The sequence below is a fragment of the Anolis sagrei genome, chromosome 5 (genome assembly GCF_037176765.1).
Source record: "Anolis sagrei isolate rAnoSag1 chromosome 5, rAnoSag1.mat, whole genome shotgun sequence".
Classification (NCBI taxonomy): domain Eukaryota; kingdom Metazoa; phylum Chordata; class Lepidosauria; order Squamata; family Dactyloidae; genus Anolis; species Anolis sagrei.
The window spans coordinates 164,312,016-164,381,642 of NC_090025.1; the positions used below are offsets into that span (position 1 = coordinate 164,312,016).

At 41.4% G+C, this 69,627-nt stretch overlaps 2 protein-coding genes across 7 annotated transcripts; both read left to right on the forward strand.

The window, feature by feature from the left end:
* The first annotated feature begins 482 nt into the window (after positions 1 to 482).
* PLA2G6 (phospholipase A2 group VI) lies at positions 483 to 35,755 on the forward strand. 6 transcript variants are annotated; one of them, XM_060777032.2, is made up of 17 exons: positions 483 to 606; positions 3,482 to 3,726; positions 5,095 to 5,310; positions 5,642 to 5,825; positions 8,360 to 8,547; positions 11,217 to 11,313; positions 13,524 to 13,706; positions 15,362 to 15,470; positions 16,409 to 16,558; positions 17,546 to 17,633; positions 18,063 to 18,226; positions 20,984 to 21,134; positions 21,343 to 21,479; positions 25,149 to 25,303; positions 29,885 to 30,052; positions 32,261 to 32,334; positions 34,471 to 35,755. In XM_060777032.2, exons 2-17 carry the CDS (start codon positions 3,518 to 3,520, stop codon positions 34,613 to 34,615), a joined length of 2,418 nt encoding a protein of 805 aa, XP_060633015.2. In that variant the 5' UTR covers positions 483 to 606; positions 3,482 to 3,517; the 3' UTR covers positions 34,616 to 35,755. The 6 variants fall into 6 exon arrangements, with proteins under 6 accessions (XP_060633015.2, XP_060633016.2, XP_067325299.1 ...); XM_060777033.2 differs by having other exon boundaries at positions 602 to 664; XM_060777035.2 differs by lacking the exon at positions 483 to 606 and adding an exon at positions 706 to 732.
* Positions 35,756 to 37,865: 2,110 nt separating this feature from the next.
* On the forward strand, positions 37,866 to 65,893 carry BAIAP2L2 (BAR/IMD domain containing adaptor protein 2 like 2). The gene is made up of 14 exons (XM_060777031.2): positions 37,866 to 38,004; positions 43,853 to 43,928; positions 45,619 to 45,705; positions 48,529 to 48,590; positions 49,779 to 49,850; positions 50,710 to 50,826; positions 51,997 to 52,143; positions 52,886 to 53,026; positions 54,614 to 54,752; positions 56,393 to 56,633; positions 58,644 to 58,715; positions 59,484 to 59,658; positions 64,950 to 64,990; positions 65,180 to 65,893. Exons 1-14 carry the CDS (start codon positions 37,966 to 37,968, stop codon positions 65,253 to 65,255), a joined length of 1,485 nt encoding a protein of 494 aa, XP_060633014.2. The 5' UTR covers positions 37,866 to 37,965; the 3' UTR covers positions 65,256 to 65,893.
* Positions 65,894 to 69,627: the final 3,734 nt, after the last annotated feature.

Sequence of the window (69,627 nt, forward strand, 5' to 3'; positions counted from 1 at the left end):
GTACATATACACACACATTCAGTGCTCACTTAAGGCGTATCTACAGTGTAGAAGGAATGCAGTTTGACATCACTTGAATTGCCAAGATTCAATGCTAATCGAATTTGGGAGTTGTAGTTTCACAAGGTCTTCTCTACCAAGGAGTGCTGGTTTCTCAACTGCAATGATACCATAGCACTGAACCATGGTAGTTAAATTGGTGTTGAACTGGATGAATTTTACAGTGCAGATGCATTCTCCCCTTTTTACATTCCTAAGGAGACTGTGCTGAGAAACATTTCGGTGACACTGTCTCTTTAAAAAAGTGCGGGAGGGGCTGGCGCCAAAGAGCGCTCGGCGCTTCCCCGCCTTCACAAAAGATGGCGGCTACGACCCGGTTGACGTCGTCATCCGCCCAACCCCAAGATGGCGCCCGCGCTGATTCTGGAACGTCATGACGCAAGAGTTGCTCTCGCGCGCAAGGCCGCCGCCGCCCTGTTACCCAGATCTTATGACCCGCCGTGGAATGAGGTGACACATTGAGCCGAGAGGGGGAGGAGTCGTTCCGGCCGCCTTTGATTGGCTGAGGGGCCGCCACGTGATTCTGTTGGCGGAAGTGGTTGTTGGGTAAGTGAGAGCCTGGTGGAAGAGGCGGGCGAGTAAAGTTCTCAGAAGTGAAACTAAGGTTAGGTTTTGGCTCCGCCTCCTGTAGAAAGGCTTTAGACTTGCCATGGCTGTGTGACATCCTTGAAGGTGGTTTGTTTGAGGGGCTCAGAGCAAGAGAGAGTGGGCCCATGATTCCTCTTGAAGGCAATTGTATTGGTTCCACTTTGCAAGGTGCTTGTACACACTGTAGGCTTATTCCAGTTTGACACCACTTTAACTCAGGCAAGGGCAAACTTTGGCCCTCCAGGTGTTTTGGACTTCAACTCCCACCATTCCTAGCAGCCGGTAGGCTGCTAGGAATGGTGGGAGTTGAAGTCCAAAACACCTGGAGGGCCGAAGTTTGCCCTTGCCAGCTTTAACTGCTCTGAATCAATGCTATGGAATATGGGAGTTGTAGTTTTACAAGGTCTTTAGCCTTCTCTGCCAAAGAGTGCAGCTGACAAACCAAACTAGAACTGGAAATGAATGAGGGAACATAATCATAAGGCACCATGTTCCTTTTAAGATGGAAAAAATGGCATATAAATAGTAATATAATTAATAGCAAGGAGCATACACAAAGAAAGAAAAGAAGAGACAGGTGGACATAGGCACCATTGTATTTGCTTAACGAGGCATTAAATATGTGTGTTTGATAATATCAATTCTTTTTTATTTACTTAATTTTGTGATACTGATTTAATATTTTGTTATTGTTTCTAGGGTGCGGAGTTGTATCCCTGTTGGTTATTATTGTAATGCACTTCATTTTGTGTTTTCTTTTCTGGTAGGTAAGTGTAATTGTGGAGCTTGTTTTCCAAAGGCACCAAATCCATTATAACAGTTTTAAAGGAATTTTTAGGAATGGGAGCCCCTGATGGCGTAGTGGGTTAAACCACTAAGCTGCTGAGCTTGTTGACCGAAAGGTCGCAGGTTCGAATCCGGGGAGCAGTGTGAGCTTCCGCTGTCAGCCCCAGCTTCTGTCAACCTAGCAGTTTGAAAACATGCAAATGTGAGTAGATCAATACGTACCACTCCAGTGGGAAGGTAACGGCGCTCCGTGCAGTCATGCCAGCCACATGACCTTGGAGGTGTCTACGGACAATGCCAGCTCTTCGGCTTAGAAATGGAGATGAGCACCAACCCCCAGAGTTGGACACGACTGGACTTAATGTTAGGGGAAAACCTTTACGTTTACTACCTAGGGGAAAAAAACCTGCTGAGTACATACTACTACTACTACTACAACAACTAATAATAATAATAATAATAATAATAATAATATACTTTATTTATGTTCTGCTTTATCTTCCCAGAGGCACTCTGAGCAGATTACAGTATAAATATAAGGCAAACATACAATGCCTTTTACACAAACAACATACAATACACAGATAAAGGTAAAGGCCTCCCCCTTTTCATCTTTGGCATATGGAAGTAATGAAACATACATCCTGATTGGTACAAAATGCAATTTTCCAAGTCCTGTACTGAAGTAATTTGATACATTATGGTAGTTTGATCGTTGCATACTTCCAGCCAGCAATGTGCTGGCACCTATAAGTTATTTTTCTTTCTTTTTTGGATTTGGTACCTTTTGGAAACAACCTCCACAATTAATGACTTGCTTGCCAAAGCCGAGTCCTTCATGTCTTAAAAGATCTGTGTTTCTTTCTCATCTTCTTTTCTGAAGCAACTGCATTTTACTTAATGAGTAAGTATGTCCATAGATCACTGGTCCCTAACCTTTTGGTCCTCCAGGTGTTTAGGATTTCCAACTCCCAGAAACCCCAGCCAGTAGAGCCAGCTGTCACAGATTCTGGGAACTGAAGTCCAAAACACCTAGAGGGCAAAAGGTTGAGAATCAGTTCTGTAGATGGAGAAAGGGAGAACAAAACAGAAGCTTCTCTAAGCACCCCATCTCAGATTTTATACTATATTTCGCTTGATTTTTTTATTATTGTTGAGTTGGCTTTCTTTCCTCTTCTTCCATGTTTATTTATTATTGTCCAGCAATTATTTCCAAGTTTGCATTTAAATTTATTTTACAGACTAGCATATATAGTGTATACCAAACGTTGCCCAGGCTTGCATTTTCTTTGTGGTTCTTGCTTTCTTGCTTTCTTTCTTCCCTGCCTCCTTCCCTCCTTCATAAATTTTCTCGCTCTCTTTTTTTCTTCCTTCCTTTCCTTCTTCCCTTGCTTTACCTCATACACCTCCACTCCCCTCTCCCTTCCTTTCCTTCCTTTGTCTTCCCTTCTTTTTCATTGTTCCCTTCCTTTTGTCATCCCTCTTTTCCATCATTTTATCTATTTATAACCAATCCTTTATATCTATAGAATATATACTATCTTCTTGTGGTTGTGTCTGAGTGCTGTATAGATATATAGTTATGGGCCAGTAGCTGACCCTTTCTTTCTATATACTGCTATTTTTTAATTTTTGGAGCCTTTATGCCAAAACAATTATTTTAAATTGGGCAATGAAGGGTATGTGTGCCAAGTTCAGCTTAATCAAGCCATGTAGGAACCTTTGTTGTATGTACATACATACATACATACATACATACATACTTTGACTCAGCCTCTCCTCTTTTTTGCTTTTTTTTGTCTTCTGGAAGTGAAATCACAAGAAGGGAAGAAATGTAACCTTGCTTTTTTTCTGTCATCTGTTTATTCATCTTCAGTCCATGTGATATGAATTTTCTAGATTTTACAGACAAGTCATTTGAACCCTAGTGTAGATTTTTATGTATTAATGGCATTTATATTTTGACCTGAATTTTGTTGTTGGCCACCATGAATAGAGTGAATGGCACTGAAGTGGTTCAAATGTATACCTATCCTTTCTTCCGTAGTTATGAAAGAGGATACCGTGGGGTCCTCTTGGAAACATGCAGTTCTTTGGCCGGCTTATGACTACTTTCAGCAATGTCAGCAACTTGTTTGCCAACCCTTTCCGGGTGAAGGAGGTTCCCTTGACGGAGTATGCATCTCGGAAACGTGTGAAGTGGGAGGATAGGGTAGCCTTATATGACAAACATTCAAGCCGCTCCTGGGACTGTGTTCTCATTAATCCTCAGAATCAAACAACAGCCTTCCGGTGTGTAGCAAAGAAATGCTTTTGTTTACTTAATTCTGATTTCTTTATTCCTTGACAGTAAGCATGTGTCTATACTGTAGAATTGCTACAGTTTGACAGCACTTTAACTGCCATAGCTCAATATTATGGAATCCTGGGAGGTATGGTTTTACATGGAGTGTAGCCTTCTCTGCTAAAGAGTGTTGATGCCTCACCAAATGACAACTACCAGGATTCCATAGCATTTAGCCATGGCTGTTAACAGGTGTCAAACTGTTAATTCTACAATGTAGATGTACCTTGAGAATAGTAGGAAAATGAATGCATTTAATTACCACAGCCGAACTTCAAAACTTTGGTTCAGCGCCTCAACCTGGTATTGATAGTAGTTTGGAAGGCAGACAGAGCAAATTAACACTAGCAACACATAGAGCACTGATATATCTGAAGGGCTTTCTTTCACATCCTTTCATGATTGTTTACTTGCAGAGTTTTAGTTTTGAACTGCATTAAATGATAGATGCACCTTAGAACAGAAATTGAAGTCAGTGTGGCTTCCTTCAGAATTACTACAGAGGGTCAATGGGCAGTCTGCAGAGAAATAGATTCCTTTTGCCCTTGTCTCTTTGGTAGACGGGAAGAGTTTGTTGTTTCCCCCCCCTACTATTCTACTAAGAAATTATCAGTTTTCTCCTGCTAGTAATCCCTAAATAGTTAATTTTGTAGGCCAGTATTTTTGCAGGGGTATGTATAATATTGCAATGTGCAGTTATAAAATATTACCACAGTTTTTCTTATTCTTAGTAGAAATGTTTTTGGAGAAAAAGATGAGTAATTTATTTTGTTGTTATCCCCGCCAAGTGGTGGTTTTGCCATTAATATATGTCCTGTTGTCTCATTGATTTAGAACAAAGGTGGACAAAGCATAGCCTTCAAGCTGCATATAAACCAATAAGACCTTTCTAGCACCATTCATAATGGATTTTTTCCAGTTAAAAAAAGGATGTTGGGAATCCTGGAAAGATTTAATGTGCAATTTTATGATGTTTTATGTAAAAAATACCCGAATTCCCCCCTCATCAAAAAGTGTAGTGCCTATTTGGTTACTTCTGATACTCATTCCTTGTATTTTGGCAGGGAGGGCAGGGGCTTTTGTCTTCCTTAACTTTCTGTTATTCTGATGGGATTTATCTACTGGTTTTTCAAAGGCTTCCTTCTATCAGGAATTTAATGGTTCTTGCTGGTTCATTGCTGAGCTTTATAGTCCTGTATCATTTTGTTACTTTTTAAAAGTTCCTGAGATATGAATTATTTTAGTCTTGTTTTGTAAATGTACTTTGAGCTTTGGAGCACAACATATAAATATGTTCGAACTAATTTTCTTTGAAGACTTTTCCAGGTAGACAATGAAGCAGATGCAAATCTGTACTTCGAGATCTATGCAAAGCAGTTGCGCCCATTCTATGAGAGTTATCGTGAGCCTTTATCCGTGGAAAATTTGCAGCAGCTGTTGGACTGTTTTCGAAGCCACCCCAACTGGTCGCTGGCTCACATAGCAGTAGAGCTCGGGCTTATGGAGAGCTTCCGACACAATCATATCCTGAGGTACGATGCTGTTGGAAGATGCTGGCCATTAGGAGCTAGCGTAGGGCAAAAAAAGGCATACTCCAGGCTTAATGTGATCTGCTTGGATTTTGTACTAGATGAGCCTCAAAGTTTACCAACTGGAACTTGATGCAGGAATTGCTTCTTTACTTTTGTGGATGGAGCCAATGACCTACTTAACACCATGAACCATATACTAGGATAACCTGAAGACACCAGTATGAATCTGTGTCTGGGTTACTCACTTCAGTATAATTTATATCTAATCATATTTGTTTTTTCAGTAGCTAGGAGTTTGACACATGTGTTGATTCATCATTTTGTGTTGCAGCTGCATAAACAGCAACAGCGGTGAAAACGAATGCACTCCTCTACACTTAGCTTGCCAAAAAGGAGACCTTGGTAGTCTGCGAGAATTGATAAATGAATGCCATGCCCGTCTAGATCTCACAGACAAAAATGGAGACACGGTCTTTCATTATGCTGTCCGAGGAACAAACCCGAAGATCATTGAGGTGAGGAGTCTAAGAAGTAGGATACTTTCTCTTCTGCAGACATTTCCCTGCCATAATTCACATTATGGGCTAAGGATATGTTTACAAAAACATGTCCTATTCTTAAACCTTGAACTGTAAGATTTAAACTTAATTGTTAACTGCAGTATAAAAGTGAGGTATTGGCAATTAGGTCAAAAGATAAGAAACCTTGTGATAATTTGGGATGGCATTTCCTTTTGTAATTTATGAAAGGATTTTCATACTGTTGGTAAATAGGTAGACTGCATAACTGTAGAATATCTGTAAACAGATGATTATTAGATGTACCAAATTTCTGGAAAATATGCCCATCAGTATTTGTAATACTGGTGAAACCTTTCACAGTTTGAATTTCCTCATAGTAAGATTACATAATATAATAGCTATGAGGATGTTACATAAAGTAGATGCCTCCTTGACCCAAGGCATAATGCCAAATAGTTTCAAGGAGGCAATAGTAAGACTGCTGTTAAAGAAACCAGCATTGGATTCCACTCAACTGAACAACTACCAACCAGCTCCAAATTTCCCCTTCCTGGGCACAGTTCTAGAGGAGATGGTGGCCCCACAACTCCAAAGTTCTTGGATGAAACGAATTATGTGGATCCATCCCAATCTGGTTTCAAGCCTGGTTACGGAACTGGAACAGCGTTGGTTGCCTTGGTGGATGATCTAGGAAGAGAGCTAGACAGGAGGAGTGTGTCCCTGCTGGTTCTCCTGGCCCTCTCAGCGGCTTTCAATACCATTGACTGTGGTATCCTTCTGGGCCATCTCTCCAGAATGGGGCTAGGGGGCACTGTTTTGCAGTAGCTCCGGTCCTTCTTGGAGGATCAGACCCAGATGGTGGAGCTGGGGGACCCCTGTTTGACTCCCTGACTTGTAGCCTGTGGGGTTCCTCAGGATTCAATTCTGTCCCCTATGGTGTTTAACATTTAAATGAAACTACTGGGAGAGATCACCTAGAGTTTTGGAGTTCGGTCTCAAATTTACTAAGATGACACTCAACTTTATTCGTCCTTTCCACCAAAAGCCAAGGATGCTGTTCTGGTCCTGAACCAGTGCCTGCCATCAGTGATGGATGAGGGCCAACAAGCTGAAACTAAATCCAGTCAAGGCAGAACAGGGTATAGGGTTACAGCCTTTGTTAGACAGGGTCACACTCCCCTGAAGATGCAGGTTCGCAGTCTGGGGGTAATCCTGGACTTTTTGCTGGCCCTGGAACTTTAGGTGTGAGTAGTGGCCAGGAATGCCTTTGCACAGTTAAAACTTGTGTGCCAGCTGTGCTTGAGATGCCTTACTTGGCTATGGTAGTCCATAGTCACATCCCATTTGGACTACTGCAACACTCTCTATGTGGGGCTGCCTTTGAAGATAGTTTGGAAGCTTCCGCTAGCTCAGTGATCAGCAGCCAGGTTACTAACTGGGGGTCTGTACAGAGAGAGAACCACTCCCATGTTGCAGCAGCTCCACTGGCTGCCAGTCTGCTTCCTGGCTAAATACAAAGTGCTGACGTTTATTTATAAAGCCCTAAATGTTATTGTTCCAGGTGTCTGTCAAATTGCATATCCCTGTATAGACCACCCCACTGTGGTCAGTGGAGGAGGCTCTTCTCTCGGTCCCACCTCCGTCTCAAGCGCAGTTGGTGGGAATGAGAGTAAGGGTCTTTTCCGTGATTGCCCCCCACCTCTGGAACTCTCTTCTCAAAGAAATAAAAATGGCCCCCACCCTCCTCTTAAAAAGGTTCTGAAGATGCACTTATGCACTTTAGCGTAAGGAGAGGAGGAGGACTAGCACATCTTAAGCACACTGCCAAAGCTATTCATATCTTATGGGCTGGTACAGTTCATTTTAAATTTTACTAGTCAGGCACTTTTTATGCATTTTAGTCGTTTAACTTTTTGGGGTATATGTTTCTGTGTAATTATGTTTTATTTAATTATTAGCATTTTTGATATTATTTTCTTTTGACGATATAAGTTTATTGATGTTAATTTGTATTGATTTGATTTATGCATCTTCATCGACTATTTCATTGAATATTTGCCTTTTTATGTAAACCTCTCTGAGTTCCTTTGGGGAGATAGGGCAGTCTATAAATAAAGTTGTTGTTGTTATTATTATTATTATTAAGTGTTCATAAGAATTTCTATCCTAGTCTGGATCTACACTGCCATATAATCAAGTTTCAGAATGCAGATGAACTGAATTAGCAGTGTAGACTCATATAATCGAGCTCAATGCAATTAAACTGTATTCTGAAATTCGATTATATGACGAGGTTGATCCAGCCCAAGTCCAAAATCACGAACTAGTTTAGAATCTCATAATGTTACTTGTTGAAAATAGCTACTAGCTGTACAGTGATTTATGTCTCTTTGAGAAAATAAGAAAGTCAACATGGGTAGACAGAACAGCTGTGTATTTTGATCTAGGTAGAAATGTGTACAAGCTTTGCAAAGAGCTGTCCTGTGTCTGTCAGAGTTTACTCAAGTGATACTGTTCCATTGTTCCAGCTCCTGGGCAGAAAGTCAACTGCTGCTTTGGACCATCTGAATGAGGAAGGACAGAGTCCTTTGCACTTGGCTTGTCAACTGGGCAAAGAAGATGTTGTCATCTCTCTTTTGAAGGTTAATGCCAAGTGTACTAACTTGGGACCACTGGGTTATCCCATCCACACCGCTATGAAAAACTCCCAGAAAAAGTAAGTTCTTTTGCATAGTGCAGAACTTGGGGAAAATTGTTCCTTTTTGACTTAAAACCTTCATAATTCTCCAGTCAGCATGGCCAGTCCCAAAAAGTAACATTTCCAGGCCTCTGGATAAAATCACATTTCTACAAATACATATGGTTTCTGAACATAGGCAACAGAAGGCCTGTTTTATGTCCCATCTTTCTGTTGTTGTTCATTCGTTCAGTCGTTTTCCTACTCTTTGTGACCTCATGGACCAGCCCACGCCAGAGCTCCCTGTCGGCTGTCACCACCCCCAGCTCCTTCAAGGTCAATCCAATCACTCCAAGGATCCCATCCATCCATCTTGCCCTTGGTCGGACCCTCTTCCTTTTTACTTCAATTTCCCCCAGCATAATTGTCTTCTTTAAGCTTTCCTTTCTTTTCATGATGTGGCCAAAGTACTTCATCTTAGCCTCTATTATCCTTCCCTCCAATGAGCAGTCGGGCTTTATTTCCTGAAGTACTATGCCCATTTCTGGTAAGAGAAAGTAAAACATGCTGTTCCAAGTCACGTGAGCAAAATGACCGCCCTTTCTCAGCATGGCAGGACTAAGAAAGAAAAGGCAACCAGTGTCAGAATACAATCAAATGGTTTTTGGAAGAGCACCAATGGGATCCTCCCATACCTTAACATACTACTTTCTGTAGAATAAGAGCTTTCCTCTCTTATTTTGGATAAAGAGTTCATACCTCCAGCTTACTTTGTCCCAGGCACTTTTTAGAATAAAAATGAGCCATTTTTAAGGATGCTAAATTGGATAGCTATTATTGTGAATATAACTGGAGAAACATAATAGAAGCCAGGGCATGTTGATTCCGAGTTATGGATTAGGAAATGCAATAGTAACCCTGAAGATTATATGGCTTTGAAAACTGTTGCACCTTGCCTCACACTGGGGATGGAAAAGCTGTGTGCTGAAGATCACATCCTTCTCAGACCCCTTCTACACTGCTATATAATCCAGTTAATCAAAGCAGATAATCCACATTATCTGCTTTTAACTGCATTATCTGAGTCTACACTGCCATATAATCCAGTTCAAAGCAGATAACCTGGATTTTTTATGGCAGTGTACAAGGGGCCTCAGTGGGTCGTCTTCCCTTGCATGTTCTCACCCACGTAGCAGCCTCCATTAAAAATGTATTTCCCACCCCAAGATCTTGGAGCAAAAGTCTTTCGGGGGTGAAGAGCTTTTGGGATTTGGCAGAAGAGATAGCCCGGAAAAGTTTGTTAAACAAGAAACAGAAATCCACAGCCAAATCCATCTGGGAAAGTGTAGGTGCAGGATAGAAGCTAACCAATACGATGAAGCCCCATAAGCAAAAGCTACACTGCTGCCTGAGAGTGCTGTGAAGTGGGTCAGCCGGCACTGTGATCTGTTGTGTGTCTGGCACCCATCACTGTTGACTTAATGGTAATTCTAAGGAGGATCTATCGGAGGTTTTTCTTGGCAAGATTTGTTCAAAAGAACTTTGCCTGTTTGAAGTTGAAGGAGTGTACCTTGCCCAAGGTCACCAAGTGAATCTCAGACACTGATCTCCAGAGTCATAGTCCAGTGTTCAAACCACTAAACCATGCTGGCTCTCACCAATCACAGTCATGTTCAAATCACATGCATGCATAGCCTGCCTGTGCTAGAAATTCTGCATGGTACCTGATGCATGAGAAGAAGATATAGGTTATAGTTAGCCTTCCATGCCCCCTGGTGGCGCAGCAGGTTAAACCACTGAGCTGCCGAACTTTCTGACTGAAAGGTTGCTGGTTCAGATCTGGGGAATGGGGTGAGCTCCCGCTGTTAGCCCCAGCTTCTGCCAACCTAGAAGTTTGGAAACATGCAAATGTGAGTAGATCAATAGGTACTGCTTCTGTGGGAAGGTAATGATGCTCCATGCAGTCATGCTGGCCACATGACCTTGGAGGTGTCTATGGACAACGTCACCACTTCGGCTTAGAAATGGAGATGACCACCACTAACCCCCCCCCCCCCGAATTGAACACAAAGAGACTTAAGGAAACCTTTATTTTACCTTTTATCCTTCCACATTTGTGAGTTGACATTTGCAGATTTGATTGTTCACAGATCTGACTAAACTGTGATCTCTAGGAATGTGTGTTCCTCAGTGCAATTTTATTGTTAACCTCTGCTGTAAGTTGGCAAAACTGGAAGTTCTTGAAATTCCTAGAGAGGTGTTCACTTCCAGTGCGATTCTGTAGCCAAACTTGATGGAAGTTGACCATAGGTTCTTTCTGGAAGACCTAGAGATTCCTAGGTTTTTGGTTTTTTTTAAACTAATTTTTAAAAATCAGTTTTTCCCCCCATTTTTGTGAGGTCCTTGTGCCTCTAATTACAGTGAAAATGGAGGGCTGACTGTAGTCTTTAACATGCCACAGGACTCTTTGTTGTTTTCTCTGAAATAGCCTAACAAACCTTTCCCTTTGTAGATAATCTGCATAATGTGCTTGTTGCTCTGCAACTCTTGCTGCCTGTTTTTTCTGCCCTTTTTGTGAGGATTAGATAGAGGAGCCTTGAAATCACATTATAGTTACTGGACGCACAAAGAGCCACACATTCAGCTTCAAGTTGCCTGTCATAGTCCTTCCTTGTTTCCTGCTTTTGTTGTTTTTTCCACTCTTCTAGATGTGCAGAGGCCCTTCTGAACAAGGAGATTAGCCAGATTCAGTTGGTGGATCCACGCCATGGTGCCACACCCCTCCATTGGGCCAAAAATGCTGAAGTAAGCAAGTAGGATGCCAGCTGGGCAGGCCAAAGGATCTGGTTCTTTTCATCTGTCTCATTCTGAATCTTGCTGTCATGGCAAAACCTTTTCTCCCATCCCATCTCTGAACCATCTCTGTATCTTTTATAATCTACCTGGCAGCAAAATGTTTAGCAGGAATTTTACCATTCATGGATACTTGCACAGCCAGAGTTTTTGGGAAAAAAAACATTTCTGGACTACAATGCAGAGTTTCCAGCATGCACGGCTATAGCTGCTATGCCTTTTCAAGCATGGCCACTAACATTTTATAGCTGTGTTTCTTATTATGGAACCTGTACTTCATCACACTAGAGAAAACAATAACTTAAAATCCGGTTTCTGCTTCCTACAGAATTCTGGGGTTTGTAGTTTAGGGAGGAGCCTGTAACAGCCTCACTAAACTACAAACCTCAGAATTCTTCAGGAGGCAGAAACTGGATTTCAAGTGGATTTTTCAAATTGAACATAGGAATGGCACAAGGATTATGAGAACGGATCTGATTTCATTGAGGCGTTATGATATGATTTGATAATTGTTGTTGATTTTGTCTGTTGTATATGATGTGTTTTAATTGCCTATGACATTGTTGTGATAACCTGTATTGTGTAAACCACATTGAGTCGCCTGACTGGGCTGAAAAATGCGGTATAGAAATAAATTAAATAAAATAAATAAATATTTTTTTTTCTCTAGTGTGATGAAGTACTGTAAAGCATGATTTTCCTTGTATAATTAGAAAAACCCATTTCAGTAGTTGTGCTGTGAGGCGATTTGTACTATGAACTTTAGCCTAAGAGTCTTTTTTATTTGTGTTCTTAACTTCAGAGTAGAGTAGGATAGGTTGACTCTGTCTATTTTCAGCCCTTGTCAGCTTCATATGTCCTTGTATTTATTTTGCCCCATGCTCTGTGAAATTCCCCCATAAAGTACATTTTTGGTATGCATTTATATGCTATGAACTGGGTTCCAAATTATGATCCATGGGATATCCTGGGAACTGCCATTTTAGCTGGTTCACTCTAAAAATGTGGCCAAATCACATTCACCCACATAGCTAGTCTGGAGGCATAGATATTTTAAAGATATGTGTGTGTCACCAAGAGGTATATTTTCTTATGTAAAAATAATGATTTTAAAAATTCTATGTTAATTATTTCATGTCAAAAGCATTGTACAAATAAGTATAAAACTGATAAAATAGAGGAGCGCAAGCAGCTAAATATATTTAGATCAAAAATGGGCAACAGCAACTGCATTATCTGTAGCTTTAAACAACTCTTCCTCTGTTCAAGAGGCAGGGCATTGTGAGCAAGCATACAGATGCTGAGTTGTTTGTTGTGCTACACAGTTGTACAAGGTAGCAGATTCTTCTAGGTAGTACCATTTTGCCAGGTTGTCTTTTGATCTGCCCACTCCACTTCTGAGTCTGTTCAAGGACTTCCAAGTTGCCCATTCTTGGTTTGCCTCTGAAGGCAGACCCTCATGCGGGGGCATCCATTTGAGGTTTCCTGGTTTAGCTGTCCAGAGGGATATTCTTGCTTTTGCTGAGAGAACATTAAGAGGAGTGGTGGTTCTCATGAAACTTTTTCTTGATTTGAGTCTACTGGGAGGAGGCTGATAGGCATGCAGTGAATACCTTTCACAATGTTCAACCTTATTCCTCTTACAGTTAGCAGCAACTTCCTGTCACACATCAGGGGGGCAATGCCAGCTTGCTTAAATCTTCACCAATCAACAGGTGTAGGCTTGAGACATTCTGTGATTATTCTACATATTTCATTCAGTGCTATATCCACATGATTTGTGTGGACAGACTTATGCCAAACAGGGCAGGCCTACTCAGCAGTTGAGTAAGCCAAGGCCCGTGCTGATGTTCTTATTAATTTTGGGTCTGCCCCCCATGCAGTGCCATTAAGTTTCTGCAGGATGTTTGTGTGCAGCTACTTTGTGCTTGGTGTTCATACAGTGTTTCCTAAATGTTGGTGTTCAATATAAGGTGACACCGAGATGTTTAGGATGGAAACAATGGCCTTCAACTTTGGATGGATTATTTGTTTTCTAATTCTGGAGGCATTGCTTCTTTGGCCAAATATGTCATAAGCCTCACGATACTTGCTTCAGCCAGGAGAAGCCCCTGGGAGTAACAACATGGCATTTTTTATGGTTTCCTCTGCTCTGGATCTAGATGACCCGGCTACTTATTGAATATGGCTGTGAAGTCAACACCCTCAGTGCAACTGGGGATTCAGCTCTGCACATTGCTGTACGGCGTGGGCGCTTTGACTGCGTGATGGTGCTGCTGACCCATGGAGCCAAGACCAACAGCAAAGGGAAGGATGGGAACACACCACTTCACCTGGCCATGCAGGTGAGCTTCCTGTCAGGCTGCTTTGCCAAGACTGAGGAGATTAGAAGAAATAGAGACATTTTGTCCTTCAAATATTGAGAAACTAAAACTAGGCTTTTCAGAAACAAGTTCTAGATCTACGTCCAGATTTCTGAGTGATTTGCTATACATTTCTCAGGATTTCTGGCTCCCATTGTTTAACATTGGTAACAGCAAAATATCTTTCTAGCCATTCGTGATATCAAGAAAATATGGAGTAGCCAGGAATTGATTTCTGTGAGTTCTGTTCTACTATGCAAAGCAAATTCCTTGTTTCACGATCCTTTCATTCTAAGCATATGTTTTTGTTACTAATCTCTTGCTGGTGAATCTTGTTACCTAGTGAAAAACAAAGTATTGTATATACTCGAGTATAAGCTGAGTTTTTCAGCCCCTTTTTTAGGCTGAAAAAGCTCTTCTCAGCTTATACTTCCGAGTCAAAGTTATTTATTATTTTACTCTGTTATTATTGTTATTATTAGATATACTATTTACTCTATTTATTATTATTATTATTATTATTACATTTATTATTTTATTCCATTTCTTATTTGGGACACAACAAAATTAATATACAGCAAACAAGATACTATGCTGACTTGCATTTGATCATACGTCAGACACTTCCTAAGTGTCTAGGACCGTGTGATGTATTGGTGAATAATGCGTACAGATCCGAGTAGCTTCTTTTGCAGCTGATAGATGGCAGTTTTGTCAGTGATCATTGTTTTTAAGTGCAGGCCAAGATCTTTAGGCACTGCACCCAGTGTGCTGATCACCACTGGGACCACCTTCACTGGCTTGTGCCAGAGTCTTTGTAATTCTATCGTGTAGGCTTCTCCATTTTTCTATTTATTATTATTATTACATTTATTATTTTATTCTATTATTATTATTACATTTAATATTTTACTCTATTTTTATTAAATGTATTATTTTACTCAATTATTATTTTAGTACATTTCTTTTACTTTTATTTTTATTATTACATGTATTATTTTACTCTATGTTATTACATTTATTATTTTGCTCTATTATTATTGGAAGGATACATAAGCATATTTACATTGAAGAAAGTTAGAATAATGATATAATCAGAGTTGGACAATTCTTATCTTAAATTACAGTTTTATGTAAATATTCAAAATCATTTAACCTACGGATGCCTCTAATAATGTAATTTTATTGGTATCTATTTTTATTTTGACATTTAGCAGTGGCTGCTTCATTTCCCACCCTCGGCTTATACTCGAGTCAATACATTTTCCCAGTTTTTGTGGTAAAATTAGGTGCCTCGGCTTATATTCAGGTTGGCTTATACTTGTGTGTCTGCGGTATATGTTACAAGCCTGAAGTTTGTGCAGTCTTCTTTTGAAACAGCATTTACTGGTCCTACTTTTAAGTTCTTTAGCTTCCAGTTCTCCCTTTCATATACCTATCTTTCGGTTTCCTTCAGTCCAGCCAAATGGGTCCTCTTTCCAAAAGAAGCTTGTAGAAACATAGCTCTTTCAGTCGGATGAATATATAGGCAGTTTAGAGTTTGGCTATCTGTTACTAGATGGTCCGGTTTCCTTGTGCAAGAAGTCATGGATCTGACCACACATTCCTTGACAAGCTCTTTTTCTTCTTCTTAATAGCAAGACCATCTAGAAACAATCAAGGCCCTTATTGTGTTTGGAGCAGATATGGATATCCCCAATGATGTAGGGGAGACGCCGGGCTTGTTGGCAGCCAGGACTAGCAAAGGTGAGAAAGAGAGAGACCTGTGGGTTGGAGAGGAGAAGGATGGGAGTAGGTTCTGGGTCTGAGTTGGACTTTGCCAATAATGTGTCAAAGATACATAAGGTCATTGCCCATGCAATCTTCCATGTGAATGAACATATTTAACTTTCTTACTTAAAAGCTGATGATTTTTAGGGCCACCAGCTATGCTGCAGGGCATGTAGGTTGTTAAAATATATTCTGTTGCCCCCTTCCAGGCCAAGCATCTCTACCTGTACAGATAATAATAATAATAATAATAATAATAATAATAATAAAATAAAACTTGATTTATACCCCGCTCCATCTCCCCCAAGGGGACTCGGTGCGGCTTACATGAGGCCAAGCCCATCAATACAATACAAACAATATAACACAAAACATAATAAAACCAAAACAAAATACAAAAGAAAATGCAAAAACAATATAATATACAACACAACAATATAAAACCAGGTATTAAAAATACAGAAGATTTCACTGGGCAGGGCCAGATTCAGAGATATTTTTTTAAAAAAACAAAACATTGGGAGATAGGACAGTGTAAATTGTAAGGAGGGGGTCCCGGGAATGAGGAAGGATTTCATTGCTCAAACCATAAAATAAAGTGCTTCTAAGGACATTTTGTGCAAAATGTGGTCAGGGAGTGACTTACATTCAGTCACTGAAGGCACATTGGAATAGCCAGGTTTTCAGATTGCCAGTGTGGGGGCTTGCCTAATATCTCTGGGGAGTGAATTGTAGGTTGTTTAAGGATATTCTGTTGCCCCCTTCCAGGCCAAGCACCTCTACCTGTACATTGCTCATTCATAGTTTTCCTGCTAAGTGCATGGGATCAGGCTGGTTCAGGGCTTACAGTAGTCATCATCTGCTTGATTTTCGTGGTTTTCTCTCTAATGCATGTGACATCCTCACCATACAAGGTGCCAACCGGCAAGTACTGTTAGACCTGCTGAAACTTTTAGGGACTGAACGCTTCCACCCACCTGGTTCAGTCATAACGGCACCAACATCAACTACCTCTTCCGTCCCAGAAGGATCATCATTCCCATGGAGCACTAGCCAAAACCTAGGTAACATGCTACCTAGTCCTGTGCTTCTCTCATTTCCTCCTTTTTCTCTCCTGTGTTAGGGTTTTCAATAGGGAAAGGCATTAATATGTGTCAGCCATCATTGTCTCATCTGATAATGATATAAGGCTTTTCACTGTCACATGAATATACTGAAACTAAAATTAATTGCTAGCCAAAAAATAAAATCCTGGAATTCTTCCTAAGCATTATGACTGTCTCCTGATACTATCTTCTCCTAATGTCTTTCCTATTTCCGAGTTTATATCCTGCTATTTTGCAAAAGACAGATAATAAGTCTGATTGGGGCAGCGAAGACGCACAACTCTTGTGTCCTTCAGTAGTTATGTATGAAGGAATGTTTGCTATGTAGTCAGCTCTCCACATTTGCTGGGGTTTAGTGGGCCACATGGTAGCGCAGTGGGTTAAACCACTGAGATGCTGAACTTGCTGACCAAAAGGTCGGCAGTTCGAAACCCGGGAGCGGGGTGAGCTCCTGCTGTTAGCCCCAGCTTCTGTCAACCTAGCAGTTTGAAAACATTGAAATGTGAGTAGATCAATAGGTTCTGCTTCGGTGGGAAGGTAATGGCACTCAATGCAGTCATGGCCACATGACCTAGGAGGTGTCTATGGACAACACCGGCTCTTCAGCTTAGAAATGGAGATGAGCACCACCCCCCAGAGTCAGACTTGACAATGTCAGGGAAACCTTTACCTTTAGTGTGCAGAGCCCTTGTAAAAATGAAGATATGTTTATAAAAGCACCCTATTTAAGCTAAGGAAACACCTCTCTAAGAATCACTGCATCCTCTAGTGCAGCTCTGGGGTCAACGTCCATTAGATGTGCCTTTCTGTGTAGTAAATATTTTTTTCTTCAGCCTTTTGCCTCTGCAGTAGTAGAGGCTCTCAGTTTCCTGGTCTCTTAGGCCTGTTCCTTCCCATTCTGCTAAATAAATAATGGATTGTTTCTTTCCTGGATGACTCCTCTAGAGTATCAAGAATATCTGCATGTCTCTACGCTTAGCACCATGGAGAAAAAGCCAGATGTGACGGAGTCTGCCATGGAGAGGCACAAAGCGTAAGTGAGCACTGTACATGTCACGACATTGCCTACCCTTCTGTGGGGATACCAACAATAAAGTGATATAGCGGGAGGGAGGATCTGTTAAATTCCCATAGAGCTGGGTTTTTCTGCTTGACACTTGGCATTTTGTGAATTGATGGCCACTAGTTTTATCTACATGACCTTGGAGGTGTCTACGAACAATACCAATTCTTCAGCTTGGAAATAGAGATGAGCACCACCCCCCAGAGTCGGACACAACTAGACTTAATGTCAAGAGGAAACCTTTACCTTTACCTATTCCCTGGTCAAGACCCATGTATACCATTTTGTGATGTTATTTTTCTCTTTATGCGGTTTCTCAATCGGGGGGGAGACGGGGCTACTTGAGGAGATGGTGCTGGAATTTTTTCCTTCTCTTCTTTTCCATCCTCTCTTCACTAGGCAAGACCGTCTCTTGAGTCTGGATGGTGGAGGTGTTCGAGGCGTGGTGCTTATCCAGTTTCTTATTGCTATAGAGAAAGCAGCAGGCCGTCCTGTCAGAGAGCTCTTTGACTGGATTGCTGGGACCAGTACAGGGGGGATCCTGGCCATCGCTGTGGTGCATGGTAAGGAGTGACTGGGGCAACAAAGATACTCCTGTGAAAAAGAGCCCAAGTGGGAATGAACAAAAACCCTGCTCAGGTCCTGGAAACTCGGGATTATGGCTTCTTTGATTGAGCCTATTCACCTGTAAGAGAATGATTATAGAAATGTATATCCTATATGTACAATAGGATTGTACTACAGCAGCCCTGGTAATGGTGGATAAAGATAGATATATAAAAAGAGTCTTAGCTTTTTTCTATGGAGAAGTAAAGTATTAGAAGGATTTCCAGCCCCCATCTCTGCACTCTGTAACTGAATGTGAAATTTTTCTTTCATGCTACCATTCTGCACTGTGGTTGAAAGCGGGTATTTAATTTTTTGCTTGGTTATTACACTTTGTGTTTGCCTTTTCCACCCCTCCCTCAACTTTGCTATTCCCCAGACATTGTCTCATGGACTTTACTATCTGTTGAACCTGTTGTATCATTCCACTTTTCCTCTAATATGAAACTTCCTTACCTATCCAGAATATTAGCCCTGTTAACTCATTACTGTTTTCTTTGAGTGGCAGCAGCAGCTCTCAAAGAGAAGCAGACTGCTTTTCCAGCCTTCGTTACCTAAAGCCCATTAGCACACCATGGCAAGGATCTCACCCTGAGACCTTCTGTATCTCTCACACACATGCTATGCTTTTGCTTCAGGATGGCCCAACTCTTCGCAGGTGTTAATTACACTTTTGTTGTTGGGCAAGACTTTAAAATAATTGATTGTTTATTGTTTTATCCCACTCCCACCCTCCCCTCCTTGTACATACTATTTATACAGCAAACTAAAGAAGTTACATTTGAAATATCAATCTTGGTCTTACTTTTTCTACTCCACATCTTAGCACATTCTCTAAATCCGGGGTCCTCAGACTTTTTAAACAGAGGGCCAGGTCACAGCCCCTCAAACTGTTGGAAAGCTGGATTATTATTAGAAAAAAACACAAATGAATTCCTATGCACACTGAACATATTTTATTTGTAGTGCAAAAAACACTTTAAAACAATACAATAATTAAAATGAAGAACAATTTTAACAAATATAAACTTATTAGTATTTCAATGGGAAGTGTGGACCTGCTTTTGGTTGATGAGATAAGATTGTTGCTGTTGTGTGCTTTCAAGTCCTTTCAGACTTAGGTTGACCCTCAGCGAGGGTCAGGTAAATTGTCTTGGAGGGCTATATCTGGCCCTTGGGCCTTAGTTTGAGGACGCTTGCTCTAAATATTTCCTAACTGGTTTCCACATCCTCTTAGTTATTATAACCTTGTCAATTTTATCTGTATTACTCCATTTGCAACTTGTTATTTCCACATTTAACATATTAACTATATACTTATACCAATTAGTCAGTGTCCATTTTGTTTTATCTTCCCAAACTCTCACTAAAACAATTTGTGCACACACTATTAATTTGTCAACCAATTTTTCTTTTTGTATATTCTTCACTCCTATTCTCCATGCATGTAGTACATTTCTATTAACCATTACCATTTGTAAATTTAACATTCTATTGATTTCTTCTTCAGTCGTTCTCTTGCACTTGATCACATTCCCATATCATATGATTAAACACCCCTCTTTGTTCACAACCATGCCAACACCTATCCTTTATCCTTTATCCCTGGTAAAAAATGTGAAACTTGTGCAGGAGTTCTGTACCATTTTTGTAACATTATCCTCCTTGCTTCCCTTAATACATTATACTTTTCTTTTGCTGTATTACTTATTTCCCTCTCAATTTCCATGTCCATTCTCCATGTTTGGAAATTTTCCTCTGTTATTTCTTCTTTTACTGTTACTGTTATGACTTGTTTGTACAGATCTCTTGCCACTTTCTTCTCCACTCTCAAACATTTCCTAATCATTTTCTCAAATGGACTATCCTGTTCTCTATTTTTTCCTCCATCTAAAAATTTCCTGTCTTATAGTCCAGCTTTGAATCCAGTTCCCTGACCCAATCCAATTCTGAATTTCTTTTTGTTCTACGTCCTCTGTATACAATCCTCTACTAACCTTTCCCCTCTACTGGCAAGGGGGCTTATTAACAAAAGACCCTCCTCATAAATGTACAGCAGAGCAACTTAGCAGCAGCGCGACCCAAAGTGACAAAAAGAATAAAACACACAGACCAATACCATATCTTTCATAGGAGGCTTCTCTTTATAACAAAACAATATTGTTGCACTATTCAGAAGAACAAGGTTCTACAGCACAAAATTCAACCTTCACACTGGAGCTTTCTGACACGAGGCTTCTCTCATACAGAGGTTTACCTCAGACTTCTCAGGACGACACTAGCTTTGGCCCACTGACTCTAACAGGGTTTGGCCTACTAACTCTTTTAGTGCTTGACTCACACTTTGGTACTCAAAAATACCCAGTTTATTTTTAATATTTCTGACATTTGTCTCTGGTACAGTCTACTTTTGCTTCCTGTCATGGATTTGAGCTATCTATTTTTCTGTTCATTCCATCTTCAAATTTCCTTCCTTCCCTTCAGTCACATTTTCAGCTGTCTCACACGTCGCACAAAACATGGGTCCCTATGGTTGGGCCATGAGTCTTCTGGGTTGTCTGCTGCACATATCGTATTTAGATGTCTAAATGTTCCTTCAAGTGCTACAGGGGGTGGAATTGGGGAAATACCTCTAGATAAATATCCAAGGGAGATCACTCAGGTAGGATGAGAGATGTCCTCTGGAAGACTATTACTGTTTTTCTGCCTCTCAGCAATACCCATGGATCACATGCGCTGTTTGTACTTCCGCATGAAGGATGAGGTATTTCGTGGGTCGCGGCCTTATGAGTCACAGCCCCTTGAGGATTTCCTAAAGAAGGAGTTTGGAGAACATACAAAAATGACGGACGTCAAGAACCCCAAGTAAGCTAAAGCTCTCCTTCTGTATTCTATCCTACCTTGTGAATTTGTTGTGAGAATATAATCATTACTAATAGACTGATTAAATAAAGAATAAACTGGAAATACTAGGGGTTTAATGTGGCACTATATGCAAAGGAAGAATTTATGTTACCAGCTGTGACCCTTCCCTAAAATAAAATGAAAGGCTTCTTTGGTTGATCTCTCCCAGGCTCTTGTTGACAGCAACTCTCTGTGACCGCCAACCTGCTGAACTCCACCTGTTCCGGAATTACAATATCCCAGAAGTGAAAAGCAAAACTCATAGTAAGGCAACGAGCTCGTTTCAACCAATGACTAGACCAGAAGGTAAATGTTGACTCAAGACGTTCACTAGATAGGAAGTTCATATTGAAAGATAGTTCATCTTCTTTCCATGTCTTCTGGGAATGTGACTAAGCTGTATAATGCTATAACTAAGTGCATGCATTTATGATCATGTCATAAGTAGATATCTCATCTTAGATGAGGTTGGGGCATACCACTTTTCTCTAGTTTGTATATTTCCACCAGCGGTGCCAGCGATACATGCAGCAGTGTGTACTTACAGTTCTTTTTTTGCAGAGGATAATTATGTATTGGAAAAAATACATGTATAGCCGCTTCATGCTGTAGGATCTGATACTGGTCAACATTACTCAGTAGTACATAAGAAATATACAACAGTAGGACAATCTGTGGTTTAAGTGCAGTAATATACATGGCCCATATAGCCCCCCCTTCCCCCGTGGCACAGCAGGTTAAACCACTGAGCTGTTGAACTTCCTGACCAAAAGGTTGGTGGTTCAAATCTGGGGAATGGGGTGAGTTCCCACTGTTAGGCCCAGCTTCTGCCAACCTAGCAGTTCAAAAACATGGAAATGTGAGTAGAATAATTGGTACCGCTTTTGTGGGAAGGTAATGGCGCTCCATGCAGTCATGCTGGCCACAAGACCTCAGAGGTGTCTTCGGACAACGCCAGCTCTTTGGCTCAGAAATGGAGATGAGCACCACCCGCCAGAGTCGGTCATGACTAGACTTAATGTCAGGGGAAACCTTTACTAACTGTACATGACCATATTCTCTGATTGTCTCCATTACAATGAATGAATCTAACCTATATATTTTGGATCCAATTCTGTATTCTCCATTTACCATTTTCCTCACCCTTATTTTGCTTTGGGTAGGAAAGATATTTGTGAGGCATATGAACACAATTAATTTTTCTCATTTTTCTGTGAGAATACAAATGATAGTTCTTCACCTTTTTGCCCGCTCTCTTTGTCAGCATGTGCCAACTGAATTATCTCATTCTTTTATCTAATAATGAGCTCATCTGTCGTGTCATTTCTGGAACAGAGTGTTTCATACATTTAATCACTGCATCTGCAGCTGAGGTGCTTCTGATTCCTTTAATAGTCTTATTAGATTATATTTTGTAGAATCTTTTGGGGTGTGTTTTGGGATTTTCTAGCTATGAAACAGTTGACATGTCTGTTGATCCTCATTTGGGCAAAAAGAATATGATGAAGCAAACCACTGTTTTTCAGCCTCAGCTCCTTATCTTCTATCTATATAAATAAAATAATGTTAGTTTGTGGGATTAGCATAATTCAAAAACCACTGAACGAAGGGACACCATCAGACCAACAAATGACCATCAGTCATAAAATACTGAAAAATACAGTGGAAGGGAGTTAAAACCCCCAAAAAGCAAACAGACGCTACAGCGCATGCACAAAAATGACTCCCCCAGCAAACAAAACACACAATAGCATATCCACACTCTCTTCCAGACTACAGCTCCCAGCATCCCCTAGACCAGGCCCTTTAGGAGAGGAAAATGATCCAAATGCACTGCTTCCAAGCTGCAAGCTTTCTTCTCCTTGGATTTCTTTGAGAGCATTCCAATCCCTGCATATTTCCAATTTCCTGTTCCTGGACTGCAACTCCCAGCAATCCTCCAGATAGATAATTAGATAGAGATAGATACGTAGATCAACTTATATCCCCATACCAAAAAAGGGAAATGCGAAAGACTGCTCAAACTTCCGTACAGTGGCCCTTATTTCTCATGCCAGTAAGGTAATGCTCAAGATCCTGCAAGGAAGACTCCAGCAATACATGGAGCGAGAGTTGCCAGATGTTCAAGCTGGGTTTAGAAAAGGCAGAGGAACGAGAGACCAGATTGCCAATATCTGCTGGATAATGGAGAAAGGCAGGGAGTTTCAGAAAAACATCTATTTCTGCTTCATTGACTACTCTAAAGCCTTTGACTGTGTGGATCATAATAAACTGTGGCAAGTCCTTGGTGGGATGGGCATCCCAAGCCACCTTGTCTCTCTCCTGAGGAATCTGTACAAGGACCAAGTAGCGACAGTCAGAACTGACCACGGAACAACAGACTGGTTCAAGATTGGGAAAGGCGTACGGCAAGGCTGCATCCTCTCAGCCAACCTTTTTAAAGTGTATGCAGAACATATCATGCGATGTGCGGAGCTTGATGAATGCAAAGCTGGGGTGAAAATTGCTGGAAGAAACATTAACAGCCTCAGATATGCAGATGACACCACTCTGATGGCCGAAAGCGAGGAGGAGTTGAGGAGCCTTCTAATCAAGGTGAAAGAAGAAAGCGCAAAAGCTGGGTTGCAGCTAAACATCAAAAAAAACCAAGATTATGGCAACAAGAATGATTGACAACTGGGAAACAGAGGGAGAAACCGTGGAGGCCGTGACAGACTTTGTATTTCTAGGTGCAAAGATTACTGCAGATGCAGACTGTGGCCAGGAAATCAGAAGACACTTACTTCTTGGGAGGAGAGCAATGTCCAATCTCGATAAAATAATAAAGAGTAGAGACATCAGACTGGCAACAAAGATCCGCCTAGTCAGAGCCATGGTATTCCTTGTAGTCACCTACGGATGTGAGAGCTGGACCTTAGGGAAGGCTGAGCGAAGGAAGATAGATGCTTTTGAGCTGTGGTGTTGGAGGAAAGTTCTGAGAGTGCCTTGGACTGCGAGAAGATCCAACCAGTCCATCCTCCAGGAAATAAAGCCTGACTGCTCATTGGAGGGAAGGATACTAGAGACAAAGTTGAAGTACTTTGGCCACATCATGAGAAGACAGCAAAGCCTAGAGAAGACAATTATGCTGGGGAAAGTGGAAGGCAAAAGGAAGAGGGGCCGACCAAGGACAAGATGGATGGATGGCATCCTTGAAGTGACTGGACTGACCTTGAAGGAGCTGGGGGTGGTGACGGCCGACAGGGAGCTCTGGCGTGGACTGGTCCATGAGGTCATGAAGAGTCGGAGACGACTGAACGAATGAACAACAACAAAGATAGGTAGATAGATTGATCAGGAGGACTGCTGGGAGCTGTAGTCCAAGAATAGGTAGAGAAGGAAGAAAAGGGAAAAAGAGGAAGGGAAAGAAAGGTGGGGGGGGGGGGGAGGAAGGGAAGAAGAAGAGGAAGGAAAGGAAAAAAGGGACGGAAGGAGAGAAAGAAAGAAGCAGAGAAAGTGGGAGGGAAGGTTGGCCACAGCAACGCGTTGCGGGAACAGCTAGTCTATAATATGGAGATAATATTAATTTTACTGGGTTGCAATTGTTGTGTAGATGATTGAGGGCAAAAAATGAAGTTTTTTGAAATCTCTAAAACTTTGTGGTCCCCCTATAGGCCATGAGGAATTCTGGGGGTCAATAGTTTCACGACACCATAGAATGATAGAATTGGAAGAGACAACAAGAACCATCCAATCCAACCCCTGCCATACTGAATAGCAAGGTCAAAGCACCCCAACAGATAGCCACCCAGCCTCTGTTTAAAAGCCCCCAAGGAAGGAGCTTCCACCACACTCTGAGGCAGAGAGTTCCACTGCTGAACAGCTCTTACAGTCAGGAAGTTCTTCCTAATGTTCAGGCAGAATCTCCTTTCCTGTAATTTGAATACATTGCTCAGGATTCTGAAAAGGTGCAACGTCCTTTTTCCTTCTCCACAGATCAGCTGGTGTGGCAGGCTGCACGTTCCAGTGGAGCTGCGCCAACATATTTTCGGCCCTTTGGACGGTTTCTCGATGGAGGGCTTCTGGCCAACAATCCAACCTTGGACGCCATGACAGAGATTAATGACTACAACAAGTACTTAATCCAAAATGTATGAGTGCACTCTGCAGACACATTTTCTGATATAGTCATGTTTACCCTGACCACTTAGGATAGTCCACATTTGGTGGTTTAATTTTTGTGGAATTGATTATGTAGAGATATGATTAATATGCCCTCTCTAAGAATCTTTAGGCCTTCTGGTGCAACTCTGTGGTCAGGCTCAACTGGAAGTTGACCATAGAATTGTGCTGGAGGACCTAGAACAGTGGTTCTCAACCTGTGGGCCTTCAACTCCCAGAAATCCTAATAGCTGGTAAACTGGCTGGGATTTCTGGGAGTTGTAGGCAAAACATTTGGGGACCCATAGGTTGAGAACCACTGACCTAGAGATTCTGAGAGAGGTGTTAGCTTACACCAAGCGTGTCAAACTCATTTTCATTGCCTTCAAAGAACCATTGAATCCATTAGTGGTGAATCAGTGGATACTGAGGGCCAACTTTTTCTTAACATAGTTTTCAGTGCTCTTTAGTTTTTACCCAATTTGGACTCACCAGATGTTATTGAATGACAACTCCCATCACTTTTGATTTTCTGCCTTGCAGACTGAGGATCATGAGAATTTCAACCCACCAGCACTTGTGACTCTGAGATTAGAGAAAGATTAAAGGGCATTTTAAAGCCAGACATTATATCCACAGGTCTTGTATATATATTCAAACCCTACTCTCCTGAGTAAACAGAACAAATTGCAGCCTCCCAGATGTTACTGTATCACAACTCCCATTTATTTTATTTATTTATTTATTTATTTATTTATTGCATTTATTAACCGCCGCTCTCAGCCCTAGGGCGACTCGTGGCGGTGTACAATACAAAAAAGACACTTTACAAAGCAATCAGGACAACAAACTAACATCACTAATACACAACATTTAAATTACACTAAAAATCCGCTGCGTCATATTATGGAATCATAATCAATCTCGTAGTCGTAAATTCATTCCGGTTGTCATTTCCAGTAACATAGCACTCAGTTGAAAGCCTGCTCGAAGAGCCACGTCTTCAGGCCCTTACGAAAGGCCATGAGGGAGGGCGCCTGTCTGATGTCAGCAGGGAGGGAGTTCCACAGCCGGGGGGCCACCACCGAGAAGGCCCTCTCTCTCGCCCCCGCCAGACGTGCCTGTGAGGCAGGCGGGATCGAGAGAAGGGCCTCCCCAGATGATCTCAAGGTCCTCGTGGGCTCGTAGGCCGAGATGCGGTCCGTAAGGTATTTTGGGCCAGAACCGTTTAGGGCTTTGTAGGATAACACCAGCACCTTAAATTGGGCCCGGTAGCAAATCGGCAGCCAGTGGAGCTGGAACAACAAGGGCGTTGTGTGCTCCCTGCGTCCTGCTCCTGTTAACAACATGGCTGCCGCGCGCTGGACGAGCTGAAGCTTCCGGGCCGTCTTTAAGGGCAGCCCCACGTAGAGAGCGTTGCAGTAGTCAAGACGGGATGTGACCAGAGCGTGTACCACCGTGGCCAAGTCAGACTTCCCAAGGTACGGGCGCAGCTGGCGCACAAGCCGAAGCTGTGCAAATGCTCCCCTGGTCACCGCTGAAACCTGGGGCTCCAGGCTCAACGATGAATCCAGGATCACACCCAAGCTGCGAACCTGCGCCTTCAAGGGGAGTGCGACCCCATCCAGCACAGACTGTAACCCTATACCCTGCTCGGCCTTGCGACTGACCAGGAGTACCTCTGTCTTGTCTGGATTTAATTTCAGTTTGTTTGCCCTCATCCAGACCATTACAGCGGCCAGGCACCTGTTCAGGACCTCGACAGCCTCCTTAGTAGCAGGTGGAAAGGAGTGACAGAGCTGGACATCATCTGCGTACAGATGACACCGCACCCCGAAACTCCGGATGATCTCACCCAGCGGCTTCATGTAGATATTAAACAGCATGGGGGACAATATAGAGCCCTGTGGAACCCCACAGGTCAAAGGCTGTGGGGTTGAACAGGAGTCCCCCAATAACACCTTCTGGGTACGACCCTCCAGAAATGACTGGAGCCACCGCAAAGCAGTGCCCCCAAGACCCATTTCCGCAAGGCGCCCCAGAAGGATACCGTGGTCGACGGTATCGAAGGCCGCTGAGAGGTCCAGGAGCACCAACAGGGACACACTCCCCCTGTCTAGCTCCCGGCGCAGATCATCCACTAAGGCGACCAAGACCGTCTCGGTACCATGTCCCGGTCTGAAACCAGACTGTGCCGGATCCAGATAATCCGTGTCTCTCAAGAATACCTGGAGTTGTGAGGCCACCACGCTTTCCATGACTTTGCCCAAGAAGGGAAGATTGGAAACAGGCCGAAAGTTGTCAAATTTAGTGGGGTCCAGTGATGGTTTTTTCAACAGCGGCTTTATAATAGCCTGTTTTAGGCTCGCTGGAATCTTGCCTTCCCGAAGGGAGGCATTAACCACCACCGTTACCCACTCAGCCAATCCCCCTCTGGCCTCCTTCAGAAGCCAGGATGGGCAGGGGTCTAGGATGGACGTGGTGGGCCTCATTCCTCCAAGTATCTTGTCCACATCCTCGGGCTTCACAAGCTGAAAAGAATCCATCAAAACAGGACAAGCAGGTGCTCGTGTCACATCCACAGAGACTGCATTTAATATGGTGTCCAGCCCAGAACGGATCAAAGCGACTTTGTCTGCAAAGAACCGAGCAAATGCTTCACAGCGCGTGGCCGAATTGTCAGGGCTCCCGCCTGAGGTGGCGGGAGTCAAAAGACCTCTGACAATCCAAAACAACTCCGCCGGACGGTTTTTTGCAGACGCAATAGTGGCCGCAAAGAAAGTTTTCTTTGCGGCTTTTATTGCCGCGGCATATGCCCTTAGAAAGGACACAAACCGTGCTCGGTTTGGCTCGCTTGGGTCCGAGCGCCACACGCTCTCTAGTTCCCTCTTCCTTCGCTTCATCGCTGCCAGCTCCTCAGTGAACCAAGGAGCTGGTTTAGCTCGGTTACTTGAGAGGGGACGTTCCGGAGCGATCATGTCAATTGCCCTGGTCATCTCCCCATTCCAGAGAGCGACCAAGGCCTCGACATGATCACCTGCCGAGGTAGCGGGAAAGTCCCCAAGAGCCATCAGGAATCCATTCGGATCCATAAGCCTCCTGGGGCGGACCATCTTAATGGGTCCTCCACCTTTGCGGAGGTTAGGGGGCGCAGTGAGCCTAAATCTGATCAGGAAGTGGTCGGTCCATGGCAACGGAGAGATGAACAACTCCTCCACCCCGCCACCCTGCTCCCATCCCTGGCAGAAAACCAAGTCCAATGTATGTCCAGCACAGTGGGTGGGGCCAGTTACTCGTTGGGACAGCCCCATGGTTGCCATGGCGGACATGAAGTCCTGAGCCGCTCCTGTGAGGGTCGCCTCGGCATGGATGTTGAAGTCCCCCAGCACAAGAAGCCGTTGAGACTCCAACGCCAGGCTCGAGACCACCCCCGCTAGCTCAGGTAGGGAGACTGTAGTGCAGCGAGGTGGACGGTACACTAACAGAATCCCTATTCTGTCCCGGTCACCCACCCTCAGGTGGACGCATTCAGAATTTGTGGTCTGCGGGATGGGGCTCCTGGTCAGACGGATGGAATCTCTATAGACCACTGCGACCCCGCCTCCCCGTCCTCCGGATCTCGGTCGGTGCTGTACGGAGAAGCCTGGAGGACATCAACTGTAGTCAAGATATCTAAAGATGAGGAATACAGGAGTTGTAGTCCAACATCTGGAGGGCCACATGGTGGGCTAGATTCAGCCTCTGGGCCTTGAATTTGGCATGTGTATTAGGCAAAAAATGTGTTTTTTTATTTTCCCTTTTTATTGGAGTACTGCACCGCTGTTCAAACAAATGGTCAGGGGTGCGGAAGATGATGATGATAATAATAATAATAATTTATTTTTGGGCCCCCTGGTACCGCAGTGGATTAAACCGCTGAGCTGCTGAACTTGCTGACTGAAAGGTTGGGGGTTAGAATCCAGGGAGCAGGGTGAGCTCCCGCTGTTAGCCCCAGCTTCTGCCCACCTAGCATTTTGAAAACATGTAAATGTGAGTAGATCAGTAGGTACCGCTTCTGCAGGAAGGTAATGGCGCTCTATGCAGTCATGCTGGCCACATAACGGTGGAGGTGTCTATGGGCAACGCCGGCTCTTTGGCTTAGGAATTGAGATAAGCACCACCCCACAGAGTCAGACATTACTAGACTTAATGTCAGGGGAAACCTTTACCTTTATTTATTATCTGCTAAAGGGGGAGGTGGGTAATGAATAAAAAAGAATTATATTTTTATTTAAATGTAAACAGATGACTGATCTGCGGGGTTTTTTTTTTTTTTACTATAAACACATGCATTTTGTATTTACTGTAATTGGAATCCTGCAAAACCTCCTAGAGTCATTTCATGGCTATGATGATGGGGTCAAGCGTTGTATGTTAGAATGTGGCAAGGCAGAGTTTAAGGCAGAGTCATGATCTTTACAAAACAAGATCGCATCGGAAGAAATACCCACATTAAATAAGTATTTTTTATTTCAAAATTCACTTGGAAAATTCAGTACTGCCACTTTACTCCTTCTTCTCTATCCACCCAGGGCCAAGGCCACAAGGTGAAGAAGTTGGGAGTGGTGGTCTCTCTGGGGACCGGCAAGGCTCCTCAGGTCCCTGTGAGCTCCGTGGACGTCTTTCGCCCATCCAACCCTTGGGAACTGGCCAAGACTGTCTATGGGGCTAAAGAACTGGGCAAACTGGTGGTGGATTGTGTAAGTAGGGATGGAGGGAAACATGGGCTTGGTGTGGGCTTTGCCATTTGTTAGGAATAGAATCATTTTAACTAGGGAGTTGAGGAATATGAATAATGGAGGCTTTCAGTAGATGTGAAGGAGTCACTTCCAAGCTGCAGTCCAGGCCCTCAGAGTCTACTAAAGATAAAAGGAAGTAGTGCCAGGGAGAAGTACTTTCTTCCTTATCTTCTTCTGGTATTTGTGATGTCAGCCCAGAGGCAGAATCAGCCTGTTGGCTATAATTGTGATATCGCTAACCTGAGTATATAAGAACAGCTGTGCACTGTTTTGTTCCTCAGTGGGTAAGATGCCATTGAGAAGGTAAGAATAGGACATAGATACAATAATGCTCCCTGGAAACTATACCTCAACCTGGGAACCTTTCACCCTATATATAAACCTGCCATAGAACTGGGATTTGCTGTGGGGCCCTATTCCATGTCCTGGTTGAAATAAGACAGTGGTTCTCAACCTGTGGGTACCCAGGTGTTTTGGCCTACAACTCCCAGAAATCCCAGCCAGTTTACCAGCTGTTAGGATTGCTGGGAGTTGAAGGATAAAACATCTGGGGAACCACAGATTGAGAACCACTAAAGTGAGACATCATGCGGGACGTGGGAGAGAACTTTGCGTGGTTCCTCATTTGTTGGCACCAATAGCACTTTAAGCAAATTAAAATCTTCTATTCACTGTTTGGTGCTCAGCCTTGCTACTTTTTAAGGTGTACATGTACAAGGTTTAAATTGTTTTAGCCTTTTCTGATTCTTTACCCTGGTGATTGTTTTTAATATTGTTCTAGTATTTCAGTTATTTTCCTATTTAATTTTAATTGTATTAAACTGTTTATATAGTTTTATTTTAATTTATATTTAGGCCCCCTGGTGGCGCAGTGGGTTAAACCACTAAGTTGCTGAATGCTGACCAAAAGGTTGGCGGTTCGATTCCGGGGAGCGGGGTGAGCTCCCGATGTAAGCCTTGGCTTTTGCCCACCTAGCAGTTCAAAAGCATGCAAATGATCAGAAAGTACCGCTACTGCGGGAAGGTAACAGTGCTCCATGCAGTCATGCTGGTCACATGACCCTGGAGGTGTCTACGGACAATGCGGGCTCTTCGGCTTAGAAAAGGAGATGAGCACCACCCCCCAGAGTCGGACACAACTAGACTTAATGTCAAGGGGAAACTTTTACTTTTACCTATTCCCTGGTCAAGACTCATGTATACCAAAAAACAAAACAAAACAAAAACCCAAGCCAAAATCTCAAGACACCGAGTTCTGCACTCAGCCATTCTGTTGCGCTTTTTTCTCTGCTACTCAGTTCAGTCAAGCAATTAAACCTGTTAGTAGCTGCTTTGAAATCTGGGAATGTGAGGAGTTGATGCTTATAGGTGCATGCTACCAATGCTTTTATTTTCCTCCCCCCCCCCCCCCCCCCCCCAGTATTGGGTACAAATGATACATTCCTATTTTGTAGCCTACTGGTTCCCATGGTTTTTTTTTAACCTGCTTTTACTGTCAGCTGTCAAGGATAAAGCTGGCCCCAAGGAAATACACCCAGACCTTGATGTTTTTATAGCAACGCTATGAATTAACCTCTTCAGCCCTGCTGAAGTTTTGCAAATCAGGGCTGTGGCTTCATCTTCAGTAACCTTCCATTTGTCAAGCCCTATTGTCTTTTCATGATATGTTCAAAGTATGTATTGTCAAAGGCTTTCATCACTGAGTTGTTACGTGTTTTCTGGGCTGTATGGCCATGTTCCAGAAGCATTCTTTCCTGACGTTTCGCCTGCATCTATGGCAGGCATCCTTAGAGGTTGTGATGTTGAGAGAGAAAGGAACCTTGAGGTGCCTGCCTGTGGTGGAGGAAACACATAAAATCTAGGATGAAATTGTCCCCAAATGAAATCAGTCCTTGGGTGGTGGACCGTAGTGTTTGGGGAGGACGTTGGCAGGCTTCGGGCTACATGTTCATGGTGAGCGCTATAACCGGCAATGTCAATGGAGGGAATGCCTTTGGAGGGTTCTCAACAGCCTGTTTGCAGAGGCAGGAGGCTGTCTGTGTAAGTGGACACTTCGGCCACATACACATTTTTCAGTTTTATTTATGTGTATATATCATGGTATTGAGATTCTGATTTGAAGGATGACGAATGCAAACATCTTAAAATTACCTTGCTGTTTCTTTGCAGTGCACTGATCCAGATGGTCCATGTATTGACCGTGCAAGAGCCTGGTGTGAAATGATAGATGCCCACTACATCAGGTAAGTGATTTTTCTGAAGGGATATCTTATGTGAGTTGGAACAAGCAGGGATTGAGCCCTTTAACTTGTTACTGTTGCTAACTGCTGTCAAGTCGACTTCAACTACGTTTTAGATCACGTAGATTCAAGGCTGTCATTTTCTTAATTGTGTCTATCCATCTAGAATTTGCTCTTCCTCTTTTCATCTTTAAGGTTTTCTACCTTAAAAAGCAGTCATGTCTTCTCTAGTGAGTCATGTCATGATATAGTCAATGTACAGAAGTCTCATTTTAGCCCAAAAGCTTCTAGGAAGAGTTCAGTCTAGATCTAGCTGATCTTGGAAGATAAGCAGGATCAGCTCTGGTTAATACTTAGACTGCTAATGGATACCAGTTGCTATGGGTATATTTTAGAGGAAGGGACTGGAAACACCATCTCTTGAATATTCTTCGCCTAAGAAAGCCCTGTGAAATTCATGGAGTCACCATAAGTCGACAGGTGAATTGAAGGCATAAGCATACACACAGGATGTTAATCATATCTGGATTATGTTTCTGTTTCCAAGTACTTTGTGTAAGACTGAGGAAACTTTGGACTACACAGATGTTATTGGAATTCATCTCCTAGTAAGCATGACCAATGATCAAGGAACATGAGAGCTGTAGTCTAAGACATTTAGAGTGCCAAAGGTTCCTAATTTTTGGTAAAGGTTTTTCTCTCTCTATTCTTCTGTGAGAGAGGTTGGGCTGACAGGATATGACATGATTCGTCCTGGAATACAGCATACTGTGAAAAAAATAACCTTTCAGGTGTGGGTATTCAACCCCATACTGCCCAAGTCTCCAGTTCTCAATGAGGAGCAGTTAGTTTAGTATAGACTAAGGGTTTCCCTTCCCCTATGTCTCCTGTATGAGAAGTTGGGAATATATCTATATCTTCTCTCCTCTCTGTTTCTTTTGTCATTCTGATTGGTTGTGTAGAATGGATAATTTTCTATTGTAAGCCTTTACTTTGACTTCTGTTTCTTATATCTTTGTATGTGCTGTATGTTTTGAGCGATCTCTCTGCTTGTGTTTTTGGGAGAGATGTAGTGATTAGTGTTTTTCCCTCTCTTTGAGACCTTAGAAGAGATGGATGTTAAGAGTACCTCATATCCAGGTCTTTACTATTAAGAAATGCAGTTATTGTATTATCAAAGGCTTTCATGGCCGGAATCACTGGGTTGTTGTAGGTTTTTTCAGGCTATGTGGCCATGTTCTAGAGGCATTCTCTCCTGACATTTCGCCTACATCTATGGCAAGCATCCTCAGAGGTAGTGAGGTCTGTTGGAACTAGAAAAATGGGTTTATATATCTGTGGAATGACCTGGGTAGGACAAAGAACTCTTGTCTGCTGGAGCTAGGTGTGAATGTTTCAACTGACCACTTGATTAGCATTTGATGGCCTGGCAGTGCCTGGGGCAGTCCTTTGTTGAAAGGTGATTAGATGTCCCTGATTGTTTCCTCTCTGTTGTTTTGCTGTTGTAATTTTAGAGTTTTTTAATACTGGTAGCCAGATTTTGTTCATTTTCATAGTTTCTTCCTTTCTGTTGAAATTGTCCACATGCTTGTGGATTTCAATGGCTTCTCTGTGTAGTTATTGTTTCTTATTATTGTAAATAAACCTTTTGTGATTTTTAAGCTTGGACTCCTCATCTGCCTGACTAAGCTCTTAATTGTTTACAGCCAAAACCAATGGCACTTCACGCTTTGCTAGTTGTGAGCTGTTGCTCAACTTTAAACATCCTGTTTGTTTTTTGGATGCTCTGCTATATTTTAGGGTAGTTTTCCCTAACAAAAGGGGTTATGGGCGGAGACTGATTCCACTGCAGCAGATGAGTTAGATTCAGTAAGAAGATAGGTCTGTAGGATAGACAAGCCAGAGAGAGGCTTGAGTCTTATCTGCCGTAGTCCCTGACTAAGGCTGTCAAACCCAGCTGTTTGGTTCATCTGAAATGCATTCTCCCTTTTCCCATCTGTTGCATTTGATTTTCTCACCATTTTCCTTTAGCCACTCTCTTTTAGAAGCTGTTTTTGGCTCGCTGTCTAATCCAGAGTTGCTGTGCACAGATAAAATTGCCTCTGTGGTTTCTTTTAACACTTCTGTAATGCCTTGCAGGTTCAATCCCCCTTTGGAAGTCGATATAATGCTGGATGAAGTGAGTGATACGATTTTGGTGAACTTGCTGTGGGACACTCAGCTCTACATTTACCAGCACTGGGAACAGTTTCAGCGCTTAGCAGAATGGCTCCTCAATCCTTGATGCTTTGCAAGACTCCATGGTACCAACGTTGTGTGTCTGCAATTGTGGTTTGGAATATCCCAAAGGACGAGTGGATTCTGCTGAGCTGGGTCTTCCTCCTCCTCAAATCAGGAGATCAAGTGAAGATTTCGACCTGCTGAAAGACCTTTTCAGCTTCTACAGTTGTGTACTTGCAGTGACTGCTCTTTTTCTGCGGACCCTCAATTTCACTTTTGTCATGGCATTACATGCCATCTAAACTGATTAGAGTTGGACCATCTCTCTTTCCCTCCTGGCATATGATGGCAGCTGTATTGACTATAACCCTTTGGTTCAATGACTGTATTCTTCGATCCAAATTTTGTATTGATATTTAAGATTAATATATAATTACCTATTTCTCCATGTTTTCTTGTCAAATTCAGAGTTTCTCTTGAGTGGGGATCTAAAATTATTTCCTCACATAAGCCAGGGCTAGTCTACTGCAGTTCGTTTTCATCTGAGATAATATATCTGTCCCACATGGTTACTGTCCTGGGTTGAAAATCTTTGATCTCTACAGCCGGAAACTGACCTGCTACAACTGTCCAATCCTTTTTCCTGTTTTATGTTCCATTTTACTGACTCCCCCAACCTCTGAATGAGACTATTTTGGTCTTAGCGACATTGAAGAGCACAAGGAAAATGGAAATAATTGGGCAAATGCTTTTTCTAGGTGCACCTTCTGTTTGCGTTTGCCCACTGACAGAAACGTGGCTTGCTTTCTCCTGATAAAACTACATTTCCTCAAAAAAATTGATACGTGTAGGCTAGATCAAAAACCAAGGAGGAAACTTTTCTCTTTCTCCAAAGATTATTTTTTTAATTAAATGGGGGAAATAGTAACCATCCATGTCTTTTCCTTCCTTGGAGACAAGTCTTTAAAGTGCTGCTGTTCATCATAACTGTAATCTTTTTACATTTACATTATTTAACAGAATATATTGATAAAATGTCCTAATAAATGTAAAATCTAATAGGTGGTTTTTCCCCCTCCCCCTCCCTTTCTACACTTTTCTGGTTTACATGAAAATAACTGTCAAATTGTGGTGATGTTAAGACTACAAAAGTGTCACAAAATGACTCAGTATTAAATAAAACGAGAGTTATTTGAAACTTGAATTGGTTTGCGCTTATTATGTTATTAGTAATGAGAGACATATTGCTTAAAAGTGCAAATGATTGATAGATTCTCCTCCCTGAATGCAGAGTCTGGAAATCCACAAACACGTGGGCTACATGAAAAGGAACAAAATCTGGCTACTAGTACTAAGAAATTCTAAAATCAGGACAGTAAATAAAGAACAACACTGGAAACAGGGGATTTCCAGACATGAAACAATCAGGGCCAGCTAACACATCTCAACAAAGGATTCCCTCAGGCAGTAAGCAGCCAGACTTTGAAGCTGAAAGGCTATTCAGTGCTAATCAAGATGGCCATTTGCAACATTCACACCTGCCTCCAACAGACAAGAGTTCTTTCTCCCACCCTGGGCATTCCACAGATATTTAAATCCAATTTTTCTAGTTTCCAACAGACCTCACTTTGGCCGGAGAACAATAGACTATAGTTGTGCCATTGTTAAGATCCCATGTGTGCCTTCCTGCCTGTTGGAATTATGGAAAGCCAATGAACATCTATATAGACAGCTTAGACCAATGAGATAATTGATTGCTGTATACCAATGAGAATGTGTCTTTAATTCTCTGTCAAAGTGATAAAAGCTTTGCAGCCCCATTTGGGGGTGCGACAGACCTTTTTATGCTCTATGCATTCTGTCCCTATCACTTTGGCCCGCAAATCAGGACATATGGGATTTACAGTTATTGAAAACATCCATGAAAATTACCTTTTAAAAACTACTTCTCCCTCATCACAACTTCTGAGGATGCCTACCATAGATGCAGGTGAAACGTCAGGAAAGAATGCTTCTGGAACATGGCCATACAGCCTGGAAAACTCACAGCAGCCCAGAGTTTGGAAAGTTACTTTGTTGGGCGACAGCTTCATGAATTTCCATGCTGAACACCAGTAAAGTATCTTTGTTTACATTCATTCACATTAATTTTGAATTGTGACTGTGTTGCATTCTCTTTTTTTAATCAGTAGCTCATTGTTAGCTACATTGCTTGTTACTCATTGTTTCCAATATCTGATGCAGTCAATAATAATAATAATGTTTATTTATTACCTGCCTCTTCTTACAGCTTGAGGCGGGGCACAACATAATTAAAATACATAATTATACTTTCATATATTCCTTAAAAGCACATATTACAGCATACACATATTAAAATGCATAGGACAAAATTAAAACACAATAAATATGGAATGTGAATTTAAAATTCATAGGTAAATCTGACTGGGAAGACCAGTAGTTCATCCCAGGGAAAATAACCCAAGGAACCAAAAATGTGGCAAAAGTGCCTCCATGCACATCAGAGATCATTTGGAGATTTCTTATTTATTTATGGTGTCAGGAGCATACCAAACAGTTGCATTGCATTTTTAACAAACAAACAAACAAAACACAAAGTATGCAAGCTTGGTAGTTGATTAAATGTCCTTTGACCAGGATATTTGATTTGGAGATGACTTCTTTTTGTTTGCTGTTCTGCTGCTGCATCATCATCTCCGTCTCCTTTTCCTTCCTCTTGTTCTTCCTCTTCTTTTTCTTCCTCTGCAGCGTAATATAGCACTATTACTGCACCTGGCACTTTACAAGGGAAAGTTCCTTGCTTTCAGCCTCACAATTTAATTAAGGGATGACACAAAAAGAAAAGGAGATGGCAGTGTGAGAAAGAGTTAAGCTCAGCAAATGCTGCCTCTTCTCTCCCTCCACAGTCAGGGCAGTGGCAGTTGGGAGAGAGGGAGACCTTTTTGTGGCAGAAATGTATAATTTTTGGACCAGTAGGGGCAATCTGTGACCCACAGCATATATTTTGCCCACTTAAGAGTTTGCCCACGACACTCCATCCTAACAAAATTATCCCATACAAGAGGATAACCAGCTTGACGACTTTGCAGGAAGAGCCAGACTAGCAATAAATAATTCAAGGTGAAAGTCACATGACCTTTGTGACTATCGCAGGATTCCTCCCTACTTGGTATCTGGTAACACTTCAGGCTCAAGTTCTAACATCCTGAATAGTGAATTATTAAACTCTCCAAGCAGCATTTTCTTCCTGCCATTCTAGAAAGGACACTCCTCCTTTTCCAGCCTAGGTCACAGAAGTGGATTCCCGGGTGTCTCTGAGGATTCTTTATCTTCTCAACACTTCCATTCGTTGTGTGAAAGGACTGCTGGGTCCCCATCGAAAACTTGGAGGGAATGGAGCAATCCTACAGATCGACCATCTCTATCTATAAGGTGAGGTGTGCGTTCGGAAATATTTGAGCCACTCTTAATTCACGAAAATAAGTGGTTGAGTAAAACTTTTCCACAGTAAAGTGTGCAGAGATAAATAAAAATGGGTTGATCTGCTACAATCATACAATTTACCTTACAGATCTCAAAGGGCAATTATGTTTTTAAATCAGAGGATCAGGGATTTTCAACCCAGAGGAGACTATTAGAATGGTAGTTTCTGTCATACCATAAGCAATACAATATTTAACAAGAACTAAAAACCTGAACTGTATGGATCCTCACAGGTTGAGGCAGGCACCTTCAACCTCTGAGGATGCCTGCCATAGATATGGGTGAAACGTCAAGAGAGAATGCTTCTGGAACATGGCCATACAGCCTGGAAAACTCACAGCAACCCAGTTATAACAGCCATGAAATCCTATGACAATACATTGTATGAATGCTGATTGGATTTCAAACCTAATCGTCTATAGATTGGCCTTCCTATTGGCCTTCCTATTAGGCAGATTGAAGCAGCCTCTTCAACAGATATTGCATGCTTTTGAAGGGTAAGAACATTACACCAGTTTGATTTGCTGTTGTATTTTTGGCCCATCAGGCATGTCAAATTTATGATTTTTTTTATAATTTGTCTGGCTGCAACAAAAGCCGGGTTGCAGCTAAACGTCAAAAAAACCAAGATTATGGCAACAAGAATGATTGACAACTGGAAAATAGAGGGAGAAACCGTGGAGGCCGTGACAGACTTTGTATTTCTAGGTGCAAAGATTACTGCAGATGCAGACTGTAGCCAGGAAATCAGAAGACGCTTACTTCTTGGGAGGAGAGCAATGTCCAGTCTCGATAAAATAGTGAAGAGTAGAGACATCAGACTGGCAACAAAGATCCGCCTAGTCAGAGCCATGGTATTCCCTGTAGCAACCTACGGATGTGAGAGCTGGACCTTAGGGAAGGCTGAGCGAAGGAAGATAGATGCTTTTGAGCTGTGGTGTTGGAGGAAAGTGCTGAGAGTGCCTTGGACTGCGAGAAGATCCAACCAGTTCATCCTCCAGGAAATAAAGCCCGACTGCTCACTGGAGGGAAAGATACTAGAGACAAAGTTGAAGTACTTTGGCCACATCATGAGGAGACAGCAAAGCCTAGAGAAGACAATTATGCTGGGGAAAGTAGAAGGCAAAAGGAAGAGGGGCCGACCAAGGGCAAGATGGATGGATGGCATCCTTGAAGTGACTGGACTGACCTTGAGGGAGCTGGGGGTGGTAACGGCCGACAGGGAGCTCTGGCGTAGGCTGGTCCATGAGGTCACGAAGAGTCGGAGACGACTGAACGAATGAACAACAACAACAACAACTGGCTGCGTTGTATCTTAACTCCATCAACTGTGAGGTGCAATTTACTTTTTGACTTCAGGCAGCAAAAATGTTTTGGACTGGCTGTATGAGCGACACTGAGATGGCAAGTGCTCTACAGTATGTTGTAGTCATATTCACTGGAATTATACCACTTTTCATAGAAAAGCAAAGTTTACAAAAATCCACACCTGATTATAGCAGTAAAGATTTTTCTGAGAGCCTGATTTACAACTCTCACAAAACATTTGGCAACAGAGCTATTTGAAATTTATATAAAGCAGCGTTTCTCAACCTGAGGGTCGGGACCCCTGGGGGGATCGCGATTGGAGTGTCAGAGGGGTCACCAAAGACCATAAGAAGACACAGTATTTTCTGTTGGTCATGGGGGTCCTATGGGGGACGTTTGGCCCAATTCTATCATTGGTGGGGTTCAAAATGCTTGTTGATTGTAGGTGAACTATAAATCCCAGTAACTACAACTTCCAAATGTCAAGATCTATTTCCCCCCAAATCCATCAGTGTTTACATTTGGGCATATTGAGTATTAGTGCCAAATTTGGTCCAGATCCATCATTGTTTGAGTCCACAGTGCTCTCTGGATGTAGGAGAACTACAACTCTAAAATTCAAGGTCAATGCCCACCAAACCCTTCCAGTAATTTCTGTTAGTCATGGGAGTTCTTTGTGCCAAGATTGGTTCAATTCTATTTTTGGTAGAATTCAGAATGCTCTTTGATTGTAATTTAATTATAAATCCCAGAAACTACAACTCCCAACTGACAGAATCAATCCCCCCACAACCCCATCAGTATTCAATTTGGGCTTGTGGGGCATTTGTGCCAAATTCCATCCAGTGAATGAAAATCGATTCTGCATATCAGATACTTATATTAAGATTCATAACAGTAGCAAAATTACAGTTATGAAGTAGCAACAAACATAATTTCATGGTTGGGGGTCACCACAACACGAGGAACTGTATTAAGGGGTCATGGCATTAGGAAGGTAGAGAAACACTGGTCTATAGTATGTTGTAGTCATATTCACTGCAATTATGCCATTTTCCACGGAAAAGCAAAGTTTACAGAGATCCACACCTTATTTTCTGAGAGCCTGGAAAAAGATTTGGCAACAGAGCTATTTGAAATTTGTATAAAAGCTAGATTTTTTAAAAGGAGAATTGGTTGCTATTTGGGATGGCCACACTCAAAAATAAGTTGGCGGGAATGAATGGACGATAACCAATATATTCCAGTCTCCTTGCCAATATGATAAGCACACAGAGCCTCCATTGCGTATGTTTAAGTGATTCCTTGAAGGCATTTGGTATTTCTCTTTCACCTACTTGAGATGGAACGATCAAGCAGAGGCAAGAGAAATTGTGTTCAGTTTTGAAGAGATGCAAAGGGTAATCAACTTAATCCAATTTAAGCAAATTATAGCTCTCTGTAATGTTGTCGAAACTACCCTGTTGTAAATGTAAATAGGAATGTGAATATATGAACACGAATATATTTACATTCCTTTGCATACATACCTCTAAATAAGCCCTGTGGAACTTAGTAGGCTTTACACCAAAATAAACATACATAGGATTGCACTATAAATAGCAGGTCAGGTCAAGGACTCGGAGGGTGCATACCATTTAACCTTGGCAACATCTTCTTTGAGATGTGGTAGACTTGAAATCAAGTCTTGGAGGTGCTTGTGCTCTGCCGTATAATGTTTCCAGTGCTGGGGTGCTCTTTTTCCAGTTTGTCTCCTAGTTGATGTGTGTCAACTGGTTTTTCATATATGTGCCTTTGTCTAATGGCTGATCTGGCTGGACATACTCTTGAGAGCTTGCAGATCAAACCCCCAGGGCTTTTTAATTAGTGTAGAGCAGAAGTGCCAATGTTATGGCTCTCCAGATGTTTCAGACTCCAACTACCAGAAGCCCTAGCCAGCTTGTCCAATTGCCAGGAATTCTGGGAACTGAAGTCCAAAAACATGGAGGATCACTAGTGTAGGCCTGACTACTGTGTGCAAGCCTCCTTGGGTTCTCCTTTCCCCTCTCACTTTTTCCAGCATGTCCTCTTTGTTTAACTGGAATCTCCACTTTAGCTGAATGTGTTGCATATGAATAATATATCACTAATATATTATCCCTTAAGTTAAAGTGGAGATTCCAATTAAGCAAATATATGGTATTGGGGATAGTTCACACTAATACATTAGTAGTAATATATTAGTATGAACTATCCCTCTTGCAATTCAGTCTTTTGATGTGGCTTAGTCTTGGGTAGGCAAGACCTCTTAGCATTACAAAAGATTTCTTATTGGTTGAGATGAAAATTACTACCGTAGCAATGATTTTGTACATATAATAGCTCAGAGTTGGCAACTGCAGAGCTTGTGAGAGAGTGGTGCCAGTATACCGCTTGCTCCTCCCAGTCTAACTCTCGGTGAGCCTGACCAAGACACCCATCACTTCTGGGTTCTTTTTTTGGCTGTGTTTTCCCCATTTTGCTATTCTGGGGACATGGGGAGAACTTGGACAGGGACAAACCTGCTGTGTTTTGCATTGGCTGTGAACCACTTTGAGCATTTTGATGAGCTGTTGTATACAGCATTTTGGTTGAATCGGGATTTTTGGTGCCACTATTAACATACAGTAATGAGGATCAACACAGCTGTCTGAACTTTTGGAATTTTCCTGAGTTTCCCCATAGGGACTCAAGACAAGAGCCTTTGCTTCAACATTTCTCATTGGGCCACTGATAACATCTGGACCCAATTCATAGGCAGAGGAGTGGGTTGGGGAAAGATGGCACCAGGAGAATGGATCATTCCTGCTATCTCCAAAATAATGGCCCTCATGCCAATTTAGCTTGTGACTAAACCAGAGCTTCAGGAACCCTGTTGCATATACCCTATTTTGGCTAATTACACAATAATAATAATAATAATAATAATAATAATAATAATAAACACAATCGGTGCTGACAAAATTACCATATGCCAGCTGCAGAAGTCCAGCTTACTGGGATCTGCATACATTATTCACCGATACATCACACGTCCTAAACACTTGAGAATTGACTTGACGTGTGATCCAATACAACAGCCAGCAGAGTGATCTTGTCTGCTGTGGACTTGTCTTGTTGTGTTTCAAATAATAATAATAATAATAATAATAATAATAATAATAATAATAATAATCACCACCATCATCATCATCATCATTTATATTCTGCTTTATCTCCCCAGAGGGACTCAGAGCGGATTACAGTATACTAGGATCATTATTTTAAGAGATAGCAAAACAAGCCTTGGAAAAGTTCAGCTTTTGGATTCTCAGCATCAGGGGAGTTCTGGCAGTGCTAGTCCAAAAAACCCCAGAATGGAGATTTCCAAGCTTTATTTCTACCAACCAGAACCACTACAGGTTGAATATTTCTAATCCAAAGTGCTTGGAACCAGAAGTGTTTTAGATTTCTGGTTTTGTTTTTGCATTTTGGGATAGGTAAAGGTTTTCCCCTGACATTAAGTCTAGTCATGACTGACTCGGGGTTGGTGCTCATCTCAATTTCTAAGCCGAAGAGCTGGCCTTGTCCATAGACACCTCCAAGGTCATGACAGCATGACTGCATGGAGCGCCGCATTTTGGGATACCTATGCCATAATTGGGTTTAACCACAAAATTTGTTTTTATCTTATGTACACATTTATATACAACACCTGAGGCTAATTTCACACAATATTTTAAATACTTTTTTACATGTAACAAAGATCATTTTAATCGAATCATCAGAAGGCAAAACTGTCACTATCTCAGCCATCCATGGGGACAATTTTGGATTTTGGAATACTGTATGTTGGATTTTAGAAATAATGCTCAAACTGTGTTTGATTTGTACCCACTAGGTATTTAAAGTGATTTGATTACTTTCTGAATTTCAAGCAAAACATGGCCGGGCAGTTTGCCCACAATTCTACCACTTATTTTTCTCAAAGCTCTATATGAGAGATGTATTACACTAATCTGGCGCTTTCCAGATTTGTTGGACAAAATCTCCATCATCCTTGATGATACAGTAATGCCTGATCATATTGGGAATTGTAGCCCAAAGCATTTAAAGCGACTGAGGGGGAAAAGGAAAGGGCCTGAGGCTGTTAGGAATGGTGGGAGTTGAAGTCCAAAACACTTGGAGGGCCCAAGTTGGCCCATGCCTGATTTAAAGGATACCAGGTTGTGGAGGTTTTTTATATTTTAATTTAGGTTTTGTATACAATATTCCAACTGTAGAAAATCACAATTTTTCCACAATTCCACAATGAGAAAATATTTACTGTAGTTTATGCCAACTTTTAAATAGATACTGGCCACCTACCAAGGCATAACATCTTTCGAGTAGTGCAACAAAATAGACCTTTGATTTTGGATCTCCATTTGCACTAAACCTGTGAAAGAATACTTTGTGTATGTTTTAAAAACTTTTCCTTATGATTTCACAGAGTATTCTGGAACAGTTCAACCCAACTCTGGAGAATCTGATATATCTTGGTAACAAGTATGTGCGAGCTTTTCGTGGTGAGTACTGAAGCTATGCACTTGGTTGGTCAATTAGTAGTTTTAAGATTGTGTCCACATACAGGTAGCTGGAGGGCTTGGAAAATATGAAGTTTTTTTGAACTAGAATTTTCAGGATCATATAGCCAGCACGGCCACTTCAGGCAGTTGTTACTTTGCAACAAGCACATAAGCAGAAACAAGGGGCATGTCCCCCAACATTTCAGAAATGGGACACATTTGGCACAAACAGAATGTGGTCAAAATGCCAAAAGTTATGAATGAAGAAGAATGCAGAGAGAAGATTGCTTTTGCTTGAGCCTACTCAGAGGGGTATGATTTCACTTTCTTCTCCTGGCATTTAGTTAACTACTGTATATACTCGAGTGTAAGCCCACCCAAATATAAGCAGAGGCACCTAATTGGAAAAACTGGGAAAACATATTGACTCGAGTATAAGCCGGGGGTGGGAAATGCAGCAGCTACTGGTAAATTTCAAAATAAAAATAGATACCAATAAAATTAGATTAATTGAGGCATCAGTAGGTGAAATGTTTTTGAATATTTACATAAAACTGTAATTTAAGATAAGACTGTCCAACTCTGATTGAAGTATTATTCTAACTTTCTTCAAAGTAAATGTGCTTACATATCCTTCCAATAATACTAGAGTGAAATAATGGAAATGTAATAAAAATGATAATAATAGAGTAAAATAATGGAAATGTAATAAAAATGATAATAATAGAGTAAAATAATAAATGTAATAATAATATAGTAAAATAATGTAAATGTAATAATAAATAGAGAAAAATAATAAATGTAAAAAAATAATATTAATAACAGAGTAAAATAATAAATAACCTTAACTTGAGTATAAGCTGAGGGGAGTTTTTTCAGCCTAAAAATGGGGCTGAAAAATTAGGCTTATACTTGAGTATACACAGTACTTGTTGCACTTTGGATTCAGTTTGCAGCAACTGAGGACAAAGGGAGAAAGTGAGAGAAGAGCGAAACAAGGACAATTTAAAAACAGCTTGAAACAATGTGAAGACAGAAGATTAATTGGTATTGTCCTTGCCAGACTAGGACAGTTGGAGGGATGGAGCTAAAAGAAGGTGCTCTGAAGGGTTTATTGAAGCCAGTGTTTGGATAAATCACTTTTTGGCCTGGATTGGAGATAGTTGGTGTTGTATTCTAAAACATAAGTTAGTGCAAGTCATATTGGCTCCTTGCAGAACCCTGGAGTATCCTCCAGTTTCATCCTCCCACTTTCAATAAACTTTGAATGTCAAAAAGTGTTAAAGGTGCTTGCAAAATAGCCAATTGTTCCCCAAAGATTCCAGGTTTAGAATAATGGCCATCCCATGAATAATGAAAACTCAAAACCAAAATTTGGAGGGCCATTTTCAGGGCAAAACAAAATTACCCTCCAAATTTGGGAAGAGGCATGGGGACAAGGATGGGATGGGGAGGGAAATTTCCCAGTATCTGTTGCATTTCAAAGACTGCAAGAGAACTATTATTTAGGTCAAGATGCGCTCTGGCTGATTTATTGTCATGTTTAAATAGATGAGAGCTTTCATTATAGGTGTGAGTATAAAAATCAGCATGAAATGGTATGAGTTGTAAAGAAGGATAATTAAAATGAGAAATATATTAGTGATGGGAATACTCATCTAAAGCTTTCTCCTTCTGAAAAAAATTATAGCATTATCAGAGGCTGCAGAAGTCTATTTCTCGGCAATCCAAAAGATTGGGGAACAAGCCCTACAGAGCTCCACCTCACAAATACTGGGTAAGATTCTTGCTGTTCTCTTTCTGGTTTGCAGCATCATGTCCCAAACCTATCAATGACACACTAGGAGTTGGCATCACTTTTTCTGTCTGAGCCCCTATTGCTTTTTCTATGAGAAACAGAAATGTTTAATACCCAGAATGTTCCTTGACTTTGAAATTAATCTGGCCAGGAAGCATATTGTCTCTTCTTCTTTTGACCAGGTTGAGAAATTGATAGAATTTGATTAGGCAGGCTGTGTGATGAAACACAGTTACCCTAGTTCTGCTGACGCATGTCTTTGATCCAAGTGATTCTTCTCCAGATTCTGTGTGCAAAAGATTTGGCCCATGCCAGGGAGGGCTGTGTGGACAAGAGAGACCCATCTAGGTATCTGATGTATTGGAAGAAGCCCGGTCATGATGAGAGTTCAGTTGGCCTCCTCTGAAGATAGATATATCCATTTGGAGAGGCTCAATAGTAGCAAAACTAGCATGAGGTGCCACAACTGGGAGACGAGAACATACCACCCCAAGTAACCAAACCAATCTAAAGTTGACCAAAACTGATTTATAACCCTTTTGGTACTAATGTTGGAGAGTGGTCCCTGGTCAAGTGGTCCCTGGTCAATAAAAGGTTAGGAACCACTGATCTAGGGTGAAGCCAGCGCATGCTGCCGCCTCGGCAACACAGGAGGTGTTGCCGAGGAAGCAATGAGGGGAAGCTGCTCAGTTGACGCTTCCCCCCATGGGATCAAGAAAATCAAACCAAACCAATCTTGCATCACCAATCAGGTGATGCAAGGTGTGGAGATCCCCACGCCCACCCTCTCGAGGGTCACCGGATTCGCCATTATGCTTGACGATTCTGGTAGCCATGTGACAAAGTCCTTAGCATAACAGATTGAGTATCCCTTATCCAGAATGCCAAAATCCAAAATACTCCAAAATAGGAAATTGGCTGAGATAGTGACACCTTTTGCTTTCTGATGGTTCAATATACACAAACTTTGCTTCATGCACTGTATTTAAAATATTGAACAACATTACTTTCAGGCTATGTGTATAATGTGTATAAAGTTCAAATGAATTTCATGTTTATACTTGGATCTCATCTCCAAGATACAGTATTCTATCATCTACATATATGCAAATAGTGGTATACCAAAATATGGAAGTGGGGGGGGGGGGGAATCCAAAACACTTTGGATCCCAAGCATCTTTGTTAAGGATACTCAGTCTATATTATCAATTCCCTTTTACTGCTAATAGTCCAGAAAAGGGATGTCTTCAAACTCTGTCACAGAGTTGTAGAATTATGGTTATAAACATTTTGGTACTAATGTTGGAGAGTGGTCACTGGTCAAGTGGTCCCTTGTCAATAAAAGGTTGGACCTCATGGGCCACTGAGTCCAACTTCCTACTTAATGCAATCTAGGCAAAGCATCCCCAGCAGGTAGTTGCCCAGCCTCTTTTTGAAGATTTTTTTCTTTTGTGTCAAGAGCAACTTAAGAAACTGCAGGTAGCTTCTGGTGTGAGAAGCAACTTGCAGTTTCTCAAGTTTGGATGTTTTACCATCCTGTTTGGGGGGGGGGGGGCGTTTGGATGTTTTACCATCCTGTGGGAGGCTTTTCTCATGTCTCTGCATGAGAAGCTGGAGCTGACAGATGGGAGGTCAACCTGCTCCCATCTGTCCCTTTTGGTCAGCAGTCCTGGTGGCAGAAGGGTTTAACCCATTGCACCACCGGGGGCTCCTTTTTTGAAGATGTGACTACAGTTAGCATCAGAAAGAAGGAAAAAAATGAGATATTTTAAAAAGTTCCTTAACTGGAATAATTGTGGAGGATATCCCTGATGACACCCTAAGGACTTCATTTCTTTTGAAAGCTTAAGGGAAGCTTAGACATGATTTATTTCCTCCTTTGTGACTGATTTTCTATGGGAAATGAAGTTCACAAAAATTTGCTAGTAGGCTACTGGTAGCTCATGGGCTTCAGTTTTTTCATCCTTTAAAGCAATGTGTTACATTCAAATTACAAATGGCAGAAATATGGTTTTTACTGCTATATGTAAAATGTGTTTTTTTAAATATAAGGAATTAATTAATTAATAATTTTATTTCTTACCTGCCTCTTCTCATGGCTCAAGGCAGTTACAGAATAATTTAAACACATAAAGATTGCTAAAACACTTCCCCCCCTTATCTCTTCTTTATTAATCCAGAATCATATAACCACATTCTTGAGTGGAAACCCCCTATTCAAGGCAGCTAACAATAAAAGCAACTTCCCCCTTTTTTCCACACAACCCTATATCCTAGAATATCAAGGCAGAAAATCTCACATTATCTGCTTTCAACTGGAATATATGGCAGTATGGACTCAGATAACCCACTTCAAAGCAGATATTCTGGTGTTTTCTGGGGTATATGGCTGAGTGGAAAGGCCCTCAATCTATTCACAACAATCAATAAAACAATTACGGTTGGACTTTTAGTCCATAATTAGATAACCCTATGCATGGGATGATATATATCACTAATGCTTAATGGCAGGAAGTTGTTTATTGTAACCTCTATATCATTATTTCCTGAGGGCAAAGTTCTTTGTGTCTTTATTTAATGTTATATCAGTCATACAGATTAGCCTGTTTCCCTTCATGATAATTTCATGCAAGTTTATTAATAATTCCATTCTGCCCAATTTTTTCATTGATCTGCATTGTCAAACATCCACACCAAAAATGCTCTAACCATACTTATTAAAATGTGTTAGAAGAAAAATGTCTATGATGATCTTTCCCTCTTTTTCTCTTTTTTTCAACTCATCCTTGGACCCATTTGAAGGTGAAATATTGATACAAATGTCTGACACCCAAATGCATTTGAACCGCAACCTGGAAGTAGTAGTGAGTATCTCAAAGGGAAATATATGCAACGAAGGAGACTGTGCAGGGAAACTTGGGAATAATAATAATAATAATAATAATAATAATTTCTTACCAGCCATTCCTCGTGGCTCAAGGCAGGTTAAAACATAGCTAAAAACAATATAATCAGTATCTTAAAAAATATTAAAACATATTTCTATAAAATGCATACAATATATCAAAATACACAGAATAAAGATAAAAATAGAGTTTAAAATTCATGATTAAAATCAACTGGGTAGGCCTGTTGGAAGAGACAAATCTTCAGAAGTGTTTTAAATTTAGCAGAAAGATCTGTTCACCGTAGTCGTGTGAAGCTAACTTGTTTGACATATTCTACATAATAATGGAAAATAAGATATTGACTATACATGCATATAAACAATGAAACTGCACATTGGCCTTCCATTTCCATGGATTCTGCATTCACAGATTCAACCATGCATAACTTGAAAAATATATATAAAGGTAAAAGTTTCCCCTTTACATTAAGCCCAGTCATGTCTGGCTCTGGGGGTTGGTGCTCATCTCTATTTCTAAGCCAAAGAGCTGACATTGTCCATAGATGCCTCCAAGTTCATATGGTGGCACGACTGCATGGAGCACCATTAATTACCTTCCTCAAAGGGGTACCTATTGATCTACTCACATGTACACGGTTACAAACTGCTAGGTTGGCAGAAGCTGGGGCTAACAGTGGGAGCTCATCCCTCTCCCTAGATTCAAACCGCTGACCTTTCAGTAAGCAAGTTCAGCAGCTCAATGATTTAACCTGCTGCACTACCACATACATATACAAAAAGCAAACATTTTATACAAGGTTCAACATTTTACTATGCCATTGAATATACAGTAATAAGATTTGAGCATAGATAGATTTTGGTAACTATTGAGGGGTGTGTGTGTTCTGGAACCAAACCCTAGAAAATACCAAGGATCCATTAAATAGGTATTTGCGTCAGAAATTGCCATTGGTTATACATATAGGCCATGATGCACAAATTCATCATCAAAATATGTGATATGCTTCATGGGCAGATAACTAAGAATTCTGTAGTGCTGTTGTTTATTTTGTTGTTGTTGTTAAGATAATAAATAAATTATTATGCCAGGTGAACAATGAATGTCATTGTTTCTGACAACTTTCTCTCTTTTTCTCTTGAGCAGGCACAAACCTTTCACGTGGACCTACTGCAGCATATGGAGAAAAACACCAAGCTGGACATGAACTTCATCAATGTGAGTGCCAGCCTGGCTCTGGCTTGTCTCCTTTGTGCGTCATTGCAGACTCTGGCGGCGCTTGAAGAGCCAAAGGCTCACAAAAGCATGGTTCATTGCTGCCTGCATGAGTGGTGACGACTTGCAGACTGCCATAAAGTTGTACTGCTTAGATGTTTTTATGATTAGCATGGCATAGTGGTTCCCAACCCCTTTTTTGACCAGGAAGCACTTGACCAGGGACCACTTTGACCAGGGACCACTCTCCAATATTAGTACCAAAAGGGTTACGAAACAGATTTTGGTCAACTTTAGATTTAGTTTGGCTATTTGGGGTGCTGATTAAGAAAATTGCATTGGATAGACCACATCAGCTCTAGTTTCTGATAGTTGCATTGGATGGCCCACATCAGCTCTAGTTTCTGATAGTTGCACTGGATAGACCACATCAGCTTTAGTTTCTAATATACCATCCAGTAGTCACCATCCACTCACCCACAGAAAAGCATATTTAATAAGACTCAGCACTGTAAGAGGGTTTTGCTCTTGTTGCAACGGTGAAGCCGTGGACCATATTTTAGTTCTTGTGGACCACTGGTGGTTCATGGACCACAGGTTGGGAACCACCAGCATAGAGTATCTGCTAGCATTTGAAATGGCTATAGCCCACAGTAGAGCCTGGCAGAAGTTATTTTTTGGACTACAACTCTCACAATCAACTTCTGTGTCAGTTAAGGAGATGTCCTCAAAAACAGTAATTGAAAAGTAACTTTTCCAAGTTTTGGACTAGAAGTGTCTTGAACATTTATTTTGGGATTCTAGCTTTTTTCTGTCTGGAATTCAACCTTTTGTTTTATTCTTCCTATGTCTGCTCCCATAGGACAGTCGGCAACGATATGAGAAGGAATACCGGCGCAGAGCTGCCAACATAGATAAATGCATGTCGGATCTCTGGAGAATGGAGAGAACTCGAGACAAGAATGCCCGGGAGATGAAGGTGCGGAACAACACAGAGATGAAACCAAAATAAAACCTGGGGTATTTTCAGTGTTAAAAATACACAAACCCAGCAACTAATTATGAAAGCACACTAACAAGCTAAAACAGCAGCAAGCCATAAGTAAAATAAAATAAAAGCACAGCAAAATGTTTATTTCCAAAGAAAAGAACAGAGGGTCTGGCAGTGTAAACTATATACTTTGAAAAGGCAGTGTGGTATTAAATGTGTTGTCGAAGGCTTTCATGGCTGGAATCACTGGGTTGCTGTGAGTTTTCTGGGCTGTATGGCTATGTTCCAGAAGTATTCTCTCCTGACATTTTGCACACATCTATGGCAGGCATCTTCAGAGGTTGTAAGGTCTGTTAGAAACTACGCAAATGAGGTTTATGTATCTGTGGAATGTCCAGGATGGGAGAAAGAACTCTTATCTGTTTGAGGCAAGTGTGAATGTTGCAACTGACCACCTTGATTAACATTTAATGGTGTCTTGCAGCTTCAACAACATTCAGCATGCTCGGATGTAGGCCCTGGCAAGGCCTACTGCCGAGCGTGGAATGCCGAGTAAGAGGCACTCGGTGCTTGGCCGTGGACCTGCCAGAGCCTACAGCCAAGCGCACCAAGCGCCTTGCATGCTCAGATGTAGGCCCTGGCAGGGCATACAGCCAAATGCACCAAGCACCACAGAATCATAGAGTTGGAAGAAACCGCCATCCAGTCCAACCCCCTGCCAACAAGCAGGAAAATTGCATTCAAAGCACCCCTGACAGATGGCCATCCAGCCGCTGCTTAAAAGCCTCCAAAGATGGAGCCTCCACTACATTCCAGGGCAGAGAGTTCCATTGATGAACACCAAATAAGAAGCACTTGGCATTTGGCTGTTGTAGTCCAAGAAGAGTCCCTAGCAGGGTCTACAGCCAAGCGCCGAAAATCAGCTGGTCAAAATGTTACAGGTCCATTTACCTTTCGGTTCACCAATTATTCTGAACAGGAGGAGTGTGTACCATTTTGTGCCATCCGGATGAACGGTACGAAACAAAAACACAAAATAAACAAATGAGACAAATACTTCTGGGCCCATGTCTAAAAGATAGCCACCCAAGCTTTGTTTAATGAAAACGAATGTCTCAAAAGTCCTTCATTCTCTCCTTTCTCTCCCTATAATTCCAGGAGAACATGATGCACCTGCACACAGAGATGGAAGCTTTTGTCAACGAGAGTCAACAGTCTGCTGAATTGGAGGAGAAACGGCGTTATCGTTTTCTAGCAGAGAAGCACCAGCTGCTCTCCAATACTTTCCTACAGTTCTACACCAGGGTGAGGAGAGGCAGATATAAGGGAGGGGAGGAAGAATCCCCTCTTGCCAGGAAAAGATCATAGCTTTACTAAGTTGGAAGTGACTTGGACATGCAACAATACCATGGAGAGAATTGTCCATTTATTTAGATCTATCCATGATATTTTCATGTGATATTAAAGGATCGTAGTAGGAGATCTTTTGGTGGAGGGAGCAACGGGGCATGAAATTTCAGATTAAGTAAAAGATCCAGTGGTTCCCAGATGGCCACCACAGGCTAAGCAAGTGCATGCCCATTTTCATATCTTACAACATGTAGTCTTAAACATCCAGCATTTAAAATTTGAATGATATCAACTTTCTATTGTTCAAGAGGCAGAAAAAAAACAAGAAATATATACCATTATCTTATGTTCCTGCTCTTGTTTTCTGTCCTGAGGGTCAAATGTGATTCACTTAAACTGATAATGTCTATAGTTAACCCAATGAACTATTTGATTTCAGTTTTGGGTTTAGTTTTAAAAAGGTGATTTCCAAATCTCTTTGATATTGTGCCAGAACACAACTATTCTATACTCTTAATCAAGAGACAAAATGGAATGGTGCTTCTTTGATGAAGAGGGAAGGCTTTTCTGTGGCACATATAACTTGGTTGAAACCCATTTTGCTTTGTATTAAGTGGTGGCTCTTACTCCCTGATTTCCTCTCTGTCAGTATATTTCCAAGTTTCTACAGTATTTTCTTGTCTTTACTTCTGCTAAGGCCCGGGTCATCCTTCAAAGCAAGGTACCACTGTGGAAGGAGCAGCTGGAGGCCACACGCAATCCTGCCCTGAACTTGCTTTCCACAGCCCACAGCCCGGGTCACCCAAGTGGCCGCTTGACTCCCACCCACATGGAGATGGTAAGAAAGACGAACACAGCTCATGGAACTTGAGAAGGGAGAATTCCTACCGTAGATTACTTCCAGGATAGAACTGTCAAGGGCAGGAAACAAAATACTTTCTGAGGCTAAGTGGCATTTTGTAGGGAGATTTCAAGACGCAGGGGAAATCAACCCAAACGATGTTGGGGTTGCAGTTGTTTTCTTTGTAAGGATTGGCTAAACGTTAGGAGCTTTGTAATTTGGCAAAAAAGGGTGTTATCACATCATGCTGTCATACTGTCATAAGTATGCGTTAGATCCAGTGGTTCTTAACCTTCTTAATTTCACAATCCCTTAAAACAGTTCCTCATGTTGTAGTGACCCCCCCAACCATAAATTATTTTTATTGTTACTTCATAACTGTAATTTTGCTCCTGTTATGAATATTAATGTAAATATCTGATATACAGGATGTACTTTCATTCACTGGACCAAATTTGGTACAAATATCCGATACATCCAAATTCGAATACTGGTGTTTGATTTTGTCATTTGGGAGTTGTAGTTGCTGGGGTTTATAGTTAACCTACAATCAAAGAGCATTCTGAACTCCACCAATGATGGAATTGAACCAAACCTGGCACACAGAACTCCCATGACCAACAGAAAACACTGGAAGGGTTTGGTGGGCATTGACCTTGAGTTTTGGAGCCGTACATCCAGAGAGCACTGTGGAATCAAACAATGATGGATCTGGACCAAACTTGGCACTGATACTCAATATGTCCAAATGTGAACACTGGTGTAGTTTGGGGAAAATAGACCTTGAACTCCACCATCAACAATGGAATTGGGCCAAACTTCCCACACAGAACCCCCATGACCAACAGAAAATACTGTGTTTTCTGATGGTCTTTGGCAACCCCTCTGACACCCCCTCATGACACCCCCAGGGGCCCCGACTCTCAGGTTGAGAAAAGTTGCATTAGACCCACTTATGTTTCATCCTTATCACCCATAAGGCCAATTACTAGGATTAAATGAGGACTAAATGGTAAGTTTGTCCTTGGATATGGTCATTTCAGCTTCCTTTGAAGTGTACTGTATTTATTTAATAGGAAACTTGGCTGTGATAGGGAAATACTCATTGTTTTGCAACTGAGCTATCACATTATAAAGATGTTATATAGATTAGTCACCACATTAGTTATGTCAGGATGGAATCAAGCCTTTCTTGTGACTATTTTGTACTTATTTCACAAAGATAATCGACTTTTTGTCTAGCTTCCTGTATGTGTCCTCCTAAAGCAGTGATTTCTATTCTTGGATTGCTAGATGTTGTTGAACTTAAGCTCTCAGAAGGTGTTGTAGTCCAAGAACATTTGGGCTACCAAGGCTGAAAATGAAACTTTCCATGAATTCTTCTGTTTTGTAATTTCCATAAATCTCCAATTATATACTCTGGTGATGTGTGGATTAGATGACAATTCTAAATCTCCAAAACCAAATAGTGAGAGAAATAAATACAGATTTTTTTTCAGCATACATTTGATTGGCTCAGTTGGTCTTCTCCTCTGAAATAACTTACCTTGAGTGCTTACTCTTATTTTTCTTAATTTATTGCAGCCTCCAAGGCCCCTGAGTGATTTCAGTTCTGTAACAGCAGGACGAAGTCTCAGCCCTTTTCCTCAGGAGACCATAGAAACGTTGACTTCCCCTCAACCAGAACCAAGAAGGAGACCTATCTCAAGAACTCCATCTGCTGGTAAGATGGGAGAGAAGAATCACAAGCCAGGTTTAGAAAATTCACTGGTAGACATTTTCCCATCATGAATTGGGATTCTGTCCAAAGTAGTGCTGAAACCTAGGTCTTGATGAGTGCTAAACCTGAATAGTGAAGACCTTGTGTAATTAAAAGTGTTGAATTAGAACTGGGGAGATTCAGGCTCAAAACCTCAGTTAGCCTAAAAGCTCACCTTGGACCTAAGGCTGACTCATAGATCTTCATCATACTATACTGTTATTTCTATACTATTTCACTTTACCAGCCATGGTAATTCCATGGCGTTCTGGTTCAGTGAGGCCCAAGAGCTCTCTGACTGACAATTATTAATATACTGCCCCAAACTGCAAATTGCATTATTTCATATGATGTTGTCATTGGCAGCTCAAGTGGAATAATAGTGCTATGACAGTGTAGCGCAATAGGGCCCTTAAGTAATTTGAATGGATTTGTGTGAGGAGATGGGACAATTATATGTATGGTAACTTTATCTCTTGGAAGGAAGTCAGAACATAAATATAAAGAATCAATATTAAGTAGGTATGACCACTGATCTTTGTTGGCGTATTGAAAATCACGAGTAGTTCACATTTTATCCACACATTTATCCACCAAAACTGCCACGCAGATGATCAGAAAAGAACAAGATGTTTACTTTTTGTAACAGTAATGCAGAGTAACATATATACATTCATGTGAACAATTGCATTGATTCACACAACGTCCTTTGAGAAAGATTCAAATTGGTCTTTAGGTGTCCATGTGGAAAATTCCCTTCAAGCAGCTCATGAAGCAAGAACTCTCTCTCTCTCTCTCTCTCTCTCTCTCTCTACAAGCACCTGCACAGCTCAAGCCCAAAAATGTAACTGTTGCCAAAAAGCCCAGGCTCAGCTAGCTCCCTGGGCGTGGCCCAACCAATCAGCTCAGTGCTTTTGCATTTTCAGCTAACACACTCATCAACTGATTTCTTACAGTCTCCAAGAATCCTGACAATAGAGTTTCAGCCACATCATACAGGAAACTTCTCTTTGGCCATTTGGATTTCTCTTTGCTCTTTCTGGCTCTCTTGAACGCCTCCCAAACCTGCAAGACACATGAGAATGCAAATGGGAAAAAGAATCCATTCAACCAGCTATTTCCATTTTTGCTGATGGACAGTTGATGCAATCTATAGAGAATCTAGGAGACAAAAAGTATCATTTATCCTGTTTGTGGTTAAACCCAGGGGCGGCTCAACCCATTACGCAAAGTAAGCATTTGCAGTATAGTTGATTTTGCCCAGGGACACTCTTGAGGCGCTCTTGGGGGAAAATAGACCTTGACATATGCAAGTTGTAGTTACTGGGATGTATAGTTCACCTACAATCAAAGAGCATTCTGAACTCCACCAATGATGGAATGGAACCAAATATGGCACACAGAACTCCCACGATGAACAGAAAATATATATCAGTGATTGGTTGGCGGGGGGGGGGGGGACAAAATACTGTTTGCTTACCGTTGAAAATTACCTAGGGCCGCCTCTGGTTAAACCTATTTGTTCTAATATGCTGTCAGAGCTGGGATTCTTCAGTAATGCAATAGACGGGCTCTGAAAATTTTCCTTTCTTTCTAATTTACAGGTTCCCTCTCCGCTGGTCAACGTTCCCGTTCTAGCTCCTTGGGAGAGAAGACAACAGGAAGAGGAGAAGTGGGAACTAAAGAAGGGAGCAGGAGCACTGGGCAGAGAGTCCAAGCAATAGCAGCTCATGTCTCTGGCTCCAACCAGACCCTTTTGCAATTCAGCGTTGGGGACATTGTCACCGTGCTGATACCGGATGCACAAAATGGTTGGTTGTATGGCAAGCTGGAAGGTACATCCATGTAAGTCTGCCCAGATATGAGTCAATGGATTCTGTTAGGATCAAAAGTTATTTGGCGTAAAGGGCTTCAAATCATTTGGTGAGATCAGGAGTACAAGAACAGGGGTGAAGAGAGCAGGGCTCCACCAAATAATTCTCCACCTTCCCTTCCATGAAATTTCCCCTCTGTCCCCAAATTTGTATCACCTCAGTAACAAAACTTCATTTAGAAATATGATATAAGCATCCAAGGAAAAGTGACAGGTAAAGTTCCCAGGGAAATACAATGATCGCAGATCAAGGAGATACAAACAATTTTCAATGTTCCAGTCTCTGCAATGCTAGAAATCTGGGGACTGGAGTAAAGTAAAGTTTACTTGTTGGGGCAGACGTCTTTTCTGGAGGATCAATGTCTCTAGCTACAGCCATTAGAGAGATTTACCGTATATATTCAAGTATAAGCCGACCTGAATATAAGCCAAGGCACCCAATTTTAGCAAAAAAAACCTGGGAAAACATATAGACTCAAGTATAAGCCGAGGGTGGGAAATGCAGCAGCTACTGGTAAATTTCAAAATAAAAACAGATGCCAATAAAATGACATTAATTGAGGGATTAGTAGGTTACATGATTTTGAATATTTACATAAAACTGTAATTTAAGATGACTGTCCAACTCTGATTAAACCAATATTCTACTTTGTTCAATGTAAATGTGCTTACGTATCCTTCCAATAATAATAAAGAGAGTAAAATAATAAATGTAATAATAAATGTAATAATAATAATAATAATAATAATAATAGAGTAAAATAATGGAATTGTAATAATAGCAGTAATAATAGAGTAAAAGAAATAACTGTAATAATAACAATAATAAATAGAGTAAAATAATAAATGTAATAATAATAGTAGTGTAAAATGATGTAAATATAGTAACAATAATGTAAAATAATAAATGTAATAATAATAAATAGAGTAAAATAATAAATGTAATAAAATAATAATAGAGTAAAATGTATTATTTTAAACAGAGGCTGGTTGGCCATCTGTCGGGGTGCTTTGAATGCAATTTTCCTGCTTCTTGGCAGGGGGTTGGACTGGATGGCCCATGAGGTCTCTTCCAACTCTATGATTCTATGATTCTAATAAGAAGAATAATCATAACAACAGAGTAAAATAATAAATAACTATAATAAAAATAATAAAAAGGGCTGAAAAACTCAGCTTATACTCAAGTATTTACAGTAGATCATCTTGAATTAATTATAAATGGACTCTTCTCTCATGGGTGGGTTCTCCAACTCAGTTCCAGCCATCATGATCAAGTTCACTGAATTGACATCCACTGAGTGACCCAAAGATTGTGGAGTAAAATTTGTTTGTCCTCTGCTGCCATAATTTGAAGAGTGAACACCCTACAAAAAGAAATTGTGTTTTAGGGGAAAGGATCAGACAAACAAAAAGTACAATAGACCTTCGTTATCTGCTGGGATTTGGTTCCAGGACCTCCTGTGGATACCAAAATCCATGGATATTCAAATCCCATTATATACAATAGCATAGTAAAATAATATCCCTTACACAAAATGGCAAAATCAAGTTTTGCTTTGTGGATTTTATATATATATTCAAGCCATTGTTCTGTAGATTATGAATCTCTGAAAACGGAGAGCTGACTGTACAGTATAGGGCGTTGATTTATATAGAGTGTGGTTGATGTTGCCACGTGGCAGGCAAAAATCTTTTTAAGGGGCTTTAGATTGGAAGATTTTGAAGAAAGAGTTTTTTAAGAAGCTACTTTATTGATAAAAGCAGGTACAGTTTTACCTGTTTTATCACATTTAGCTATCTATTTTAAATTATTTTGATATTATTAATAGTTTAATTCTATTTTAATATGACCTTTGATATATATTAGCTATATTGTAATCATTTTTATTTGCAAGCTGCCTGGAGTCTCCAGCTTGGAAAAAGGTGGAGTATGTATAAATCTGATGGCGGTGATTGTGATTATATATCCTTGGTTTTAGGAGTGGCTGGTTTCCAGAAGCTTTTGTGAAAACACTGGAGGAAACGAGAGACCCCGAGGAGATAGCAACAAGGTATTGTCATCTTGAATAACCAGTGGCAAAGTCACTTATCTATTATATTATTTGTCCTGTGAAACACTGGGTTTAGATCCCCAGCCAACTTTGAATCCTATGCAAGATGCATCTACCAGCGGTTCCCAATCTTTGGTTCTCCAAGTGTTTTGGACTTCAGCTCCCACAATTCCTAAAAGCTGGTAAGCTGGCTGGGATTTCCAGGAGTTGAAGTCCAAGAGACTTAGAGGACCAAAGGTTGGGAACCACTGATACAGTGAGGAATTACTGCAATTTGACACCTCTTTAACTTCCATGGCTCAATAACTAGGGGATCATGGGAGTTGTAGTTTTGTGAGCTACCAACACTCCTTAGCAGAGAAGGCTAAAGTTCTTATAATACTATAGCTCCCAGGATTCCATAGCATTGAGCCACAGCAGTTAAATTAGTGTCAAACAGGATTAATTATACAGTGTATATATATACCTGCAGTCACTCTTGCTCAGTCAAGTAAACTTCATACGGTTGCTGTTAAGATAAGGGAAGAAGATGAGATAGAAAAAAAATATGTCTACATTCATAATGGGAGTTTTAAAGATCAAGACAAAATAAAGTCTTGAAAGTCACACTTACTCCTTTCCATTTCCAGGGCTTGCAAAAGTTACCTTTTCTGGGCTATAACTCCCCAGATCTCCCAGAAAACACAGCTAGTTGGTTTTTGAAAAAGCAACAGTCCAAGACTTTGTTGCACCTGCCTTGATCATCTTTCCCTCTTCCTGTTTGCTCAGAGCCTTCCCTCTGCGGAGCACTCACAGCAATGAGGACCTCCTGGATCGACCTAGCGCCCCTCCTGATCACTGGCACAACCACAGCCGGCCCCAGTCTCCAAGCCCTTCTCTTCCATTGATGGCAGGCAGCCGACGGAGCAGCACGAGTAATGCATCAAGCACCACAGACCCCAAGGTAAGGTTTCGCAGTAATCATATTCGAGGTATATGAAAAGGGCTTTTTTTTAACCACAACAGATCATAGAATTGAAGAGACCCTCAAAGACAGTGCCATCTTCTGCCAGTGTAGGAATCCATAGCTAAAACATCCCTGATAAATAGACTGCTACACTGGCAGGCAAACTCTTACCACTTTGTGCTTCTGGAGAAGTGATACCATATGTTGAGAGCTTTTGGCAAGAGGAATGGCTTTGGTCAAGTTCACACATTACCCAGGCAATATGGCACCCATGAACTGGTTTTGCTGACTAAGGGATTCTCTGGAATACAAAAGATTGACCTTTCCAAGCTCTGCAACAGACTGTTGCCCTAGAGTGTAGCTTCAGGCTACTGTAATACCATATGTAAGAGCCCGGTCCAATCATCCAAATGATAGGCTTCATATAGTGTTGGAAAGTAAACACATGGTCACTGTATGTGGCCAATAATATTTGACAGTTAGTGGCTGTAATAAACTAGCAACAACAAAAACAACTATTTATGCTTGCAGGCAGTGCAGACAAAACCACATGATTCGAAACACCATTGGAATTCGGTAATAATGATAGCTCTGACAGAAGGGCATGCATATTAGAAGATTCAAAAAATAAATTAGCATAGGGTTTTAGATATATTGACATAGTACACACAATCTGGGTTTACCCAAAAGGTTGTTGTGGTTATATCTAGCTACAGGGATATTTTAAAATAAAAATAATATATTTTTGCTGAACCAATGCACAATTTGTTTTATAGACAATAATTTGGGTGTCATCCAATATGGTCCACACACACCATGCCCCTGTAATGCTGCCACCGGCTGGGAGTGACTGGAGAGTGGAGAGTCCCTATTTGTCCTATGACATCAACTTTCACTGCTAATCAGAGTTCTTCTTCATAGTCTCTGTGAAATTGCACATATGGATCTTATGCAGAGGTGCAAGACAGCTCAGAATTCTCTATAGCTTTAAGAAATTCTTGGTGGCTCTTATGATGCAGATATGTTGGGTCAACATAAGAGTAGACGTCTCATGGATGACCACCAAGCCGAGTCTCTGGAGCAGAGACAAGGTGGACACAAGGTGAGCCTAGATCTGGTGTCAGCCCCAAGGAACCCATCATCTATATAAAGGAGCCACCTTCATGGCCTTAAGGCAGAGGCGAGCTGCCCAGATGCTGTACAAAGGCCAAAAGGAAGAACATTAAATGAATATGCCTAGCACCCACCCAAAAAGAGCAAATCCTATTATGCTGAGTCCTGATAGAAATATGAAAATAAGCATCTTCCAGATGGCCCATTGCAAATCAGGCGTCCTTCTTGAGTAATGGCAGAATGATAGACAATGTCACCATTTTGATGTTGTGTGGCTTAATGTAATGATTAAACATGCAGAAGTCTAAGACTGGATAAAGGCCATTGTCCTTCCATTACTCTTTGCTTCCAGAAACAAGAAACATCTGGGATATTCTGGTGGATTGTGCCTTTCTGGAGCAAGGCCTGTATCTCCTTCCTTAGGGGGTGGAAGGGGGTGTAGTCTGAATGCACACAACTGGGGAAAGGTTAGCTAACTGGATGGCATAGCCAGTTCTGACAATTTCCAAGACCAAGTGGTTCATCATGCTTTTGCACCATGCCTCTAGATAAAAAGGGGGGCAATCTAGAAAACATTGATGCCAGAGTGAATGATGAGGCAACATCACCACAGGCCACACAGAAGAAAAGTCAAACAAACCAAAGGCCAATATGGAAAGAAACTGCAGTAGGCAGGAGATTCAATACTTAATAAGGAAACTTATCTAAGAGAAATCCCTTGCTCCTGCTAACACTGTGGACAAAAAGGAACTGAGATGCTAGCCCCACCTGATAGTTATATCCTCCAGGGCAGGGTGGATGGAGCTACTTTCAAGGGTTTCTTAAAGCTAAGGAGAATTCTGAGCTGTCCTGCACCTGCACACAAAACCTATATGTGCAAATTTCACACATGACCACTCGAAGAAACATGGTTCCTGTCTGATGAGGCAATAACAACAATCAAGTGTGTATGTTTGTAACTGAGAGATGTATGAGAAGGGGGATACTGAATTTTCTGTCCCACCCTAAAACATGTGAACAAGTTAGAACAATAGTGCTATCTTTATTACATCAAGTATTTTTGCAGCAGCATCTTCCTTGCAGAGATTAGGACCACCTAGACCAGTTGAATGGAATTAATGTACACTTTTGAAAAATGAAGTCAGCAGCCGCAGATACCTCCAAGCAGCTGGAGGACTGCTTAGAGTTTAACTTCTCTCCTGGACATGGTCCTAATGAAAATTGCTTCCCCAAATCTTTTATTTACATTAGGAGGGAAGCGTCCATTGGCACCAATGGAGGTTTGCTTCCCTTCCAATGCAAACAGCATGTCAGTTGCATTCATGCTGTTAACCTTACACCTTGTGTGGCCCTAAATGGCCAAATAATTTCCCTCCAGTTCTCTCTTGGTAGCCTTCTGGATCAACAGAGCCTCTGACAGATTCAGTGATTCTTCTTGTTACACCTCCTTCTGGTCCTCATTCAGGCTTTTTTGGTGGGCCTCCTCTGAGCTGTTTTTCTCCTTTAGATTGTATTGGCCATTCTTTGCCTCAAAGGAACTCTTCTTGGTCTGCCTCTAGCCCATTACTTCTCTCCATGCCAATCATGGTCAATGTCTTTTTGGGAAGAGTCTCAGTCACTTCTCTTTCACTTCCCAGGGTCCCTTCAGTTCCCTCCTCTTCTCCATGACATCCCAACCTGATTTTTGGTGGCTCCGGGGCAGCACCTCTTTCTGCTAACAGTAGGACATTGAGTGTTGAACTGGGGTGGTGTCTGGCCATCGGAGGGAAGTGCCCTCCTTGTCTGTCTTTCTCTGTTGGGTACTTTGGGGTTGGGGTTGCCTTTTCCAAAAGGGGCTTGAAGAATAAGAAGCTCCGAAAGTAGATCAATGCTAGTACTGATGGAAACTGAGGACTTTGAAGTTTCTGATGAGAATTAAAAAAAACATATTAATGACTGGAGATGGGAGACCATAGCTCAATGGAAGAGCTCAAGACTTTATATGTAATGGAGTACATTCCAGTTTCTTTCCCAGACCAGTCCAAATAAAACATTTTGAGCTACAAGAATGAAAAACATATATATTCAGTATCTTTGACTTGGAATAAATAGTGTTATGTTGCAGAGTTGAAAGATCCAACTCAATATAAAGGAGTTTGTATGTTCATCTATAAAAGCAGTAAGAAGAATCAGAAATCTGCACAGTCCAGAGATGCATTTCATAGCATAGACTAGAAAGAAACCAAAGGAAAACATCTTGAATAATCACTGCCAAAGTACCTAATGCTGTGTGCTTATGTTTGTGTGAACACAGCCTTGTGTGCCGTGGGGTTGTTGAAACGTATTTACACATTGCTGTAGACTGAAATCAGCTGTAAGCCAAAAATCTCATTCTGCCCTGTTATGTAAGCTTTCCATGCACGAGGAAATATATGTTTAGGGAAACCATTAGGAGCAATAGTATACATTCTGGATAAGACAAGACTAAAAAGAATTCCTGGATTTATGAATGTTGCCATATCTAGACAGATTGGAGAACATACTGTGATGTGGGTAAGGCAACTTCGGGTGGATGGAGCCCTTCCTGGTGGGGTGGAGAGCTGTCCCATGACTGGTGTTATAACTGAGGTTGCAATGCAGCAGGGGCTGTGGCATGCCATTTTGCTCCAAAGTACACTGTCAGTGTGCAGCACAGAATGTCCTTTACTTTTGTAGAAAGGAGAAGAGATTTAGAAGAAAGTTTTTGAGTACTTCTAGATCAGTAGTTCTCAAGCTGTGGGTCTCCAGATGTTTTGGTCTTCAACTCCCAGAAATCCTAGCAGCTGGTAAACTGACTTGAATTTCTGGGAGTTGTAGGCCAAAACATCTGGGGACACACAGGTTGAGAACTACTGATCAAGAAGTACTCAAAAGCTTTTTTCTAAATCTGGATAAGACAAGACAAAAAGAAACCCTGGATTTACGAATTAGGTGGTGTAGTGAACTGACACAGAAGAACTTTGACAGGTGTGATAGAGGAAAAGTGACTTCAGGATCAGGCGCCAGGTAAGGTGGCACCACACTTAACAATAAATAATTTCTTCCTTCTAATTTCAGCAGGCAAATTTTGCTAGAGGTAGAATCTTCCTCTTCTGGGTGGGTCAAGACATTTGCAAATATATAAAACGGATCCTTCAAAAGCAAGTTCATACAATCACAGAGACATAGGTGGAAGAGACCACAAAAGACCATAAGATGGAATACACAGTTAAACCACTCCCATCCAGCATCTGTTTAAAAATTTCCAGAGGATACTCCACTACACTCTGAGACAGCATATTCCATTATCGATGGTTCTTACAAACTATGAACTAGATCTCACAGCCTCTGAGAATGCTTGCCATAGATGCAGGTGAAATGTCAGGAGAGAATGCTTCTAGAACATGTCCATATAGCCCGAAAAGCCTACAACAACCCTATGAACCAAAACTCTCCTTATGAACCAAAAATAGGGGGAGGGGAGGCTAAAATAGAAAAAACTATTTGGCACCCTTTTGACTAATTTAATAGAAAGGTTTTGGTTCTAACAGCAAATTCATATTATCAAACCAAAGGCCTGCAGTTTTCTTTGGGGCTTATGATCTATAATGCATAAGCAGGATCACCCCCAACACTGAACACATATTAAAACCCCTCTTCTTATACTTTTTGGAGTATTTTTAATACCAAATTGCTTTGGTTAGGTTAAAACATGGCCACCTATACACATGAGAAAGGAGACTTAAGTTCTCTGCATTTGGAGACAAGTTGTATGATTGAGTGTGCCTTTACAATTTTCTGCAGCCATATCTGCATTCCACTTTTGCTTCACACAACTCAGATGGAAGGACAGAATACTGAGGTGTCCATTCTCTGTATAGCCAGAAATCTTGGTAGAGTAAGACTACATTGTAGGATCATACCTACAATATACACATCTGACCTGCATTTTCTGTGATGTTGGTGCGTCCAGAAGGAAAGCATGGATCTGGTCTCTGTGGAGTGGATATGCTTTGTATCTGTGTCTGGACTGCTTTGAAATCAGTGGTGTAGACATCATCTAAGCTTATATATGTGTGTGTGTGTTTGGTGTGTTCCTTCCTGTCTTGTGTTGCCTCTGCTGAAACCTCACAGACTATTCTGCTCGCAGTAGTCACCATATTTTTGCTTTGTTGCAGAAGCCGGCAGGATGGGAGCATCCTCCGGAGCTGTTCCCCAAGTAAGTCTGAACTCTTGCTTGAAAATATCTGTATTCTCTTGAATAATCTACTTTTAATATTTAATATTCTCCCTGGATCGCTTTTTCCTTTGATAAAAAAGAAAAAAGAAACAGGCAATGAATTACCCTGGTGCACTCAGAGGCATTTTTCAGAGATGTAATGTCTTCCTTTCCTTTCCCTCCATCTAGAGGCACCAACCCTTTTGCCACGGTCAAACTGCGCCCAACTGTGACCAATGATAGATCAGCGCCCATCGTCAAGTGAAAGCTCGCTATGGATTTGAGTCATTGGTGGCAGTCAAAGATGTACAGGACGCTTCTTCGTCTTGAACATGGGTCAACACCATGTGCAGAATGGATTCTCTTAAGTGAAAATGGGGCAGACTTTGAGCCTGACATATTGTACCTGCTTTGATCTGGGACTTTGGTTCTTTTTGCTACATTCTTTTTGAACAGGGTTGGGAAAGATGGGGCCCTTGTTGACAAAATACAATTCCCATCATCCCTCACTATTTTCGGGGGATGATGAGAATGGGGGTCCAACAGTATATTCAGGATCTCCCAGTATGGTTGATTATGTTTCCACACAATGTGCATTTGTTGGCATGCGTTTTGCAGAGATTGTTTTCTGTTTTGCTGTTGAGGGCATCACATTTTTTGAGTGATCAAAGGTTAATAGTTTGTCTTTGGGAGGATACCCTACATTTCCTAGCCAAAACAGTATCTTTATGTCTTTTGTGTAGTCTGTGGTCGTAAGAATGTGATCAACACCCATAGGATAGCACAGGTATTGGCAAACCCAGGCCTGGATGCAGGCCCTTGGGCTCTTTTCTCAGGTCCTCCTCTCTCTCACCATCTTATCCTATCCTTCCTTCTCTCTTTCCTTCCTCCTTCCTCCTTTCCCTCTTTCTCCTTCCTTCCTTCTCTCTTTCCTTCCTCCTTCCTCCTTTCCCTCTTTCTCCTTCCTTCCTTCCTTCCTTCCTTCCTTCCTTCCTTCCTTCCTTCCTTCCTTCCTTCCCTTTCACCCTTTTGTCCTTCCTTCCTTCCCTCTTTCCTCCCTCCTTCCCCCTCTCTCTTTCTCCTCCCTCCCTGCCTTCCCTTTTGTCTTTCCCTCCTTCCCTCTTTCCTTCCTCCTTCCCTCCCTCGCATCCTTACCTCCTTCATTCTTTCTCCCTCCCTCCTTTCCTTCCATCCTTTTGTCCCTCCTTCCCTCTTTCTTCCCCCCCTCCATCCCCCCTCTTTCTCCTCCCTCCCTCCCTCCCTCCCTCCCTCCCTTCCTTCCTTTTTGTCTTGTCTTCCTTCTCTTTCCTCCTTCCCTACCTTCAGTCTGAGTCCCTCTACAGAGATAGAGAAGATCGGGATATAAAAGTTTTAAATAAAATTTAAATAAATTGCTCTTGACATGAAAAAAAGACTAATATTATATGCAGATCGGATTCACGATTAATGCTGTTGAAATGCAACATATAATGATAAGTGGATAAAAAGTACAAACAGAATCATCATGAAATATGCTTTTGGTATATGCTGAAGAGAGGAGATATCGTTAGTTGTCAGCTCCCGTCAGTCCAAACTAGCATAGCTAATAGCATGGGATGATGGGAATTACAATCCATCACCATTTGGAGGACTACATGATCCTCTCTCCACTCCCAAGATACATTTAAGAGGGCAGAATATGAATGTAGTTCTTAAGTGGCTGGGAAAAGGAAGGGGCCTGAGGTTGTAAGGAACTGTGGGAGTTGAAGTCCAAAACACCTGGAGGTCCCAAGTTTGCCCATGCCTAGATTAAGCCTATATTATTATATTGTTTGTTTTGTTTTTTTGCTATTGTGGGCAGTTTTGAAGAGAGTAATATCTGCAAGGAGGGCAATAAAAAGAAATTTCAAGGAATCCCAGCCAATCCTGTCTATAGATGACATTAGCCATTTAAAGTATTTAGTTCTGAAAAAGCTGAGGGAAGTATCCATTGCACAATAAGTCAGATAGTAAAGGTGACTTTTGACTTCCATTTGCAGAAATACTCAAAAGATGTAGATAACTCTGTTGCTAAAGATGGTTTTACTCACTCAGTCCCCTTAAGAGGGCAACCTTAAGTTGTGCCCACCTCGATAAGCAGAATTTGGAATAGCTCTAGAACTGATGAGGGAGCTGCAGTTGAGTTGCCTAGTTTTCTTCTCTCCTTCCCCGTTTTGCTTCTGTAAATAGTAATAACAAAACTGTTTCATAAAATAAAGAAACTTAAAAAAAAACACCATCTCCTGATTCAGAGTTTGTAATTCAAGTGTGGCCTTCCAATAAGGGGTGAGGGACATAACTTAGTTCCAAGCATGAGGACATTGTGGCGGAAAACAAACCACGTGTTGTTCCTGTTTGATCAGCCCACACACTGCCTTGCCAGGGTAAGAAAATATGTCACACAGGTGAACAGTAAAGAACAAGTTGTTTAGTCTTCTTAGTTCAGATCAACATATCCACAATATGATCAGTTGCATCAACTCACTAAATGTCCTTTCAGAGAGATTTAAAATTGTATTTCTTTGTCCATGTGGAGAAACCATCTTTAAGCAAACAAGAAGCAAATCAGTCTTTTTCTCTCTGCTTTTCTCTTCATCTTTCTACACCTGAATAGCTTGAGCCTGAACAAAAATGCAACAGTATCCAAAAGTTCCAGGCTCAGCCATCACCCTGCGCATTGCTTGACCAATCAGCTTTGTGCATCTTATTTTGCAGTTGACACACACATACTCACTGATTGCTTGCATGCGCCAACAGACATCTCTTATGGAAAGGAACAGAGAAGGTAAAATGTGTCTGTATTTATTATTTATTTAGAACACTGATATTCCGCCCTTTTCACCCTGGAGGGAACTCAGGGTGGAGCACAGCATATATACAGCAAATATTCAATGCCAGGACATGATTCCATTATATGAATACATAAACATTAAAAACATTTGTCTAAACATTAAAATACACTGTTTAAAACCATCTCGATCATTGTCCATAGGAAACCATTTTTTCCCTACTCTTGCTATTTTAGTTTATGAGGAATTATTTTCTCTAGGGAGAGTCATAACAGTGTAATGATTTTTTTAAATTCACAGTATTCATATTCCACCCTTCTCACCCCAAAGGGGATCAGAGAACACATATATGGCAAACATTCAATGTTGTTATACACTGACAAGACACACAACTGTACATAGACAGAGGTATATAAAGGCCTTCCCATCATTGGCATCTTGGAGGTTGTGCTCGGTTCCAGCCACGGTGTGTGTGTGTGTGTGTGTGCTGTCGTCCCATCTTCCTTCCCTGCTGAAGAGCTTCATTTGTAAACTTCCTCCTTGATCGAATTGCTGGCATTTTTCTGGCATTTCTTTATGGGTGCCTTAAATACCTCCCCACTTTTAAGCAGTACCTTAAGCACAATGTGTTGTCAAAGGCTTTTATGGCTGGAATCAATGGGTTGCTGTGAGTTTTCCTAGCTGTATGGCTGTGTTCCAGAAGCATTCTCTCCTGACATTTCACCCACATCTGTGGCAGGCATCCTCAGAGGTTGAGGGGTCTGTTGGAAACTAAGTGAGGTTAATATATCTGTGGAATGTCCAGGGTGGGAGAGAGAACTTTTGTGCACTCAGTAACAACCACCAGATGGCAGCAGGACCTAGCTGTCTTCTTTCCTCTCTCCTGGGGTCCTTTAGCATTTGGGAATATTGTGCCATTTAGTGCTCTCAACAATTTATCAAAAAGACCACAGGCATATCTGTCTTGTTGCATTATTCCAAAGATCCAGATCCTGTTCCATATTGATGGAAGGCTGGAGAAAAGAGCAGCATGCAAAGGAACACCAGCCAATTTGATGACTTTCTGATCAGGAAAGAACCATAGAATTAGAAGAGGTCCCCAAGGGCATTCAGACCTATCCCTTGCCATGCTGGAATTCTTGATCAAAGCACTCTTGACAGATGGCCATTCAGTCATCTCCAGAGAAGGAGAGTCCACCACACTCCAAGGCAACATATTCTGCTATTAAACAGCTCTTATCATAGGGAAGTTCTTCTTAATGCTTAGATGAATTCTCTTCCTTCCATTTGAATCCATTGCAGAAAACAAGCTTGCTGCCTTCTCAATATGACATACTTTCAAATATTTAAACATGGCTATTACATATATTCCCTCTCAACCTTTTGTTCTCCAAACTATACACACCCAGCTCCCTTCCAGACATGCCCTATATTCCAGGATCTGATCCCAGTTTTCCTGTTTATCCCAGATTATCTGGCAGCGCAGACTCATATAATTCAGTTTAAAACAGAAAACCTGGGATCAGATCCTGGGATATAGGGCCTGTCTGGAAGGGCTCTTAAGTCGTTTCTCACAGGGTTTGGCTTCCAGAACTTGGCTCATTTTGGTCACCTTTCTCTAGACACCTATATCTTTCTTGAATTCTGGATTCTGGTACTGGACACAATATTCCAGATGAGATCTGTCCAAAGTTGAATAGAGGAGGACTATAACTTCCCTTGATCTAGACCAGTGGTTTCCAACCTGCTAGTTCATCACACTAGAGTTTAGTGAAGAGTTTGTAGTTTAGTGAAACCTCCCTAAACTACAAACCCCTGAATTCTGCAGGA

What these genes read in the sequence shown, in the direction of transcription:
- PLA2G6 (XM_060777032.2), top strand. Translation starts at nt 3,518, where the DNA reads ATGCAGTTCTTTGGCCGGCTTATGACTACTTTCAGCAATGTCAGCAAC. An exon ending in AATCAAACAACAGCCTTCCG is followed by an intron (nt 3,727 to 5,094) that starts GTGTGTAGCAAA and finishes TTTTCTTTGAAG; the next exon opens with ACTTTTCCAGGTAGACAATG. An exon ending in CAAACCCGAAGATCATTGAG is followed by an intron (nt 5,826 to 8,359) that starts GTGAGGAGTCTA and finishes CCATTGTTCCAG; the next exon opens with CTCCTGGGCAGAAAGTCAAC.
- BAIAP2L2 (XM_060777031.2), top strand. Translation starts at nt 37,966, where the DNA reads ATGGAGCAATCCTACAGATCGACCATCTCTATCTATAAG. An exon ending in CAAGCACCACAGACCCCAAG is followed by an intron (nt 59,659 to 64,949) that starts GTAAGGTTTCGC and finishes GCTTTGTTGCAG; the next exon opens with AAGCCGGCAGGATGGGAGCA. An exon ending in CCTCCGGAGCTGTTCCCCAA is followed by an intron (nt 64,991 to 65,179) that starts GTAAGTCTGAAC and finishes CCCTCCATCTAG; the next exon opens with AGGCACCAACCCTTTTGCCA.